Source organism: Lathyrus oleraceus, chromosome 5 (assembly GCF_024323335.1).
Source record: "Lathyrus oleraceus cultivar Zhongwan6 chromosome 5, CAAS_Psat_ZW6_1.0, whole genome shotgun sequence".
In the NCBI taxonomy this organism is placed as follows: domain Eukaryota; kingdom Viridiplantae; phylum Streptophyta; class Magnoliopsida; order Fabales; family Fabaceae; genus Lathyrus; species Lathyrus oleraceus.
The window spans coordinates 624,644,412-624,716,500 of NC_066583.1; the positions used below are offsets into that span (position 1 = coordinate 624,644,412).

General features: G+C 38.1%; 2 protein-coding genes and 2 long non-coding RNA genes across 7 annotated transcripts; 1 reads left to right on the plus strand and 3 right to left on the minus strand.

Moving 5' to 3' along the window:
• Positions 1-23,097: 23,097 nt before the first annotated feature.
• LOC127083574 (uncharacterized) lies at positions 23,098-24,034 on the minus strand. The gene is made up of 3 exons (XR_007788471.1): positions 23,693-24,034; positions 23,368-23,420; positions 23,098-23,238 (listed from the first exon to the last, which is right to left on the minus strand). It is a non-coding gene; the product is annotated as an uncharacterized LOC127083574 (long non-coding RNA).
• A 1,698-nt stretch (positions 24,035-25,732) lies between these two features.
• LOC127082519 (uncharacterized) lies at positions 25,733-26,512 on the minus strand. The gene is made up of 2 exons (XM_051022759.1): positions 26,191-26,512; positions 25,733-26,106 (listed from the first exon to the last, which is right to left on the minus strand). The coding sequence occupies exons 1-2, from the start codon at positions 26,510-26,512 to the stop codon at positions 25,733-25,735; spliced, it is 696 nt and encodes a 231-aa protein (XP_050878716.1).
• A 7,955-nt stretch (positions 26,513-34,467) lies between these two features.
• On the plus strand, positions 34,468-35,085 carry LOC127082520 (uncharacterized). The gene has a single exon (XM_051022760.1). The coding sequence runs from the start codon at positions 34,468-34,470 to the stop codon at positions 35,083-35,085; it is 618 nt and encodes a 205-aa protein (XP_050878717.1).
• Positions 35,086-38,633: 3,548 nt separating this feature from the next.
• LOC127087237 (uncharacterized) lies at positions 38,634-40,905 on the minus strand. Of its 4 annotated transcripts, none has more exons than XR_007789811.1 (3): positions 40,881-40,905; positions 40,210-40,754; positions 38,634-40,094 (listed from the first exon to the last, which is right to left on the minus strand). It is a non-coding gene; the product is annotated as an uncharacterized LOC127087237 (long non-coding RNA). The 4 variants fall into 4 exon arrangements; XR_007789810.1 differs by having other exon boundaries at positions 40,210-40,306; positions 40,586-40,899; XR_007789812.1 differs by having other exon boundaries at positions 38,634-39,623; positions 39,729-40,094; positions 40,210-40,899.
• Between the last annotated feature and the right edge of the window lie 31,184 nt (positions 40,906-72,089).

Genomic DNA, 72,089 nt, shown 5'->3' on the forward strand with positions numbered 1-72,089 from the left:
CCCCTACGGAGGGACAACGGTTCTAGCCTAACCAGATAACAGAGGGAGACACAACTCTAGGGAGACTACGACTCGAGCCTAGATGTTGTCATGCAAAATCAACCCTAAGTTATGGTTTCTAGCTAAATGGCACAAGGGCCAACCTATCCTGGACAGACACAGGAAAAGCAAAGTCTCAATTGCAACTAGGGCAAGAGAAAGGGGATATCTCAATCACAACAGGGGTGAGAGAAAAGAATTAGTGTTAGTGGTTAGTCAAACTCGACAAGACATCGCGTCTAGTGCCTACGTATCTCATCTGATCATGAGAATCAGAGTTGCCGTAGTTCGGCCAAACAACTCTAAACGTGGCTCACACAGGCAGCAAGCCACACAGACTTGACTTTGCACAAGGGCAAGTCAAGCACAACCTATCTTGCACAAGGGCAAATCTAAGCTACATCTAAAGAGGCAAAGCAAGCAGGCAATCACAATCACAAGAAGCACACTCTATATGCATACAAGAGGCTCAAGCAAAAGGTTAGGCACTAGGGCCAACTGGAATAGGGTAAAAGGTGCTCTTAACCTTGCCATTGAGGGGCTAAGGTGAAGCAGATGAAAGGATGAAGTGAGGATGAGACCTCACAGCTCTTATCCCTGGCCAGGGAGAGCTCAAGACAAGAATGTGTGGGTTCAGAAAGTGGGAACCCTTCTACACATTTAAGACTGACTCAACTGTGCGATTGCACAAGATCTTGGGTTCTTATCTGAAATGCATCAACACAGTGGTGTGAGCAAAGCAGATGACACACTGAATAGTGGGGGATAGATTGCATATCCCTACCTTCCACCAATTGCCTCTTCACTTAGGAGGTCTTTGACTCTATGCAAGGACAAAATTATACATCCACAAACATTGCCTCTTAAGGAGGACTTCAGACAGTTGCCTGGCCAAGTAACAGGCCAGGTCTTCCAGACTACATGAAGACAAAGAGACATACCTCAATGCAAATTGCTTATACAAGCAAAGCAAAGCAAAAAGTTCACAAGTAACTAAGCAACTAAAGCACCTGAAACAGTCAAGCAGATGTTAGTATGCAACTTCAAACAAAACAAACAGAAACAGACACCAACAGTCAATTAGGGGGCACAAGGATGTGCAAGGTACAAGGCTTAAGGCATGTGAGCCAAGCCACCTACAAAACAAAGAGGTTAGGCAATGATACTTGAGTAAGCTCAATCAAAAGAATTGGTCTTAATGGCCATTTGATGGTCAACCTGAAAACACAAGCTCAAAGGTGAGTAACAGGACCACTAGGACAAGCCTAGGGTCAAAGATGAATGAGAAAGTCAAAACAGCAAGGGTTAAGCATCCAAAATCATGTTCAAACAATTAGGAAACAAAACCAATTGGGCTCACATCCATATCAATCACTATCATCATTTCATGAACAGATTAGGTCAAAGTATGGCAAACAGAAGCTCATAGAAGTCAACAGCAAGACTTACATCAAAAGCAATCTAAACATTTTCCAAAAATCACCAAATAAATCATGATCAATCCTAACACATAGCATGGTAAGCATGTCAAATTTCATCCCATTTGGACAAGTGGAAGGCAGTCAATGAAAATCAGAAAGTCAAAGCACATTTGAACATGCTCAAAGAAGTCAAACAAACATGTATCAACTTAGAAAAATCATAAGTCAAGAATGGTGTGTGATAAATGAATGGGATCAAAACCATGGCAAAGATGAGGATGTCTAGTTATCTCATGTAAAATTTCATGTCCATCCAATAAAGTATGAGAATTTCACAAATGAAATGAGAACAAGTGTCACACAAGGTCAACATTTGACTAGGCAGGGAAGAAAAATCTCAAACAAATGGAAAATAGTTCAAATAAATCCAAGAAAATTCACAAGTAAACTAAACATTCAAGAGTAGGTTCATGCAAAAAATTGGATCAATTGGAGGTCAAGAAGCATGGCTATGAAAATCATGAAGTTGGACGTCAATGGTGTGACACAAATTGTCACACCCTAATTCAAAAAATCATAACTCACAAACCAGCAATGATAAATTCACAAACTCTACACCAAAATCACCATGAGTGTGTCTAGTTTAAGCACAAAAAATTTGGGAGCCATTGGATAAAGTATCACCATTTCACAAATGTTTTGGAAAAGTGTACAAAATTCGGTCACATGTCACAAACCCTAGCACCATTTAAAAACCGTCCATCAGAAAATTCTGGAAAAATAATGATAAAAAAGTAGAGATCATGATGAACGCAACACAAAAAATCCCATTAAATTTGGATTAAAAATGAACAAGTTATGATTTTTGTAAGTTAGGCATGGCAAATGAAACAAACATTACAAAACAAAATGATTAATGGAATAAATAAAGAAGGCGTTAAATAAATGAATTGGCATTGCGCCCCAGTGGTAAAACACTTGGTATTTGAAGTAAAGGTCTGGGGTTCGAATCCCCCTCGCCCCAGGCCTTTTACTGTGTGCGCGAACGGTCGACCATAGGGTCAGCGCACGCTGACCCGTGGAGTGCGAACGGTCGACCATAGGGTCAGCGCACGCTGACCCGTGGGGCATGCGCCGACTGCATGCGTCGACCATAGGGTCAGCGCACGCTAACCCGCGGGGCATGCGCCGACTGCATGCGTCGACGCCCAGTATCATGTGGCAGCAGAAAAAAAAGACACTTACGGTAGCAGCATATTCATCAAACCCAGGTTGAAATTTTTTTTGTCCAAATTCAAAAACAAAAACACCAAAATGTTCATCTAAACATGCACATTCATAATCCAACATCAATAACCATTAAACCATGCTAAACAAAAATATTAAGCAAGAACAAGTTTGGACATCAAAGTTCATTTCACCATAACTCATTCATTACTTGACCATTTTTAAAACCAAGACCATCCATGAAATCAGCATCAAAAGACCTACACTAAGCATGCACTAATTTCACAAAATAGGGAGATTGAATTTTTACCGAATTTGATGGACAGTGGAGATGCAATGGTCTTTTGATGTTGCTGGCCTAAAACAGGTGCTCCATAAGCCTCCCAATGATGGATGATGATTGATGTTTTGGCTCAGGAATGTGGGAAAATGCTTCAATCATGGACTGTCATGGATGATGCCTCTTATAGCAGCAGGCTTTTGCTTGGTTACAGCTTGGGTTTTGTGCTTGGAATGAGCTAAGTATGTTGTTTGGATGATGTTTAGGCAAGGCAAGGCTTAGTCCCTTTGGAAGCTTTGGACAGACTTTGGAAAAATGGCCAAGAGGTGATTTTTTAGAATGAGTTTTCTGTGGTTTTTGGCTGCCACTGCTGATTTCATTTGACAGAAAATGAGGTTTTGATTTGCTGTTTGATGTTGCTTGGATGAAGAAAACCAACCAAGCTTGCTTAGGTTACTTGAGGTTTTTTTTTTGGAAGATTTTGAGAAAATGCATAAAATGTGTTTTTTGAGCCAAAGTGAGAGAATGAGTTCTGTTGGTTTCTTGCTGTCCCTTGTGGCTGCTAGTAGTGTGTAACATGACAGAAAAATGATGAAAAACCTGCTATGTTGTGGTACAAGGCATGGCTCATGGATATGTGGGATATGGTGGTTGCAAATTGTACTTTTCTTCCCATTTTCAAGCAATTAGGCATGGCTATGTGATGGGTGTAGGTACTTGCACGAATTTGCCTTTGTACATGCTGCAAATAATATTCCAAGCAAGTTCCAATTGGCCCCAAGTGTTAAAAATGCATAATTCAAAAAGTCAACCATTGGTCAAACTTGAATTTCACATATGCTAGGTTCAAAAATGCCATTTTGATTGGCAATGTTTTGGCTCATGAAATTTATATTTTTGGAAAGAGGGGATCAAATGTGACTTGTAGGAAAAAACCCCACCAAAATTGGCCAAATGGTTTGGGAGATATGGCCTCTTGAAGTTCAAGATTTTCTGAAATCGATTCGATCATAACTTGCCAACCACACATGGGAATTGAGAGTTCTTGGACTTTTTGGAAATGGGAGAACAAGATCTTCAACTTTCATGTTGGGCAAAAATTCATTTGAGGCTTGTATCATGATGTAAGTTTGAGGATCAAAACTTTCCATTTTTGGTAAGTTTCAGTCACAGGCCCAGTTTCCGTTTTGGGAAATTTCTGATCTGGCTTCAAATTCTTCCATGATGGTGTTTGGCATGATGTATGATGACTATTTGGACATGAATGAACTCTCACAAACCAATTCCAATCATCAAATCCCTGATTAAATGGACAGTTGACCAACAGTTGACTTTTAGGGTTTCTGGTTGACTGAACCTCTTCTGATGAATTCCAAACCCTAATTCCTTGAGAACTTGCCTTCAAATAATGTCTCAAGTTGTATGAACTCTTGATTATTGATCATGGTGCCCAAATTCCACAAGAATGGCCACCATCCACTGCTTTGACTGACTGTTGGCTGTCTTGGGTTTTTGACTGTCTGTGTATGAACTGATGACCTCTGAGCCTTCAACCCTTGACTTGAACACTTCAAATGGACCTCCAAGTCATGTGAACTTGTTGGACCAACCCTAAGGCCTTGGCTCCTTGAGAAATGCACTTGCTTGCTTGGTTGACTGATCTCCTGATCAGTTTGACCTAATTCCTTGATTGGCTTGCACTTGAGGCAAAAAGAGGCAATGCAATGCTATGCAATGGACCATGATATGCTATGACCTAATATGAAAATGTATTCATGATGATAGGTGCAAATTTGAGGTGCTACAGCTGCCCCTATTCAATCAGCTGGGAACCCGAACGGATGATAGCAACGGCTGTCAGACTTTCAGGGTAAACAGGGATTGAATACCAAGAACCGAAGAATTTGCACAATACAAGGATCCACCAATGGGAACGTCCACTGGGGTTTGATATTTATTACTGGGTATATTTTTTTTTGGTTTTGTTCTCAAAAGGTACGGCCACATCCAGACATCACAACGATGGTGAATGGGAACAACAATCACAACTAGATGCCAACGGACAACTAGGAAAAACTCCACGTTTACCAAGACCAACGGAGAGGTAACCAGACATTAATGAATGACTGGAAGAGATGCAACCATACGTCAACGGACGAAATGGGAAAAACTCAACGTTTACCAAGACCAACGGAGAGGTAAATCCACATGGGGATAGGTACAACTAGACGTCATAGGACGAATAGGAAAAACTCGACGTTTATCGACACCAACGGAGAGGAGGAAACTCTACTGGGGAGAGTGAACACAACCAAATCATCAGCGGATGACCCGGAAAAACTCGACGTTTATCGACACCAACGGAGAGGAGAATACTTCACTTGGGAAGGAGGACACAACCAAATCATCAACGGATGATCGGGAAAAACTCGACGTTTATCGACACCAACGGAGAGGAGAATACTCCACTTGGGAAGGAGGACACAACCAAATCATCAACGGATGATCGGGAAAAACTCGACGTTTATCGACACCAACGGAGAGGAGAATACTTCTTCGGTCTGAATACCGGAAAATTGGCCTTGTGCCATGAGTACATCGACCTGATCGTCGGAAACTCCTTCGGTCTGAATACCGGAAAATTGGCCTTGTGCCATGAGTACATCGACCTGATCGTCGGAAACTCCTTCGGTCTGAATACCGGAAAATTGGCCTTGTGCCATGAGTACATCGACCTGATCGTCGGAAACTCCTTCGGTCTGAATACCGGAAAATTTAAGTACATATTATCTATAGCCATCGAAACGTAGATAATACACTCGCATGGAAGATTATCCATAACCGGGTTGTAGGTTGTTAAATGAATAATCGACCGAAAAGAAAGGCATCTGGGTACCAGACTAGGTATGCAAAAGATGACCAATCAACAGGGGATAAAGCTGCTAACTCGGAGCAAGTATCCAAAAGGAAGGGGAAGACCCAATGGGGACAATACTGCTTGATCAAGGCAAGTATCCAGAGGGGAAAGAATATCAATATCACAAACCGGATACTGATAACTGTAAAGAGGGGATTACATCTACCGGTTAGTAGGTAGAAAACCACGGAGAAGTAACCAGTCATCGATAGGATGAGCACAAAGGGTTAACTCCACCAAGGGGATGAAAGTGGGATTTTACAACTACCGGTTAGTAGGTAGAAAACCACAAAGATAGGACTTACAACTACCGGTTCGTAGGTAGAAGCCACAAAATTCCGCTGAGGATGAAATGAATGAATGCCGGTTGGTGGGCCACTATTCATTCATGCCCCAGGGCAGCACAAGAGACGGTCAACAAGAAGCCAATTTAGGATCGATCCAAAAAGGCAGACTGAATCAAGACTCATCCTGATGAGGAAAGAACTCAATAGGGAAAACCCATCCCATTAGGGAGGGAACGGAAGCAACCGTCATCCACGAGGATGTATCTCAGTGGGGAAATGGCAGGAAAAGATTGACACTTTCTGCTTAAGGGGTAGACTCTACATGGAGAGATCAGACACACCCATATCAGCTTAAGGAAAAAGACCCAAGCTGGCGAGACGCTAACAATTGGGGAGTAACACTGCTGGGGATACCCACTCGACTAAAGAGTCACTTGTTGGGAAAACACCAACCTCTCAACCATGCTGATGAACCCAATCCTGAAGCCGATCCAAGCGATGCTAAACTCTTTCCAACTGACCCAATTCGGGTGGTCACCACGGCCTCGGGCTAATGGATATGTTTGCAATGTTGATGCATGAGTTTTTTTGTTTTACACAATGCCCCATGATCATGGGAATGCTATGCACTAATGATGCGATATGCTATGCTTATCTAAATGATGAATGCATAAACACACGTCTCCTCCAGAGACACCACCGGGGAACTCCAGGAGCTGTGTTGGGGATCCTATAACCATGTCCACTTCCATTCTGCTGGGGAAAGACAAACCTTGCTGGGGAAAAACCATCAACACAACCTCTGCTGTGAAGACAACCTCAGACTTGGAAAACAGTCACAACTCCGCTGGGGATACAGATATCAGTCTATTACAGAAACCCGTCCAATCCACTGGTAGGATGAACTCTGCTGGAGAAATAAATGCTACTTCACTAGGGACGACCCAACCAATCCATATGTAGGAGAATCACTGCTGGAGATGTATTTCATGAGACCCGCTCCACTCGGGGAACTTGCTGAGGAAAAACCACACCATTCTGCTGAGGAGAACAATCCTTGTGGAGAGAACAACCACCGTAGCAGTGAGAGTAACAACTCTGTTGAGGATGATAACACGTCATATCATACTGGAGATGAATTCCCACAAACCTGCTTGGGATAAGCACTCACGGCCATACTGGAGATGATAGCATCACAAAACCCATTGTTGGGGGACACACCAACGGTCTACTGATAAACTCCCCCAGGGGACTCCCGGGGAAAATAACTGCCAGGCGCTCAGCGGGGACTCTCAACTGGGGAAATCTGCAAGCATAGGCCTGCTGGGGAGAAGCAATCCTTAGATCTGCTGGAGAAAGAAGGTACTGTCCACAGGTATCTCTGCAGGGGAAAATAACTCTGATAGCTTCAATACTGACTTGGGCTGGGGACGTGATAACCTTCAGGCTTGCTGAGGAGACAACGATCTCGAATCTGCCAGGGAGATCACACTCTCAATCCTCTGGGGAGATACAGCTTGTTTGACAGGGATGTCGGTCGCCTCGTCGAACACTAGTATCCATCATCCACCCATAGTGTTGACTTTCCACTTTTAAGAACTCCCAGACTCTTCTGGACTTTTCTGCTCCATCATCTTGTATTCCCAATCTCGTCCGTACTCCACGGGGATCGAACTCCTGGTATTCATACAAACTTTCCAATCATCAGACTTTGAAGAGTCTTCTTGATTAACTTTCCAGGACCGTCGTCGTAATCCTTCACTGTCTTTTCACCGTTCAACTATCCCTTGCCCCTGGTTGGACTCTGAGGGGATCTCTTGTCAAAAAGGTTCATATTACAACTGGCAAGTGAATGAAGATGTCCAACAGCACCTGCACAAGAGATCGTCAGATAAAAACGTGCCCCAGGTATGCCCTAGGTGTTCTGATATTTCAACACTTAGGTCACTCAGACTTCCAAGTAAGATTTCCAGATTTCAATCTCACAAGCATGCATCAGAAGGGACCTCTATGTTTCAAAAGGCAAATATTCTTATCAAAATGAACAGATGTTTTCGTAATCAAAACAGTAATGACACAAAAACAAAACTTATTTGACCGAACACACGCTTTATCTGATTGGAATAAAAGATGGCTCACAATTGAGCAACACACGGGAAGCAAACCCTAGAAAGAGGTGATTGCACATAAAAGAAAAAATCTATCCTAATGGCAACGTGAAACTGTGATCTCATCGGGTTCCAACTCAGTTACACCTCATATGTCCTCAAGACTTTCCGCACCTTCTGTCTTCTGAACAAAACGCTTTCCAATCGGTCTCTGTCGGAGATTATCCAAGTCATCATGTGCACAAATGATCATGCTAGACGCAGTTGTTCGTTTCATTCCCTCTTTTGCCTGGACCGCCCTTTCGGGTTTCAGTCCACCGGGATACCCTTTTTTGCCCAAGTCGCCCTTGCGGGTTTTCAACTTGCCGGGTGTACAGTTCTTTTCTTTTATTTTATCCCTAATTTTTGCCCGAACCTTTCTCTTTTTCTTGGTTCGCCGGGATGCCCATTTTTTGCCTGGACTCTTTATTCTCTTCTTTTTTTTTGTCCAGCGGGTTTCTTTCACGAAGTATTTTCTAACTGCGTCCGCATTCACAGGGAATGGAAAATCGTCGTCGTCCGTGGTCATAAGCAACAAGGTTCTGTCAGAGGAAAACCGTCTTGACCACGAATGAGACACTCATAACTGTTTGTCCATTTGCCCCACAATCGTCTTGAGGAGGAAGGATCCTTTTCAACCAATTCTTCCGCGTGACACGCACGAGGTCATATTTCTCGGTCAACAACGCGCTTCATTTCCTAGGTACAACTGCCCCATGGTAAGTAACTGTCAGCCCTCTTCCTCAGTGGGACTCCACGTGTCATTCTGAGTCCTTATCCATTCAGGCTTCTCTGACTTCTCATACATCTGTGAGGAAGACACTGCCTCAGGTAGATGCACATCCCTAGGTTCAATATCCAGGATACAGACTTTATGTTCAGCCACCATTGTTGGTGCAACCGACTGTGATCCGGGAAGCACTAACTTATTCACCTCATCTCATTCCCCCTCAGACATCAGAATCCGTTCGGATTCGGGGTCAGACCCCTCCTCCGGGATCGGTCACTCTCAATCTTTCGATTTGAGTACCCCGAGATGTCCTCATCAGGGACCTCAAACTTCCTTGGTTGATAACCTTTCCATGGGTTGCTACTAGCTTCTTAAACACATATCTGATCAGATCCGTTTTGGACATCCACAAAGTGGCATGAATCAGCATACACTGTCTCAGTCGGCGAGCAGCCTATGCCAAAGTACATCAAGTTTTTTCGAACAGTGAGTGTATTGTTTCACAGTCGATAAACTTTTTGCTTAGGTAAATTGCATACTCTTTTCGACAAGACTAGTCATGCTGACTCAATACGCACCTCGTAGACCCCTCGAGGGTTATCAAGTACCGGATTAACAGTTATCTCTTTCACTGAGGTATCAAAATCAGAGGTTCCTGCAATTTATCTCCCTTTTTTTTTTTTTTTTTTTTTTTTTTTTTTAGCAGGATTGACCTCGATTCCTCTGATTCGCTCACAACAAGCCTCGGTAGCTTGATGGACAACACTCCATAAGTGCACTGCTTCAGACTCAACAGTATGAGTTATCTAAAACGGTCAAACAACTTGCCCCAAGTCTACCGGATGCCCCTGTTCTGCTTGGGACTTTGCCATCATGTCATCAACATGGCTTTTGCTTTCACGATGAATCATCTCATGAAACAAAGTCACCGTAGACCTCTGATACGTGGCACCGGCCTCACGTGACGGAACGACATCAACTTAGAACAAGAAGGTGCCCCTTGTGTGATGGACCTGATTTACTTCATATTATCTGGAAACAATTCAATCTGGTCTTGGCCAGGAAGCCATCCATGAAGATAAGCACTGAGACCTGAGCCATATAATCAACCAATACCTCATTGTGATGTACCGGGAATGCATCTTTCTGATTAGCTCTGCTCGCATCTTGATAGTCTATTCACATCTTCTCTCTTTCTCATCACCTTCTCCTCTTGTTTCAATGACCTGGCTAATTCCAGCAAACCACAATCTTCTTCGCCTTTTTCTCTGGCATGATAGGTTGAATTGTCGAAGTCATACAGAGGTGTAACCAAATCGTTATCGGTGAGATCAGGAGAGTAATCACTTTGGAACGAGACAAAATCAAAAGGAAAGAGAATAAAAAACGTTGCCATTTTTATTTGTGTTTTTTTTTTTAAATTGCAAAATTAAATGAAAAACAGGGAACACCGCTTTTAACTACAAAAACATCCATTCATTACTGATGCAAAATGTTGCATAATGAAACACATGAGATGGCCCTTACAATGGACCATTACGTTTCGGGCAAAACGTATGGCTTTCATGCAAACAAAAATTGAAAAACAGAAATACTACTCTTCAGAATGAGTGGCAGTGATGCTTTTGGAGGCCTTCCAGTTGCCTGGTACGCACGACTTTATCCACGCCTCAAGCTCGCGGTTACTGTCAACATCTTCACCCACTGAACGGGCATGACCAGGATCCAACATCCCTGCACTGACGAAGGTGTATGGTGGGCGACATCCTCTATTTGGTCTAGACGACTCTTGACCCGGCTGATAACCGACCCCAAACATGTCTGCTTTTATCACGATGTCAATAATCCTTCCCCAGCCTTGCGCCCCTTTGTTTTTCACCACTTCCAGAGCTTGTTTATAAGAAGAAATGGACAACTTCTTCTCTTTCTCAGCAACAAGGGCCTTCTCTACCTGGGCGGTTCCAACTGCCAGACGGGGTACTTTGCATTTTTCATTGTCCATTTCTGCTTTCTTCATCTTCTGGGTCGTGTCTTTCATCAACACACGCTCTTCTGTAGTGACAGTCGCACAAGCATTATCAACAGCAGGGAAGGCTCCATCCCGTAGCAGAAGTTTTGGGACCACGGGCATTGGAACCTTTAGCCGATCCTCCTCAGTCATCTCCAATCCTTTCTTGGCCTTCTTCACCATCTTGACTTTTACAGGACCCCTTCTGGGCGCAGGGTTGACATCCCCCTTCATAATCTGGGCCAAGTTAATGGTCTCGGAGTCCACCATGTCCTGGACGACATGCTTAAAAGCTCTACAGCCCTCAATGTTGTGTCCGGGTGCCCCAGAGTGAAACTCGCACTTGGCATTCTCATCATAGTTTGGTGGCCTCTTCTGCTGTTCTATGGGAATCAATATCCTTGGCCGTACTAAAGCAAGATCCATCAACCTTTGGAACAGAAGGGCGTAAGTCACGGGTGGTTCCTCAAACCGACGATCCTCTTTCTTCTTCTTCACCTGGCTCTTAACTCCCGGTGGCTTCTGTTGAGGTGGCAGTTGTTGCTGTTGAGCAGGTGGATTGCTGACAGGAGTGGTTACAGTGGCAGCATAAGGATGATAACGATCTTTGCTACGTTCTTTCTTTGCGGGCACACCAACTGGCTCAACCTTCTTCTTGAATGGACCACTGTCGGAGGGTTTCTCTGCTACAGTACCAGAAGGTTTGTTCACTTCGGAGGACGGAGCCTTCCCCTGGACTTTCTCCACTATCAGCCATTTCTCGATCCTTTCCAATCTTTCAGACATGGCTTTCTGCCCCAAGGCAAGTCCTTGCACAACACTGAACAACTCCCTCATCATCTCTTTCAGTTCGAGGATATCGGCGTTGAGAAGATCCATCAGCCTGGATTTGTTGACCCCTAGCAGGTTATCCGAACAGACAAGCTATGCGCACCGGTTGAATACTGAAACCTACAAAACAGCAAACGGGTTAGTATGACTCACACATGCAATGTTTGTCCGTACTAGGAATATTCAGTCCTCTTTTTTTTTTGGTTTCATTGAGACAGATAAGATTTAATCAACAACATTTTGACATCTGGATGTCTCTCAACCGGGGTTTTTATTTAAAAATCATGGACCCTGAGTACGGACAGACATGAGTTGAATGTAGATGAATGCGAGATGATATGATGCAAATGCATGAATGCAGGCCCTTGTGCCACCAAGTCAACTGTAGACCCTCTGCTTTTCTGAATCAGTCAATCTGTGGGATCAAGTCACCATAAATCCAACTTGGGGGGGTTCCGAAATAAACGGAACCGGAGATTATATCACTTATCTTTACAGGAACAACCACTAAACGGGTGACAAACGGATCCTCTGAACAAGTACTCTCAACTCAGCCCGGGGATCCGAAATAAACGGAACCCGCTGATAAACCATGGACAGAACTCTGGCGTCCCAGAAATAAATGCCCCATAATTCACAGTCACCATCAGTACCAAGAGTCACCAACACATCACCAACCAATCAGCAACTGTACCTGTAATGATCAAACCCTCCCCACTCACGGGTGTTATCTAGGCCAGGGTAAAGTCGAAGAGAAACACAGCATAAATAACCTTTCGCAGAATACCATCATATACACACCTGAAGTATGTAACGACGATATCCTACCAGGGTCTGAACTGCTCGTGATATCAATGTTCCGCTAAGTGGCGCCATACCACCCGCTTCCCATGAATCACTCTATTCCTAGGTTCCCTAGATTTCACTCATAGCCTGGGTATTGGGCCTTTTACCTCAAGTAACTCCCACCCCTCAAACAGAGAAACACAGACAGCACAGCAGATGAATATGAATGAAATGCAAACATTAATGCAAATAATAAATGCAAACAATAAATGCACATATATACAATGAATGCAATAAAAAACAGCACAAAGCAACCAAAACCCTAACCTAGAGAGCGCTAGGAGAGACTCGCTTAGGGAAGATGGACCAGCAAGAGGTCAACTTCTCTAACGTCCCCAGCAGAGTCGCCAGCTGTCGCATCGCGCGAAAAACCGGCGGGAAAAGAAAGAAACAACAGAGCCGCCACCGTGCGTTATTTATCCCAAAAGAGGGAAAGGAAACGCTCAGAGTAAACCTGGGAAAGAACATGATCTCGCGACCAAAGAGTATGGGTTCGGGAGTCGGTTATGCGAAGGGAAGGTATTAGCACCCCTACGCATCCGTAGTACTCTACGGGATCCACGCACAAAAGGAAGGAAAATTGGTTGCTAAACACTGCTCAAATACTCACACATACTGGCTGAAAAGAGACAAAGGAAACTGACTGAGACTGACTCGGCAGGATGTCACATCCTGGGCCTACTTAGTCTGTCAGGCATAGACATCAGAGTCGAAGTAGTTCGGACTGGGGTAACGACACATGCTCGCTAGGATATCGCATCCTATGCATACGTATCTTCTCGGACGAGAGAAGAATCAGAGCATTCGTAGCTCGGCTGACACGCACACAAAACAAACACAGGCAAAGGCAAACATGGAGCCTGAATGCCAATCACTGGACTTACATCAGCATCCGAACCAAAACACACACAAGAAGGCAAACGTGGAGCCTGAATGCCAATCACTGGACTTACATCAGCATCCGAACCAAACACACGCACACTGGAACCTAGCTGCCACTCGATGGACTTATATCAGCTTCCAAGCACACAACAACACAACAAGTTAATAGGGAGTCGGGGACTCAGCCTATAACTGTCAAACACACGCAAACAGACAGACAGCAAATGCTAAGGAGTCACAGACTCGAGCCTAGCAAAGGTCAGACAACACACTCAAAAAAGAAAAGGGCGCCCGTAGAGATCAGCTCAATCTCCTGCCTACATACTTCATCTGGTGTGAAGATCAGGGCGATGTAGTTCCCCTACGGAGGGACAACGGTTCTAGCCTAACCAGATAACAGAGGGAGACACAACTCTAGGGAGACTACGACTCGAGCCTAGATGTTGTCATGCAAAATCAACCCTAAGTTATGGTTTCTAGCTAAATGGCACAAGGGCCAACCTATCCTGGACAGACACAGGAAAAGCAAAGTCTCGATTGCAACTAGGGCAAGAGAAAGGGGATATCTCAATCACAACAGGGGTGAGAGAAAAGAATTAGTGTTAGTGGTTAGTCAAACTCGACAAGACATCGCGTCTAGTGCCTACGTATCTCATCTGATCATGAGAATCAGAGTTGCCGTAGTTCGGCCAAACAACTCTAAACGTGGCTCACACAGGCAGCAAGCCACACAGACTTGACTTTGCACAAGGGCAAGTCAAGCACAACCTATCTTGCACAAGGGCAAATCTAAGCTACATCTAAAGAGGCAAAGCAAGCAGGCAATCACAATCACAAGAAGCACACTCTATATGCATACAAGAGGCTCAAGCAAAAGGTTAGGCACTAGGGCCAACTGGAATAGGGTAAAAGGTGCTCTTAACCTTGCCATTGAGGGGCTAAGGTGAAGCAGATGAAAGGATGAAGTGAGGATGAGACCTCACAGCTCTTATCCCTGGCCAGGGAGAGCTCAAGACAAGAATGTGTGGGTTCAGAAAGTGGGAACCCTTCTACACATTTAAGACTGACTCAACTGTGCGATTGCACAAGATCTTGGGTTCTTATCTGAAATGCATCAACACAGTGGTGTGAGCAAAGCAGATGACACACTGAATAGTGGGGGATAGATTGCATATCCCTACCTTCCACCAATTGCCTCTTCACTTAGGAGGTCTTTGACTCTATGCAAGGACAAAATTATACATCCACAAACATTGCCTCTTAAGGAGGACTTCAGACAGTTGCCTGGCCAAGTAACAGGCCAGGTCTTCCAGACTACATGAAGACAAAGAGACATACCTCAATGCAAATTGCTTATACAAGCAAAGCAAAGCAAAAAGTTCACAAGTAACTAAGCAACTAAAGCACCTGAAACAGTCAAGCAGATGTTAGTATGCAACTTCAAACAAAACAAACAGAAACAGACACCAACAGTCAATTAGGGGGCACAAGGATGTGCAAGGTACAAGGCTTAAGGCATGTGAGCCAAGCCACCTACAAAACAAAGAGGTTAGGCAATGATACTTGAGTAAGCTCAATCAAAAGAATTGGTCTTAATGGCCATTTGATGGTCAACCTGAAAACACAAGCTCAAAGGTGAGTAACAGGACCACTAGGACAAGCCTAGGGTCAAAGATGAATGAGAAAGTCAAAACAGCAAGGGTTAAGCATCCAAAATCATGTTCAAACAATTAGGAAACAAAACCAATTGGGCTCACATCCATATCAATCACTATCATCATTTCATGAACAGATTAGGTCAAAGTATGGCAAACAGAAGCTCATAGAAGTCAACAGCAAGACTTACATCAAAAGCAATCTAAACATTTTCCAAAAATCACCAAATAAATCATGATCAATCCTAACACATAGCATGGTAAGCATGTCAAATTTCATCCCATTTGGACAAGTGGAAGGCAGTCAATGAAAATCAGAAAGTCAAAGCACATTTGAACATGCTCAAAGAAGTCAAACAAACATGTATCAACTTAGAAAAATCATAAGTCAAGAATGGTGTGTGATAAATGAATGGGATCAAAACCATGGCAAAGATGAGGATGTCTAGTTATCTCATGTAAAATTTCATGTCCATCCAATAAAGTATGAGAATTTCACAAATGAAATGAGAACAAGTGTCACACAAGGTCAACATTTGACTAGGCAGGGAAGAAAAATCTCAAACAAATGGAAAATAGTTCAAATAAATCCAAGAAAATTCACAAGTAAACTAAACATTCAAGAGTAGGTTCATGCAAAAAATTGGATCAATTGGAGGTCAAGAAGAATGGCTATGAAAATCATGAAGTTGGACGTCAATGGTGTGACACAAATTGTCACACCCTAATTCAAAAAATCATAACTCACAAACCAGCAATGATAAATTCACAAACTCTACACCAAAATCACCATGAGTGTGTCTAGTTTAAGCACAAAAAATTTGGGAGCCATTGGATAAAGTATCACCATTTCACAAATGTTTTGGAAAAGTGTACAAAATTCGGTCACATGTCACAAACCCTAGCACCATTTAAAAACCGTCCATCAGAAAATTCTGGAAAAATAATGATAAAAAAGTAGAGATCATGATGAACGCAACACAAAAAATCCCATTAAATTTGGATTAAAAATGAACAAGTTATGATTTTTGTAAGTTAGGCATGGCAAATGAAACAAACATTACAAAACAAAATGATTAATGGAATAAATAAAGAAGGCGTTAAATAAATGAATTGGCATTGCGCCCCAGTGGTAAAACACTTGGTATTTGAAGTAAAGGTCTGGGGTTCGAATCCCCCTCGCCCCAGGCCTTTTACTGTGTGCGCGAACGGTCGACCATAGGGTCAGCGCACGCTGACCCGTGGAGTGCGAACGGTCGACCATAGGGTCAGCGCACGCTGACCCGTGGAGTGCGAACGGTCGACCATAGGGTCAGCGCACGCTGACCCGTGGGGCATGCGCCGACTGCATGCGTCGACCATAGGGTCAGCGCACGCTAACCCGCGGGGCATGCGCCGACTGCATGCGTCGACGCCCAGTATCATGTGGCAGCAGAAAAAAAAGACACTTACGGTAGCAGCATATTCATCAAACCCAGGTTGAAATTTTTTTTGTCCAAATTCAAAAACAAAAACACCAAAATGTTCATCTAAACATGCACATTCATAATCCAACATCAATAACCATTAAACCATGCTAAACAAAAATATTAAGCAAGAACAAGTTTGGACATCAAAGTTCATTTCACCATAACTCATTCATTACTTGACCATTTTTAAAACCAAGACCATCCATGAAATCAGCATCAAAAGACCTACACTAAGCATGCACTAATTTCACAAAATAGGGAGATTGAATTTTTACCGAATTTGATGGACAGTGGAGATGCAATGGTCTTTTGATGTTGCTGGCCTAAAACAGGTGCTCCATAAGCCTCCCAATGATGGATGATGATTGATGTTTTGGCTCAGGAATGTGGGAAAATGCTTCAATCATGGACTGTCATGGATGATGCCTCTTATAGCAGCAGGTTTTTGCTTGGTTACAGCTTGGGTTTTGTGCTTGGAATGAGCTAAGTATGTTGTTTGGATGATGTTTAGGCAAGGCAAGGCTTAGTCCCTTTGGAAGCTTTGGACAGACTTTGGAAAAATGGCCAAGAGGTGATTTTTTAGAATGAGTTTTCTGTGGTTTTTGGCTGCCACTGCTGATTTCATTTGACAGAAAATGAGGTTTTGATTTGCTGTTTGATGTTGCTTGGATGAAGAAAACCAACCAAGCTTGCTTAGGTTACTTGAGGTTTTTTTTTTGGAAGATTTTGAGAAAATGCATAAAATGTGTTTTTGAGCCAAAGTGAGAGAATGAGTTCTGTTGGTTTCTTGCTGTCCCTTGTGGCTGCTAGTAGTGTGTAACATGACAGAAAAATGATGAAAAACCTGCTATGTTGTGGTACAAGGCATGGCTCATGGATATGTGGGATATGGTGGTTGCAAATTGTACTTTTCTTCCCATTTTCAAGCAATTAGGCATGGCTATGTGATGGGTGTAGGTACTTGCACGAATTTGCCTTTGTACATGCTGCAAATAATATTCCAAGCAAGTTCCAATTGGCCCCAAGTGTTAAAAATGCATAATTCAAAAAGTCAACCATTGGTCAAACTTGAATTTCACATATGCTAGGTTCAAAAATGCCATTTTGATTGGCAATGTTTTGGCTCATGAAATTTATATTTTTGGAAAGAGGGGATCAAATGTGACTTGTAGGAAAAAACCCCACCAAAATTGGCCAAATGGTTTGGGAGATATGGCCTCTTGAAGTTCAAGATTTTCTGAAATCGATTCGATCATAACTTGCCAACCACACATGGGAATTGAGAGTTCTTGGACTTTTTGGAAATGGGAGAACAAGATCTTCAACTTTCATGTTGGGCAAAAATTCATTTGAGGCTTGTATCATGATGTAAGTTTGAGGATCAAAACTTTCCATTTTTGGTAAGTTTCAGTCACAGGCCCAGTTTCCGTTTTGGGAAATTTCTGATCTGGCTTCAAATTCTTCCATGATGGTGTTTGGCATGATGTATGATGACTATTTGGACATGAATGAACTCTCACAAACCAATTCCAATCATCAAATCCCTGATTAAATGGACAGTTGACCAACAGTTGACTTTTAGGGTTTCTGGTTGACTGAACCTCTTCTGATGAATTCCAAACCCTAATTCCTTGAGAACTTGCCTTCAAATAATGTCTCAAGTTGTATGAACTCTTGATTATTGATCATGGTGCCCAAATTCCACAAGAATGGCCACCATCCACTGCTTTGACTGACTGTTGGCTGTCTTGGGTTTTTGACTGTCTGTGTATGAACTGATGACCTCTGAGCCTTCAACCCTTGACTTGAACACTTCAAATGGACCTCCAAGTCATGTGAACTTGTTGGACCAACCCTAAGGCCTTGGCTCCTTGAGAAATGCACTTGCTTGCTTGGTTGACTGATCTCCTGATCAGTTTGACCTAATTCCTTGATTGGCTTGCACTTGAGGCAAAAAGAGGCAATGCAATGCTATGCAATGGACCATGATATGCTATGACCTAATATGAAAATGTATTCATGATGATAGGTGCAAATTTGAGGTGCTACACATCCGCCACCTCCGGCCGGCTATCGGACCGCCACAACTTTTTCTGCCCTTCCAGACTGCTCATTCGCGGTTCCATCGTCCTCCATCAAGTTCTCAATTGCTTTTTGTACATTCTAATGTCTTCTATTTTTGAAAATATCAAAACATGTTTCCTTCTCTTTACCTCTTGAAGTTTTAAGACATATTTTAACAAAATCACAAAGAGAATTTGTTGTTTCACGGTTTTGAAAATCAGCCACTGAAGAAATTACTAGGTCAAGTTGCGGACTAGGTCGCTCTCTTTAAAATATTTCATGATACTGTCCAAAATTATGCAAAACATTCAAACTACCGCCCCGCCTCCAGGATAAAACAACTCAGTTCTATACTGTATGATTACTATTTGCACGGTAGATAATCGGTCTAGAAATACACCTTATGATGGTACAAAGACCATTCAAATATGGTATAAATAACATTCATAGTATCTGGTATAACAACCAATCATAATGATTTCTCAAACCAAAAGAAATTCCAAAATGGCCATTTGGCCATTCAAAATGATTTCTCAAAGAAAAAGATATTCGAATAATTTCCAAAAGAGGATTCAAAAATTATACTTGATAATTTCTCAACTCAAACGAGTAAAAATTAACATAATTCTCTAAAGAGAATTCAGGAAAGTACTCGGAAAATTCAACAAGTAGAAAGAAAGGGGGAAAAGTTGGCGTTTTGAAAATTCGGAGAACGCGGGGTTATGAGAGTGAGGAAGGAAAAACTCAACAAAAGTATATTTTTTTGTGCGTTTTGGGATGTGTCGCGGCACAAAAAATACATCCGGGTGCGTCACACGCTCGAAATAAACAACAGATTCTCCACTGATCTTTATTTGTTCCAAAGGAACAAGAAGATATAGAATAAAAACCGCCAAAGCTAAGAGAAATGGTCATCGACACCATATCTTTTTTGAGAGTCGGTTATGTAAGGGGAATGTATTAGCACTACTCATATCCGTTGTACTCAACGGAATCCATTTAGTTAGTTCGTGTCAGAGTGTTATCGTTAATTGTTTATGATCTTCTACTTATTGAGTGAGAAAAAAGTAAAGAACTGGACTAAACCTATGATTTTTATTATTGTGCTTGAAAAGATTTCAAAATCATGCTCCTACGTATCTCTTGGTGCGATGGAGAACTCAAGGTTACTTAGTTCTTTCTAGAAAAGCACGTGTTGGTTGATTGCTTTTAGATAGTGATGCTTAGATCGCATTTGAGCGGTTAAACTTTTACTTGCTACTTGTTCTTGGAGGTTGAAGTCTTTGTTTGTTCACGTCGAAATGAATAAATCATACTCGTTTCTGAAAAAGGTTTTCAAATCGCACACATGCGAAAAGAAGTTTGATTGGTTAATTCGATTTTATGTGGACTAGGGTAACCGTTGGAACAAGGTGTGCACCAAAAGTCGTTTATCCCAGGCTTGCAGAGAGATGTGCATCTCTCGGTCCTTTGTCATCCATTTTTATGAAAATTTAGTCTTTGCAGAATCTTAGTAAACATTTGAGCATAAGTGTGTACCAAACGCTTATTTACCCAAGATGTTCAAAAGGCGTGCGTCAATTGTCACTTGTTATCCTAGTTTGATTAAAGTATTTAAAGTAGAAAGACTAAGGTATTCAAAAGGTATGCACCAATTGTCACTTTGTCTTTCGATTATATTGAGAAAAGAACTTTACGCGTTAACAACTTGACGTTGGACCAAGCGTTTCAAGTTGATTATGAAAATGTTTTCTTGAAAGCGCAAAACAACTTGACGTTGGATCAAGTGTCTAATTTGACTTTGGTTTAGAAAGTGGTTTGAAAGTTTGATTCGCATTCAAGGATGAAATATTTAATTTTCTTACAAGTGATATGACGACAAGGTAGGAACTAGATAGGGACTTACGAACAAGAAGTTCATAAGATTAATCAGAGTCGGGGAATTATGTAAACATGATACTAATTAATCTACTTACCTAGGTCTAATTAATTAATTAATTAAATATAATATAATTAACTAACTAATTGAATTACATAAATTAATCTATCCAAATGCATTAAACCTATAACCTAATTAAACCTAACAAAACACATCTAAAAAAAATATAAAATCAAAAATACAAATAAAAGAAATATGTAAAAAGAGATTGAAAGAATTATGGGGTATAATTAAATGGGGGATATAAGTTAGTAAAAATACCACCCAAAATGACCATTCAAATATGGTATAAATATCACTCGCAGTATGTGATATAACAATCAATTGTAATGATTTCCCAAATCAAGAGAAATTTTAATAATTCTCCTAAGAGAATTTAATAATGGTCATTTGACCACTCAAAATGATTTCTCAAACAAAAAGAAATTCAAATAATTTTTTAAAGAGAATCCAATTTATACTTAATAATTTCTCAACTCAAACGAAGAGAAATTAACATAATTTTCTAAAGAGAATTTAAGAAAGTACTCTTGAAAATTCAACAAATATAAAGAAAAGGGAGAAATTGACGTTTGAACAATTTGAAAAATTCAGAATCATGAGAATGAGGAAGGAAAAACTCAACAAAATAAATTTTTGGTGTGTTATGAAATCAAACAAATTCTTTTCTTATATAATAAAGTGAGATAGTTAAGATATCTCACATAAGCAATAAACAATACGAGATTAAATAATTTTTTTTCTTCCATTTAATAAACAACTTAAGATTTGACTTAAGAATTTTTCTTAAAAATCATCTCATTATATTTAAATATTGATATAATATTTCAACAATTCCCTTATCATCCTTCATGATTTTTTCTCCCATTTCTCTTAAAATGAACATTTATATCATATAAAGTTTCACACGTTCTTTTTCAAAGCACCTCTATACTATACTTTTATTTAAATACTAGTTTGATAGTCGAAGTTTTTTACATATATGTTTTTTATGGCAACCTCAACCACAATCCTATGTACTATACTTCATTAACTCTGGCCGTCAATCTTGAATCACATTTATAATTTCATCATTGAAACTTTTTCTAAGATGTTCTCATATCCGCAAAATCTTATTTATAATTTCATAACTCAAATTTTTCTAAGATATTCTCATATATATATATATATATATATATATATATATATATATATATATATATATATATATATATATATATATATATATATATATATATATATATATATATATATATATATATATATATATATATTTGTCTAAAGACTAAATTTATGGTGAACATTTCTTAGATATGTCACCTCAACGAATTGTCTCTTACGTAGAATCTGATGCTCATTTAGAAACAAAAAAGATTAAAGGTAGGAACAAGTTCCTCTATACACCAAACAGTAACCTAAACAAGTATTCCTTGTGTCTGTTATATAGTCTTTCATAAGATAAGCAAATAATTGATTACAGTTCCTAGAATATAATGTACTAATTTAAAAGATTGAATTTTTTTATTTTTACTTTTTAAGTATTTTTAAACAACGTATTTTTTATTTTCGTATTTATATATTTTTTTAGAATTAATTTTTTATTGTTAATTTATTTTTTACTTTTAGCCTTTAAAAATAAAAATTTGCAGAAAAATTCTCAAAAAGTCTACGGATTTTTCCATAGATTTTAATTTTAGAAATTAAAATTAATTAAAATTAAATATTTAAGAACCTTATTGAAAAAAAAATACAGAAACAAAAATAAAAATCACATTAACTTATAAAGACCAAATAATTATTTAAATCTGATTTAAATGGACAAATCATAGCTCATATTTTCAATTCATTTAGCTAATTAAGTTCAACATTTTCATATTTTCAACTTTCTAGTAATACTCGTGACTCGTGATAGATACTTGTAATGGACCATACTCTATTTATTGTCTTGTATTATGTTTCCCTCAACAAACAACAAAAATCAACAATGTTTGATAGTTACTTTCAACTATTTGTTTCCATCTCTCAGCTAGATTTGAAATCTTTTCTTGTATTGTCTCTTTTCTAGCTCTGGCCCATAATTTGGCTCCATAAGTCTTTATTATTTTTGTACTAGTATAATGTACTCGTGTAATAATTATAAGATTATCTAATTGAAGGGTAAGTTGCCGAAAGCTATTGGTATAATTATAACTTGGAAGAATTTAGTCTTGGCTTTTTGAAAAAGGATTATTGCTTTTTAGTGTTGGATTGGAAAGTGGTCAGAAAGCCTATTTATGTGCTGAAAGGAAAAGTGGAAGAGTTCAATTTGTAGAAATTTTGTGTTTAGCAGAAAAATCAATATTTTTTTTATAGAGATGAAAGAGATACTAATACAATGTTGTCATAAATATGGATAATGTAATACAACGTTACAAAAGTTACAAAAGATACACTGTTGAAGACGATTTTGAGCTTGTTTTCACATATTTTCATAGTATGCTTCTACTTGACTTCTACCTGATGGTGAATAAAAAGAATAGTTAAAAATATGAAAGGTTTATAATGAAAATAATCTAAGATATAGGTCAACAGAACAATGCATGACAAAATGAAAATTAAATAAGTATGGAAAAGGATTCAACATACCATTTTCAAGCTTTTGTCCGGAGATGAAAATTGCAGGTGATAAACAGTGAGTCCTGAAAATAAAAAATATTAACAATGAAGCAGAGGTTGATGAAAGGAGTAGAAGAGAAATCAAAAACTTGTTGGAAAAGAGTGAAAGAAATAAGTGAAATGGAGAGAATGTCTCAAAATTAACACTTTTCTTAAACCCTAAACCGAATTCAGATATGCTGAAACTAGAAGAAAAAATACAGATTTATAGTAAAAATAGAAAAGTAAAAAGGATAACGAAAACGTAAATGTAAACGAATGCAAACAGTCCGAAAGAGAAATGGGATGACTTTACCATTATCAGGGAACAAAACCAAATACAACAAGTCGAAATTGAATGCATAACCACACCAAACTCGGATGAAAAAACTGTTTAACATTTTCATAGTTGGAAGAATGAACTGAACTTAAAGTTTTTCCTTCGTTGTCGAAGCTGGATGAATGAAACGCGGTTATAGAGATCTGATGAAGCTGTATTGAAACACGGAAATGGCAGGATAGTAAAATTAATAGTAAGTAGTGTAATCAATTTTTTTTACCTTATAAAGATTCGAATCAATTCTTCGTACATCCCTTTATCAATGAGCTGTTGAGATTTAAAAAATTACAAATACATGACAAAATGTCATATCATCAAAGAAATACATTCAGAAGGTTTGTCTCGTTTGAATATAAAATGGTTTATTGTAACACAAATAATACTTGGAGAATGAAGATACTTTGTTTTAGTCTAGATTTGGTAGAACAACAACAATGATTTGTTTCTGAATTACCTGAATTTCTGGTAAATAAGGAAAACAATGGACTTAGTAAATATATATGATTTTATTTACATAAACCACAAATAGCAGTTAAATTCATGCATTTAAAAATAGTCTAGAGTAAAAATATTCTTAAATGAATTAAATAAAAACCTTCCGATCCTTTGAGATATTATTTCTCTTTTCACCATTTTCCAAAATTGTGTTTGATCTGTTATCACTGTGGAGCTCCAACCGACAGAGTAAATTTTCAGACGTTTGACATGTTTCAATAAAGATGATAAAAATGTTAGTGAAAGAGTGATGAAAATGCAAGAAACAATTTTTTATTCGTATTGCGGAAAAGGTAAATACACCTTCTTGTCGAGTTTATCGATGGATGGAATACTTTGTTCATCCTTCCATGTGTTACATTTATCTTCAAAGTCTTCTATCTTAAATTTATTGTATATGAATAGTGAGAATAAGTATGACCCAATTGATATCTTACATAAAAGCATAAAATAAATGATTAAGTATAACTTACTTTTATCTCGAAGCAAGTTTCAACATTCTTTCGTCTCAACTCCTTACATAATTGAAAGATTTCACTGTGTTCTAGTTTGGTTGTATATTAAAGCAAAAGAAAATTATATTTAGTTATGATATAAAGAATACAATATAAGTTTGGTATGTCGTGTAACCAAAATGAGAATCAATGTGTGAGTAATTTTTTTAATGTACTTAGTAAATACCTACGGGTGCGATAAAAGAATTTGTTTGAAGACTATATTTTTTGTGTAGTCACCATCTTCTCCTTTCAATTTTCCTTCCCTAGTTAAAACTCTTGTTGTAGCCTGTGAAACACCCCTGGATAAAGTCACATATAATTGTCCATGACTAAAAGCATGTCGTGGAAGATATATTCCAACATTTGGAATTGTTTGTCCTTGTGATTTATTTATTGTAATTGCAAAACTTAGTCACACAGGAAACTACTTTCTACTAAGGACAAACGACAATCCATCACTTGCATATGTTTTTATTTTAATTCTGGGCAAAAAAACACGTTTTCCTGCGTTGCTTCCTATCAAGATTTCCACATCCAACATATTCATAAATAAACCACGACATAATAACCATGTCCTATTACACAATCCATATCTAGGATCTAGATTTCGTAACAACATCAATGGTGCATCCTTTTTCATCTTTAGAATATGTGGTGGCAAACTACCTTGTGCAATTGAGTTTAAGAACTCTTGTTGGTATAAATTATGATTATCTCCTTCAACCTCATCAAACGACAACAAATTATGTTCTTCTCCTGGAAACTAGTTGATAATCATATCATTCAATTTCTGGACATCATCATTTATTGGTGTCAAAATAGCTCTTTATACCATATATGGGACATCCCAACCATGCAATTTTAAATTAGAAAAAATATGTTGGATAAGTACTTGTATGGAATGTTCACCTTCCCAAGGGATTGCAATATGTGAAGGTAACTTCACCATGTCATCTGGTTTGGTAGGTTCAACACCATCACCAATGTGAATAAGAAACTCTATAAACTCTTGATCATGCAATGATCACATATTTTGACGCAAACTCAAAATCTTGGTATGATTCCATAAATGAGACTGAATAATACATGCTGAAATCATTTGTGCCTTAGTACCTTTTCTTACAACAAGAAGAACTTGACGAAAATCTCCCCCCATGAATAGAACTTTTCCACCAAATGGAGCATTGTTGCTACAAATATCTTGTAATGATCTATCTAAGGCTTCCAAACAATTTTTGTTTGTCATTGGTGCTTCATCCCAAATTATTGAGGCAACAACTCTAATGATATTTGCAAGATATTTTTTCTTTTGAATACCATAAATGGAACTCGGTTGTATATCAATAGGTATCTTAAATCGAGAGTGTACAGTCTTATCACCGGGTAACAATGTTGCAACTATACCAGATGATGCAGTTGCTAAGGCAATTTCTCATCTACTTCTTAAACTTGCCATTAATGTTTGATAAAGGAATGTTTTACCTGTTCCTCCTGGACCATCAACAAAAAATACTCCACTGTGTTTTTGAACAATTACATTCATAATGGTTTTGAATGCAATCATTTGATCATTATTTAACTTAGTAACATATTGAATATCTTCATTGGGGATATTGACCATTAACTCCTCCTGTATGATACTTGGAATTGCATCTATGTCTATTTTATTCGGGGGCAAAGATGGGAGATCACAATCTTCAATTTTGTTACCGTGCAAGTTTAAGAGTTCATTCAAGTCCTTCAACAACATATTAGTCAAGTTTGATTCCATAACATTGTTAGTTGTTTGATAATCCTCTGCCATATGTGTAAAAAACTCATTCCAAAGGCCTCTAACATCAGTAGGTTCAAAAAATATTAAAATCATCATGAATAACCTTTGTAAAGCATATGGCATTCGGAGACTCGTAGCCTCAACCAAACAGTCACGAATACTATGACCAGTCTCTAGAAATCCCCTATCCTAGGCTGATTTTTTGAATATATTAAAAGTCGTGCCATTATTTGTAAGAAGATATTCCTAACTGGTTGGACCTGTGACATGAGATAACAACAATCGCAAGTAAAACTTATCTCCCTCCGAAGGTGATACCGTATAGATTCTCCCGATAACTTTTCTGGTTGACCGCCTGCGATGCCATTCCATGTCCCGCTTGTTCCAACAATAATGCTCTGGAATCTCTCTATACAGATAATTTCTTGCTTGTGGATCTTGTAGATTCAATGCAAAGAATTATGTAAGCATTATTTTGGAGTTGCATTCATTATTTAACACATCTGCAATTTGCTGATGATCATAAAAGCGCACTTGATGGCGGTTCGACAAGTGGATCTGCAATCTTTCAACCGAAGGATATAACCAGTAAAGAGTGAATCAAAATATTTTCCATAATGCCTCAGGAGCATTCATCCATGTATGATCCTTTATGAACCTCCATAGCCACACGATCAGGGCTCTTGTACACATATTTGGATATATACTTGATACTTTTAATGCTACTTCAAATCTCTACATTAATGTAACAGTCATATTTTAACAGTAACCAAGGGTTATAAGGAACCACCCATATATTATCGACATACTTATCTCTACCTAACGATATAGATTCATTAAACCTTCTCCTATACTCGGGATATGAGTCAATGCTTTGACGTGTTTCATCCAAGAATTGTTTGAGATACCTTTTCTTACAATGTCCATCTTTCATACATGGAGACTTTCGGTTGATTATGCCGCAAGGTCCGTGGATCATATGTTTTACAACAGCTTCATGCAACTGTGGTTCACATTCTAATTTAGGCATTTCTTCTCTTACCATACTATCATAATCTTTTGGGTCACACAACTTATCGTTACTTTCTAAGACCAACAACATATGAACATGCGGCAATCATCTCTTTTGAAATTCAGTGACATACATGTAGCTTTTAACTTTTCCCAAGACTCCTTTATTAATAATATCATCCTTCAATTGCTCAAATTTCGAACGAAATATTCTTGTTAGCAAATTTGGACGATCTTGTGGTGTTTGAAAAGATAAAAGTTCTGATGTTATCTCACTCCAAGAAGGATTGCATGTCACTGTTAGAAAATATCTGGTTTACCGCCATTAAGAACAATAGCCATGCCATCTTAATAACACGGTGTCATGTCTCGACGACCGCCAATAAATGATGATGGCAAAATTATTCTTTTTCTAATGTTTTCTACGACGATTCATGAAACACATTAGTATTAGAATACATGAATGATTAATATTATAAGTACACCTAATAATTAATCAAAAACTTTATATTTATGCTATATGAATTTGTACCTACATTAGTTTCACCAACATGCAAAGCATCTTGTAAACCTTGGTACAATTCAGTACGTATATCACTTTGGTGCTCTTTAATCCACCATAACCTCCCTGATTCAATTTTGACATAATTGTCTACAACATATTGCAATAATCGACCCGCATTTAGTAACATTGATTGATCATTTGGACGAATCTACAGTTGATTAAAAAAATGTCAGTACTAAATGTAAAATTTTTTAAACAATGCTTAGCCAAGTATACTATCTACTAAAATTAATCTAAATTTAACTAAAGCGTGTAACTGTAATACGCTCGACATGACACTCTTCGTCCATTATAATTTGTTGTGTTGACGTCCCAACCATGCATCCCAAATGGAAATAATAAAGGATATTGCAAAGGATCATAATATCCCTTTGTCTCTTGAACTTTTTTGAGATTTCCATCATGACGAATGACATTAATATCCCTTCCATATTCCATAGAATCTGCATTACATCCAACAATAATTGTCGCAACGTGTTATGCGGTTGGAAGATTATATTGATAATGATTACTTGGATGCTCCTTAAGTATGAGGCTGCATTCACTGATATTTGGAAGTAGTGACAGTTGCTTGAACCTAATTACAAAAGGATTAAACTTATGGAGCATTTTCTGTAATTTGTGAACTACATTTTGATGCAGCTGTGGATTTTCCTGCATTCTATTATATAGCTCATTATTGGTGTCGTAGATGTATAGTTGTAAGAAACACGGATTGACACCCTCATTTGGATAGAAATCTCATATGTTATGGTAAAAAGCACCTTGAGCACAAAATATGTATATACCATGACCAGATGCAAGAATATTCTCGTCAACGTGAACACCAATTGAAGTGAATGAGAGCACATGGTTATAACTTCGAATATGTTGCCTAAAATGTTTTCCTTCAGCTGAATCATCCAAAAATAATTGTTGCAATTCTATAGGAGCATTAACTCGTGAAAATGATACCTTTCCACCAGTACATCATGTGTCACGTGATTCATGATGAAACAATCTTGCATTGTAGTGTCTACAGGTAATTGGATGAGGCAACCAGGATTTTACCATCGTCATGTTATTTTTGAAATTTCGAACAATATTGCGCTTTGCTCGAAAAACATGTTCTGATTCTACAGGCAGGAGTTTGATATTGATTATTAAATATTATTTAAAATCTAAAATACAATCTATTACTTACTATCTATAAAGAGGATAAGGAATTTTGGGTTGCCTTTTTTTATTCCAATATTATCCTTCCTTTCATAACTGCCCATTATTATTTGTTTTTTATTTATCCATTAATTTTAATATTTATTTATTTTAAAATATGTAAGTTACTAAAAAGAATTGAATTGTGTATAGAAAAGTTAAGCAATTGTTGATTTAAGAAGTTTATTTAAAACTACAAATATAACCATTTTAGTGAATTGTCTTTTTTGTTTTCTTTTAAATTCTCAAAACAATTAACTAATATATAAAATGGCACAACTTGACTTTGTAAAACGTATGAGGCAATTGTCAGTACCGTAGTATTTGTTCTTAATTCTTTGTTTTGTATTCAAATATTAGGTCATTGGTGGTTTTTCATTTGGAATTTTTGACGTTTATGAAACATTTTTTTGACCTTTGTTACAACTTATGAAACACTAATTCAAACCAAGCAGATGTGACGAGGGAAAAGTGAATTTTATTTTGTTTCTCTGACCAAGAAGTTAAATAGAAGTTATTGATGTTGCAGTGAATAAGATTAGTTTATACCTCTATTTTTTCTCTCTATAATTTTTATTATTCTTTAATCTCTACTTTATTGTTTCTATAATTCTCTTTATTCTTTAATCTCTATTTTATTGTTTTCTTTAATCTTTATTTCATCTGGTGGAAGGTATGTTATTCATTATTGTGCTTTTATTTTTCAATATCTTTTATTTTTTTAACACATAATCATAAAAGGTTGATAGACGTTCACTTGGATGCATTATTATTCCGGTTTTCAATCAACATAAGAAAAAGAAAATCAATAATTTTATGCTAATTTTCCTAATATTTTTTAAGGAGATAGATATGGAGAAGGAAAAGGGAGAAAAAGAGAAAACACCGGCCAAGACGAATGTTTTAGCCACAACTTTAATAATTATACAACTCTTGATTTGGTATGTTATGATTGAATTTTAAAATTTATTGATTAATTTTGTTGGTTACTTACTGTGCTTTTTTGACACAATTGTTGTACTTTATAACTATAGAATTCTAACATTGAATTCAATTTTTTTTTCTTTTGTCATTCAAACTTACCTTTTATATTTCTAAAATTTATAATTTATATTTGATATATTTGATATATTTAAATGATTATGTTTCTTCCAGATATTTTTAAATTTATAAAAGAAAATATTTGTTTGTATATTTTTTTCACTCCTTGCTCACATGTCTTAAATTTGGTTATATATCTCAAATGAAAATAATGACTTATTTATGTTTGTTTTTATTAACTATACTTTTTTTAATAATTTTTTTATCACTTATTTCTTAAAAAGAAAAAGAAGAGGAATGGAGAGCATCGGAGAGCAATGATGCTATCCATATGTGAAAATAGATAGTGCATGATAGATCAATAAAAGACAAATAAATTTATGATAGTAAATAAATGAATAAAGATAAATTATTGAGTATATTTAAAAATTGTAAAAGAAACATATTTTATAATTTTATTTCAGCACTTCATTGAATATTTCTACAATGTATACAAATTTTATTTATTGAAAAATGATGATACTAATTACTATTTTTTATTATGTATAATATTTATTAGATCTATTAATAATTAATGATGATTAATGATTACTATTTCTGATTTCTTATTACATGATTTTAAATTTTATGTCACTTGAGTAAAATCTACATTTATTTGACACAAAATATTTAAATAAACATACCTTGAGGACAACATGATAATGCAACATTTTCTCTAACATCCATGTTAACATATGATATTACTGCATCCTCAAAAGCTTCATCAACATCTATATCATCGGATACAAAAATAATAATAATAATATATATATATATATATATATATATATATATATATATATATATATATATATATATATATATATACACACACACACTCATGTGTATATATTACTACTCGTATAGTTAGAACAATATCCCATATACTTATATCGGATTGACTCATGTTGTCTCGTTGATTAGGTGATGTGCAATTACGACCTGCAAATTTAAATACATAAAATGAGATATGACGAAAGCGAACAAATTTATAGAATGTAATATATAATGTATATATTGATCATCACCAACCAAGTGCAACATCATTGACATGTGTAATTCTACTTGGGTCGACTTCATTGTCATGAGTTTCTTGAAAGTGTGATCTTGGAAAAGTCATATTATTAAAATTTTGAAATTGAATTCTCGACTGACTGTTTATAGGGCGAGATGTTTGAGCTTGTTTATCTTTCTCCTTCTGCCGCCTATAATTTTTACTCGTCTCGACAAATGATTTTCTCTCTGCTCGTTGCTCATATTTTGTCTCCTTTTCCTTTCATTTTCGGCCCTTCTTGATCTTTGTTGTTGACTTGATATTTGACGGATATTATTTTCCATTTTATTAATGTAACTGCCAAACACGTATGTAGTTTATATAAGCAACATAAATTCACTAATTATGTTGAAAATAGTAGTAAATATATATTTGCTTTAAAATAAAATATTATTTTTAAAAAAGTCACTCCAAAAATGATATTTGTAAAACATATGTTAAAAATAAGTTTTGGATTGTTTCTTCTCTCTGACTTGTCCTGAGCAGGTTATGCATAAAAAAGAAAATATATGTGGCAACTGCGAAGAAGAACAGAGAAATACAAAGAAAAAAGAATGTAAATACTAAAGTGTGTAAATAATATGAATGACATGATGGTATAATAGAATAAGATTTTTGATTAAAACAATACCATGAGGTATGGACCAAAGAGTAGCATAGCAATAAAAGATACCAAATCAAGTAGATTTATTATTAAGATAGTTAGGCAACTTAGTTTTGTGCAATGTAAGTGCATCATAAGCAAAATGCTAATGATCAGATAACCTTAAAACAACTCTCTGAATATCTATATCACTTTATTTTGAGATTATTATAAAAATAAGAAGCTTGTCCAAAGTCTGACATGGTGAGCAACCATTAACCTATATACAGGCAAATAGTAATGGTCGGAGAAAATAGGGATTCATTTAGTTATATTCATGAATTTGTGCAAGAAAAAAGGGATTCATAAACAATAGTAATGGCTAGAGAAAATAGTAATGATTTTCTTAACATTTTGTGGCATAAGAAAAGACACACTCATAATTAATTGTTCTTACAAAATTCTTCTTAAAAGATGTTGGGTGGGAATGATTTGAAGATGTGATGTATTGTGAGAGAAAATTTGCATCTAGTAAATTGTCAAGAATCATGTTTCAAGGTAATTTGAAAGACAGTGATGTTGAAGTTGTTGTAGGAAAAGTCATAAAATCATTCAACATTAATTGAATCTCAGGAAACATTGGAATCTAGTCTATTAGTTTGAGCAAGAAAAACCTGAACAATATGTTTGCCATGAAGAAATATATAACTTGTTCTACTAAAACTCATAATAGGCGTGGTCACAGTAAACTTGGTTATATAATCAACACGTGCACATCATATATATATATATATATATATATATATATATATATATATATATATATATATATATATATATATATATATATATATATATATATATATATATATATATATATATATATATATATATATATATATATATATATATATAATTCCTCTGTACATAAGCAAGCAAACCAGACATGCATAAAGATGAAAATAAATGATAGTAGCCCGCTTTTTTACAATTTCTTTGTGCATATACAATTATTTAAAAGAAGAATCCACATTTATTATAAGATAGTAGTCATCTTGAATATTAAAATTAAAATTCCACAATATTATCGAACCTGAGTTCTTCAAAGACAATGCAAATGTAACAAATTACTTGCATTGTTTATGTATAAAAATGAAAACAAATAAAAACAAATAAACAAACATTTAAATGAATATTTACACACACTCAATACAAACTATTTACATTAAAGTTTTTAAAAAATGTATTATAAATTTCACCAATCAAATACAGAGGGATACATTGATTAGGATAGAACTGAAAACAAATGAAAACAAATAAACAATTATATGAAAAACAAAAGAGAAAAACATATCTATTGATAGCATATTGATTAGGATATAATTGAAAGCAAATAATGGAAAACAAAAGAGAAAAAAAATATGAATGATAGCATGTCATATATAAAAAACTGAATCTGAAAAAAGAACTGGAAAAAAAAAACACCTTAAATTTTTGGTAAAGATACGATATATGAAATGTTCAGTTTTTCATTGCATTCCAATACTCTGTTTTAGGATGGAGTATCTCAAGAAGCCCATTCTCTTTTACTTGAGATTTTGTTAGTTTTCTCCAATTTTGTCAACGTGCTAGTGATTATTAAAATAAAAAAATTATTTTTAATGAGGTAGAAATGAAGATTATAATAATATATTAATTAATATTTATTTTATAGAATAAATTAATAATTAATAAATTTAATTATGTTTTTCTAGAAATTTATTTAAATATTAAAAAATCCAAAATTTAAAACATATCTTAATTGGCTTTGGACGGCGTCTTCGCGAAATCCCTTAACTCACAAATGTACACTGACGTTAGTTTGTGCAAACTATAAATATTAAAACTATGTGTGACACAAAAGATGTGGTACTTACTTAGTAGATTGAATTGCAACAAATCTCTGCGGCTCTTCTGATGCAGTTTTTATTGCATGTCCTCCATTGCCAAATGACCCAAAGGTAGATTGTTTTTATAATTTTTCATGAAATAGGAAATCTTCTTTCCAATGCAACATAATCTACTGATGAAATTCTCAAATGCTTCCATATTAGAAATTGTGCAGATATCATCACCTGGAGGACAACATGTTTTTACATGGAAGATGTTGTTGGAGTTTGAATTTGTCTAAGTTGAATAAGTCATCTACTGTTACTTAGTGGAGTTTGTTCCTAGTTTCTAGCTATAGTGAAGTATGTTTCCTAGTTTCTAGTGTAGTGGAGTCAGTTTCCTAATTTCTAGCTTGTTTCCGTTATTTTATTTATTTCTACTGTAAGGCTATATAATGCCATAGTCTTTGGTTTAATATATCAGCACTTTCAGCTTTATATTTCACATTTGGTATCAAAGCAAAAACCTGTGTGAGAAAGTGATCGAGAGAGATGTCTGAGAGATCTGAAAAATTTGTGCAGCCAGCCATCCCAAAATTTGATGGCCATTACGATTTTTGGTCCATGACGATGGAGAATTTTCTGAGAAGCAGAGAATTGTGGAGTCTGGTGGAAGATTGCATTTCGGCGATGTCGATCGAAACAACACGGGCGAGTGAGGTGCAAAATAAATTGGTAGAAGAGGCGAAGTTGAAGGATTTAAAGGTCAAGAGTTTCTTGTTCCAGTCCATTGACAGAGAGATTCTGGAAACTATTCTTGACAAAGATACCTCTAAGGCTATCTGGGAATCCATGAAAAAGAAGTATCAAGGCTCTACAAAGGTGAAAAGGGCGCAATTGCAAGCTATGAGAAGGGAGTTCGAATTGCTAGCCACGAAAGAAGGAGAGAAGATCGACATTTTCCTAGGAAGAACCTTGACGGTGGTTAACAAGATGAAGGTGAATGGTGAATCAATGGAGCAGAGCACAATCGTGAGCAAAATTCTCAGATCGCTAACCTCGAGATTCAACTATGTGGTGTGTTCAATTGAGGAATCGAATGATCTGAGCACGATGAGTATCGATGAATTACATGGCATCCTACTTGTCCATGAGCAGCGATTGAATGGATGTGTGCAAGAAGAGCTGGCACTAAAAGTGTATCAAGATGAAAAACCTAGTAGAGGAAGAGGTCGCGGAATGTTCTGAGGTGGACGCGGTAGAGGAAGAGGAAGAAACGCAGTCGATCGTGCCATTATCGAGTGCTACAAATGTCACCAGTTAGGGCACTATCATAACGAGTGTCCCGAATGGGAGAAGAAGGCGAATTATGCTGAACTAGAAGAAGAAGAAGAGTTGCTCTTGATGTCTTATCTTGAGAAACATCAGGCAAATAGAGAAGAAGTTTGGTTCCTTGATTCCGGGTGCAGCAATCATATGACCGGTTGCAAAGATTGGTTTTTCGAGTTGGAAGAAGGTTTGAATCGATCTGTGAAACTTGGAAACGACACAAGAATGTCGGTGGTGGGAAAAGGAAGCGTCAAAGTACAAGTTAACGGAGCCACCCAAGTCATACCTGAAGTTTATTATGTCCCAGAGCTCAAGAATAATTTACTAAGCCTTGGACAATTGCAGGAGAGAGGCTTGGCAATTTTGATTCGTGATGGAAACAGGATGTTCTTTCTTCTAACATCCAAATTGCAGAAAAACACGATGTGCTTGAAGACAGAAGAGGTGATCGAGAAGGAGACGAATTTGTGGCATCACCGTTTTGGGCATTTAAACCAAGAAGCTCTAAAACAACTTGCACAAAAGAATATGCTTATTGGGCTGCCGATGCTGAAGTCCACGAAGGAGATATGTGCGGTGTGTCTGACTGGAAAACAACACAGAGAGTCAATGTCAAAAAGGAGCCTTTGGCGTGCATCGAGACAGCTGCAGCTGGTGCACTCGGATATATGTGGTCCGATTACACCAATTTCACACAGCGGAAAATGGTACATTTTAACTTTCATTGATGATTTCACTAGAAAAACTTGGGCTTATTTTCTCCATGAAAAATCGGAGGCACGCATCACCTTCAAAGCTTTCAAAGCAAGTGTTGAAAAGGAGATTGGAACCTTCATCGCTTGCTTGAGGACAGACCGCGGAGGGGAATTCACGTCCAATGAATTCAGAGAGTTTTGTAAAACTCATGGTATCACCCGGCAATTGACGACTGCATTTACGCCACAACAGAACGGAGTGGAAGAGAGGAAGAATAGAACAATAATGAATGTGGTACGATCTATGCTGAGTGAGAGGCAAGTCCCAAAGGAGTTTTGGTCTGAAGCTACAAGATGGAGTGTGCACATCCAGAATCGATCTCCAACAACAGAAGTAGAAGACATGACACCTGAAGAAGCTTGGAGCGGTTCAAAATCTGAGGTGGAGTATTTTCGTGTCTTTGGGTGCATAGCTTATGCGCACATACCTGATCAGAAGAGGAGAAAACTAGATGATAAAAGCAAGAAATGTGTTTTCCTCGGAGTCAGTGAGGAATCGAAAGCATGGAGGTTGTATGATCCGGTTACAAAAACGATCGTGATAAGCAAAGATGTAGTGTTTGATGAAGACAAAAGCTGGGATTGGAATCAAACTAGTGTAAAAGAGAAAATACTCGACTGTGGAGAAGAAGAACATAATACAGAAGAGAGAGAAGATGACATGGCTTGTCCTCCGCCAACCGCGAATTCATCGCCTTCTGGTTCATCTTCGTCTTACGCATCTGGTGGTAATTCGACACCGCCAAGCCGAGACTCTTCTCTTCCCAGTCCAATTCCTCCATCTCCATCAAGATCGATTGAAAGAGAAGTGGTTGCAGGCTCGCGGGTAAGGAAAACACCGGGTTATTTGGCTGATTATGTCACGGGTGAAGGAGAAGATGAGGAAGAAAGTTTATCGGTCACGCTATTGATGATGATGACAGAAAATGATCCAGTCAAATTCGAAGAAGCAGTGAAAGACGAGGTGCGGAGAGAAGCAATGAAAAACGAGATCGAATCGATCGAGAAAAACAACACATGGGAGCTAACTATCTTACCTGCAGGTTTTACACCAATTGGAGTGAAATGGGTGTATAAAACAAAGCTGAATGAAGATGGTAAAGTCGACAAATATAAGGCGAGGTTGGTGGCAAAGGGATATGCTCAGTGTTATGGTATAGACTATACCGAAGTCTTTGCTCCGGTGGCGAGGCTCGATACGATTCGAACTATACTTGCGGTTGCAGCACAATCAAATTGGGAAATCTTCCAATTAGATGTCAAGAGTGCGTTTCTACATGGGGAACTAAAAGAGAATGTGTATGTGCGACAACCGGAGGGATTCATAAAGAAAGGAGAAGAGGAGAAAGTATACAAGCTGAGGAAGGCATTGTATGGGCTCAAACAAGCCCCGAGAGCTTGGTACAGCCGTATTGAAGGATATTTCTTGGATGAGGAGTTTGAGAGGTGTCCGAGCAAGCATACTCTATTTACCAAGACGAAAGGAGGTAAAATTCTCATTGTCAGCTTGTATGTTGATGACTTAATATTCACTGGAAATGATATAGCTATGTGTGATGAGTTTAAGAAGTCGATGATGGTGGAATTTGAGATGTCAGATTTGGGAAAAATGAAACATTTTCTTGGGGTAGAGGTTGTCATACCCCAAAATTCACCCTACACCTTCACAATGTTCATCTAGGTCACTAACTTAGACATTTGCATATCATCATGAGCATGCATTTCATCTACATAAGCAAGGCTCAACACAAGAAGGCATTGAATTGAATTCAGAGCTTTATGCTTACACCTAGTGGAAACTAGGATCTCTCAGCAAGCTTGGGGTGGCCCCAATCAAACCCTAGCATGGAGATGCTTGGGTATTATGCTTATATCTGGTGTCAATGGTGGTTTCTTGAGGGATCAAGACCCTGATTTAAGGGTCCTTACTTGGCCATGGCTTCATAAACCCTAATCATGACCAATACCCATGGTGTGGCCTCCTAACCCTAATTTCAGCTGACACATCATCATTCATGATGCTTGATCTCCTTGCTTGGTTAAATTGCATTCAACAACTTCTTGTTCCTGGTTCATTCATGTGGAGTTCTTGGTTGTGTTTCTATTCACCGTGCTCATGATCATTGATTCTAGTGTTTGGTCTATGTAGGTTGTAGTTCATGGCACATCTTGAGCCTTTCTAAGTCCTTTGTTTCATGATTATCATTGGAGTGTCACTCATGATTAGTTCAGTCAATGTCATTATACTATCCATTTCACTCTATTTCAATACATGTTCAAGATCCATTTATTCATATAAAAAACTTCTAATTCATTTCAAGAGCCATTCAGTTCAAATACCAATCCAAGTTCATTTTAGATGGGGAAGTGTCATTCATTACATGATCATAAAGGGTCCATTACATGAACAATGCAAAGAGAGGTGTGTTAACCAACAATTGACTTTTTGACTAACAGTTGACTTTTTGGTCAATAGTTGACTTTTTGGTCAACCTTGACCAAAGTCAACTCAAACCCTTAAGTCATGACCTATGCACACTCAAGCCTTGTCATTCACTCAAGTTTTGATTCCATGAGGTTATGTGATTCATCTGTGAAGAGTTCGTTGGCCCTGTCATGTAGGGCATTCCATGTCATGTTTTAATTAATCCAATACAAAGTCAAGTCTTGATTCATGATCATTACAAGTATCCATTCATATTCGAGAATTAATTTCAAGTGTCAAGATCAAGTCAAAATCTCACATTCATTCACAATCATTTACAATTCATCACAAATGTCCAAGCATTGAGGAAAATACAAAAAAATAATAAGCTTTAACCAATTGTTGACTTTGGTCAATGGTTGACTTTTTGGTCAACTTTGACCAAAGTCAACTCATCCATTTTTAACCATCTAAGGCCTAATCTAGCTCTTTTCCCTTGATTCATCATCCAAGAGTCATGTTTGATGGGTTTGACTTTGTATCTTCATGTCCAAGTAACTTGTCTCATTTTCAACTTCATGTGTACCTTGCCATGACTTGGTCTTTTGATTTTGCCAACCATGATGCTGCACTGCTAACAGGGTCTTACGTTCACCACAACCAAGCCTCACAGTCATATGATTTGATACTACACTTACATCAGCCATTTGAACGAAAGAATACTCATGAGTTTGGTCTGAGACTCACTGACACCCATCCTGCCATCATCCTGCAAGGAAAACCAGTTGGCACACTGTCAAGTAGAAATAGTACATGCAATTAAAGAATCCAATTCAGGTCATGTTAAGAGGCAACATCCAACAGGTCCAAATTAGCCTCTTTCTGCAGCAAACTCTTCAGCTCTTCTCAGGAATCATGGAGATGCACCTGCACTTCATTCAGGACAAGGATCTCACTTACAGGTGAATCCAACAGTTGTCACTTTATTGAACGGGCTATCGTCATACCTAGCAAAACAGTGAACCACAAATCAATCACAAGGGAAAATCAGAATTGAACCATGGCCATGATACAAGGAACCGACATGACCTGATGTTGAACTCATTCATGGAGTGTTCCACGAGTAGACCTGCAACCGAACAACAGTGGTATCTCACCTACGGAATCACATCCATCCTGTCATGAAATGTTGTAAGATTTTGTAACACTTTGCTGCAATTCATTCTAACCCATCAGGCCATGAAGGAGTTTGCATATTTATCATGGACAATACCAACCTGCAAAAGAGGACCAAGGACCAGGTAAATTCAATAGTTGCACCAAGCTAAATATCCTAAATCCATTCCACCAGCCAACGTATCCTATATGTACTGGCCATGAACCTAAAGTCGTAGTCGTGATGCAGAATGACAGTGATTACTTGCTGGCTGCAGACCTGCTATGCCATCTGCCTCAATCACCACTTGACCCTTCAAACACCATCATGATCCTTGAATCAATTGCATGAGTGCCAAGTTGCCTGCAAGCCAGCAGTACAGGGTATCAATAGTTGGCAAGGTGCAACAATGCAATGGAAATGCAAACAGTCCTGTTGAGTAAGCTTCAATGCCACAAATCCTGCAATATGGTCAACCAGCAGATGCAGATGTCACAATGGTAGCATAAGGTGTGACCATGCTACACCATGAAGCAGCATGAGCCAAGCCACCATACTGCAGCTTCAGAGCTATCTGCAGCATCATGGGACCCTGTGGAATCACATAAAGCCAAGGCCTTTTACATATTGATTCATGACAAGGTGTTCAGATAACAAAACCTACAGGAATCACGTGAAGGCAGACTTTGGAACACCATATGACATACCTAGCCTACTCTGGAACAATGTCAATGGCTTGAAACAATGCATTTTTTGATCTTGAGCCACCTTCACAGTCGAGGGTAGAAGCATACCAGCTCAGACCTACAATCAAGCCAAGTTCCAAAAACAGTTCAAGCCAAATCAATGCATCTATCTATCTAGCAAATAACATCATTTATGTGCACCAATAAGCAACAACACTACATCACATAGTAGTTCACAAACCACAAAACAAAACCTTTTTTTGTCATCAATCCGTTTTTGCTAACCCACACAAAAACAGGTCCACAAGTAATACAAATTGAATCAGCAGGTAATGGCATACATGAAGAACCATTCACATCAGTACAACTGGCCCCTGTAAAAGGAATAAAGTAGAACCTGCAGTGAAGCCCACAAGCCTAACCTATGCACTCTTGGATAAACCCCTAGTCAAAAGCTCTGCACTATAATAAGGCACCTTAAGTGAATGGTGGGGGCAGGATCAGTGCAGCAACCAAAAGCTAGTGCAACAAATGTCATGCTTCAATGTTGAACCACAATGCAAACCCTGAGAAAATGATCATACATATATAAGTCAGTCTATCATGAACTCACTATAGCATTGCACCATATTAGCTCACTTGAAGCTTACAGCCAAAACCATTGATCATTACAAGTTAGAGGAAGCTGTTACCTGAGTAAATAGTGCAAAGTAATCCTGTTATACGGTGAACTGGACTTTTGTGTTTTGCTTTGAAAAGCAATGTCGCGGATAGCAAGAGTCGCCACCGACTTTTCTTTTATCCAATAAGGAAAGGCGGAAAAGAACAGGAAAGACCTTGATTAGATTTTGAGTTCGGGAGGTACATTATACAAAGGGAAGGTGTTAGCACCCTTTGTATCCATGGTTATCCATGGGCTCTTAATTGCTTAACTCACTTATGTTTCAAAGTGTCGCATTAACCGTAGCCATCATTTTAACCATTCCAGTATACGCCGGACAGTCGCGATGATCTCTTGCTACTTACCTAAGGTACACTAGATCCGGGTGTAGGATCTTTCACTCAAGCATAAAATACCCAAGCAATCCCTTAAAAGTAAATCAGACAATTCAAATAAGTGATCTTGTTTTTTTTAAGGCAACCTCTCTTTTTAGTAGTTCCCAGTAGAGTCGTCAGTTCTGTTATACGGTGAACAGGACTTTTGTGTTTTGCTTTGAAAAGCAATGTCACGGATAGCAAGAGTCGCCACCGACTTTTCTTTTATCCAATAAGGAAAGGCGGAAAAGAACAGGAAAGACCTTGATTAGATTTTGAGTTCGGGAGGTACATTATATAAAGGGAAGGTGTTAGCACCCTTTGTATCCATGGTTATCCATGGGCTCTTAATTGCTTAACTCACTTATGTTTTCCTTGTTTGAGAAAGTGTTTGAGAAATGTGGCGTGTTTAGAAAATATTTGGAAAGGAGAGTTTAACTTTGTAATGATTCTTGTACGAATGTATACAAAGTGTTTATCTCGTTTGATTTTGGAAGATGTTTAGAAAAATATAACTCGGCAATGATTCTGGTGCGAATGTATACCAAGTGGTGATTTTCTAAAAGATGTTTTGAAAAGTGTGATGTGTGAAATGTATTTTAAGCTGTGAGTAAACATTTAAGAGTTATACCTAACCAAGGTTTTCATAGGTATTTCCTATCCTTAGGAGGGTAAAACTATCCTTACTATTGAGAAGTAAGTAGTCTTATCCTTTGGATGTAAAGGGACATCGTGGGGTCGTCGATTGGTCATTGAAGGCAACATTTGTAAGGATACCTTAGCATCCGAAGGGACGATCATCATTTTAACCGTAGGCTACCACAAAGGGTCATCGAGGGACAAAGTCATGTATTCGAAGGCAACATTCGAGGGACTATGATGATTTAACCGAAGGGTCTTTGCTAAGGGTATCCTTACATTCACGGGACATGGCCATAATATCGTAAGGCAACAAGGAGAGGATCCAGATCGTATGTTCGAAGTCGATGTAATCAGTCAAGTAATTAAAATGAATCTTCACAAGGGTATCCCACAAATAAAGTGGAATACCTAGCAAACTGTCTCTTCAGGAGTATGTGAACCCTCACAAAAATTCAACAAACGGGTTAGAATACCAAGCTAGGGTGAAACCAAGAGTGACACCAAACAAAAGAATCACGACAATAATAGTGTCAGGCAAACAGCGTATAGATGCAAATAGAAAGCACGTCAATCAAGTATATAACAGATTAGAATGCAGATGCAGAAACAAATACTGTCATGTTCGCTACTGCCTCGCCCAGCGAAGGCTTAGCGAACCCTCGCTACATGTTCGCTCAGCGAAATGCTAGCGAACGACTGCGGGTTCTGAGTTCTTCTTTGATAACAGTGCGATTTCAGGAACTCTCGGACCCTATGGCATCTATTACAGAAATTACATGGTTAAGCATTCAAGATATCATGTTACACAATCATGCATTACTCAAACCCATATGCAAAACCTGACGATATATTTAGAAATTCAATCATAATACCTTTAGGAGTATAAAATAGTGGGGTGTGGCAAACCTGTTTGTAAATTGCACTTTGCACCGTTGGACTTGCAGATCACTCTTCTGGTTTGCACCAGATTGAATTGGGCGGAGGTAACCTTTGTGCAGATAAGTTTCCTTCGGGGTATCCGGGGGTTACTCTGAATTCTCCTCGTTAGCCTCCAGGGTTTTTCCGGTTGCCTTTGTTAGGGTTTTCCTGTTAGGGTTTGCTTCCTCTCTTGTTCTCCGTCCCCTTCTCTGTGTGAAGTTCTGGTATTTATAATAATTGTGTCTTGGTGGGCTCAGAATTAAGCCCAAAATTTCCTGGTATTTCGTGAGCTCGCTAGGCGAGTGGTGCAGCGAAGGGTTCGCTAGGCGAATGATTTTGCTCGCCTAGCGAGCAAGCCATTTTAAGTCATTTTCTGGGTTTGGCCACCTGTGTGCTGGGTCTTTGTTCCTTTAAGATCAATGCCTTGAAAAATGAGTTAGAGTGCCTTGAGAAATGTCTTGCAAGATTAACGGACAAATTTTGGGGTATGACAGTTGCCCTTGTTCAATATTCTTGAACCGAGAGAGTTAGAATGGTATGTACGCCATTCGTGGTCTGGAGGTGGAAGATTATTGAACACTTAGAATGCCCCAAAAATTTGCACTTGTTAATTAGTCTTGATGGAGATGGGCTTAAAGATGCCATCCAGGAAGTTTGATGATGAGAGCTTCAGAGTGCGTCGTACCTCAGACCAATTTGAAGACATGGGTGCCACACCGGGTCATACGCTAGACCGTATAGTGAGTCATCCATTAGGCTGTCGACTTCACTGGGGATAAAGGATCAGGATGGATCATACGCCAGATCATATCTGAGTTGTAGAATGAGCCGTACGTTAGGCTGTATCAGAATGGATCATACGCTAGATCGTATCCGGGTTGCAGAATGAGCCGTACGTTAGGCTGTATCTGACGAAGTAAGAGTCAGAATGGATCGTACGCTAGATCGTATCTGAGTGGCAGACTGAGCCGTACGTTAGGCTGTATCTGACGAAGTAAGAATCAGGATGGATCGTACGCTAGATCGTATCTGAGTGGCAGAATGAGCCGTACATTAGGCTGTATCTGACGAAGTAAGAATCAGGATGGATCGTACGCTAGATCGTATCTGAGTGGCAGAATGAGCCGTACGTTAGGCTGTATCTGACAAAGTAAGAATCAGGATGGATCGTACGCTAGATCGCATTTGAGGAAAGAAGATCAGAATGGATCGTACGCTAGATCGTATCTGAGTTGCAGAATGAGCCGTACGTTAGGCTGTATCTGACGAAAAGTAGTCGTACGCTAGACTACACCTCGAGATGTATCGTACGCTAGGTAGTATCTGAGGGGATGAATATCCAAATGGGTCGTACGTTAGACCGTATTGGAACAGTTGAAGGAATCATATGTTGTATTTGCAATAAATGTCCGGGATGGGCTTAAAGATGCCACCATTAGGAGGATATCAGAGTGCTTATCAGAATGAATATTCATATGGATTATATCTGAAAGATGCATCTGAATCTCAAATGTAACCAATGAGGGTGTCCGTCTGGATGAACCTTTGTTTTGATTAGATCAGGAGGATAATTAACCTGGAAAAAAGTTAGCCTTATGCCATGTCATGATGCATGAGATGTTTTATGCTTGTGAAAATGAATGCGAATATTGCATGCATGTATATGTTGTGAAATGATGCATGAATGAATTATGCGTCTGACATATTTCTCCAAGGGAAAATAAATCCTGATATTCTGGTTGGAGATATTTGTATTGATGACCCTTTCTTAGCTGGGGATATTCGATTTCTGTCTGATGGTAGAAATATTCAACAGAGCCTGGCTGGGGATGGAAGAGATGACCAGTCTGTCTAGTGATGCCAATTTCTTCCGGGGAATAACTGGTTTTTGCTGGGGAATAGAATTAGCAACCAGATTCATTGGAAAGCATGGTTAGACCTTCTCCTCGATCCTGAAGTCTTTTAGTAATTGTTATTTCTATTTTAGGCATGTATTTTCGGTAAACATCAATCATGTTCAAATGCATATATTAATTCGAATTAAATCAATGGACGTTTATGCAAACAAAACAGAGAGAGTGAAATAAAAGCATCTTTTTGGAAATGAAATTGTATTGATTTTGAAAGAAGGCCTATAAACAGGCAATTTGTGTACAAGGAGACAGAAATCCTAGTAAGAGGAGATTGTCAAGAAAACAAAGAAAAAGCTATGAAGAAAAAGTCCTATTGATTTTAATTCCACGACTGTCATTATGTCTTCAAGCCTCTCATCTCCTGCTGTCGGATAGAAGTGATTGGCTTGTTCAGTCCCTTTGACTTGGGTGAAGCTGACCGAGAACGGGACATAGTCATACGCTTTAATCCCTAATTTTTGCCTGGACCGCCTTTTCAGGTTTTCAGTCCACCAGGATACCCTTTTTTGCCCAAGCCGCCTTTTCAGGTTTTCGACTTGCTGGGTGTACATTTTTTTTATATGTTTATCCCTGATTTTTGCCCGAACCCTTTTGGTTCGTCGGGATGCCCTTACTTTTGCCTAGACATGTCGACCTAGCAGGTCTCTTTTATGCGTAGTATTTTTTAACTATGTCTGCGTTCACGGGATGTGGGAAGTCTTCGCCATCCATTGTAGCGAGCATCATGGCTCCACCAGAGAATACCTTCTTAACTACAAATGGCCCTTCGTATGTGGGAGTCCACTTGCCTCTAGGATCACCTTGTGGTAGAATGATACGCTTCATCACCAAGTCGCCAATTTGATACACCTGTCTCTTGACTTTTTTATTAAATGCCTGGGTCATGCGCTTCTGATATATCTGTCCATGACAAACAACTGCAAGTCTCTTTTCATCAATCAAATTTATCTGATCGAGTCGAGTCTGAATCCATTCATCTTCATCTAAGCCTGCATCTTTCATAATTCTTAGAGAGGGAATCTGGACTTCCACTAGTAAAACGGCTTCCATTCCGTAGACTAAAGAGAAAGGAGTTGCCCCTGTCGAAGTGCGTACTGAAGTGCGATAACCATGAAGAGTGAATGGTAACATCTCATGCCAGTCTTTGTATGTTACTGTCATCTTTTGTATGATCTTCTTGATATTCTTATTAGCAGCTTCTACAGCGCCATTCATCTTTGGCCGGTACGGAGAAGAATTATGGTGTTTTATTTTGAACTGCGTGCAGAGTTCAGTAATCATCTTGTTGTTCAAATTAGTACCATTATCAGTGATAACTCTTTCAGGGACGCCATACTGACAAATAAGACTATTCTTGATGAACCGTGCCACCACATTCTTGGTGACAGAAGCAAATGAGGCTGCCTCTACCCATTTCGTAAAGTAATCAATAGCAACAAGAATGAAACGATGTCCATTAGAAGCAGTAGGTTTAATCTCTCCAATCATATCAATGCCCCACATTGCAAAGGGCCAAGGTGCTGTCAATACGTTCAATGGAGCAGGAGGTACATGTACTTTGTCCGCATAGATCTGACATTTGTGACAAGTTCTGGAGTGATGGTGGCAATCAACTTCCATGGTAGACCAATAATACCCTGATCTCAGAATCTTCTTGGCCATCGTATGTCCACTAGAATGAGTCCCAAAAACACCGTCATGTATGTCTTCCATAATCTTTTCTGCTTCCTTTTTATCCACACAGCGAAGCAAAGTCGAATCATGATTTCGTTTGTATAATACCCCATTACTCAAAAAGAATTTAGCGGAGAACCTCCTCAGAAATTTTCTGTCATTGATGGATGCCCCTTCAGGGTATTCCTGAGTTTCTAAATATCTTTTTACTTCGTGGAACTAAGGTTTCTCTTCTACTCCATCAACTTTAAGTTCATAACAATATGCTGGTTCGTCTAATCGTTCAATGGTGATCATGGGAGCTTCATTGTCCCACCTGACTCTGAACATAGATGACATGGTAGCCAATGCATCTGCCAACTGATTCTCTTCTCGTGGAATATGTTCGAATGTAATCTCTTCAAAGTATGGGATTAATGTCAACACCCGCTCTCGATAAGGGATGAGATTCGGATGTTTAGTGTCCCATTCTCCTTTGATCTGACTGATTACTAAGGCTGAGTCTCCGTACACACTCAAAAACTTGATTCTTAAGTCTATAGCAGCCTTGAGTCCCAAAATACATGCTTCATACTCAGCCATATTGTTGGTACAATCAAAACATAGTCTAGCAGTGAAAGGCGTATGGCGACCCTTGGGGGAAATAATTACAACACCAACACCATTGCCCAATGCATTAGAAGATCCATCGAAAACCATAGTCCATCGGGATCCCAGTTCGGGTCCTTCATCTGGTCCAGGTTCTTCATAATCAGTAACAAGCATGACATCCTCATCTGGGAACTCAAAATTCATAGATTGGTAATCATCAACTGCTTGATGAGCCAAATGATCAGCTAACACGCTTCCTTTGATTGCTTTCTGGGTAGTATATTGGATATCATACTCTGTTAAAATCATCTGCCATCTTGCTATTCTTCCGGAGAGAGCAGGTTTCTCAAATATATATTTGATAGGATCCATTTTAGAAATCAATAAAGTGGTATGATTCAACATATATTGTCTTAGTCGGCGAGCAGCCCAAGCCAAAGCACAACAAGTTTTCTCGAGCAATGAGTATCTTGTTTCACAGTCGGTAAACTTTTTGCTAAGGTAGTATATGGCATGCTCTTTTCGACCAGACTCGTCATGTTGTCCCAACACACACCCCATTGAATTTTCTAACACGGTCAAATACATGATTAGAGGTCTACCTTCAACTGGTGGCATCAGAATTGGAGGTTCTTGGAGATACTTCTTGATTTTGTCAAAAGCTTCTTGACATTCATCATTCCATATCATCTCTTGATTTTTCCTCAGTAATTTGAAGATGGGTTTGCAGGTAGCAGTCAAATGGGAGATAAATCGGGCAATGTAATTCAAGCGTCCCAAGAAACCTCTGACTTCTTTATCTGTACGGGGAACTGGCATTTCTTGAATAGCTCTCGCCTTAGCCGGGTCAACCTCAATTCCTTTACCACTGACAATAAAGCCCAAGAGTTTACCGGATCTTACTCCAAAGGTGCATTTGTTCGGGTTCAATCTCAACTTGTATTTCTTCAACCTCTCAAACAGTTTGTATAAATGATCGAGATGTTCTTCTTCAGTATGAGATCTGGCTATCATGTCATCCACATATACCTCTATTTCATGATGGATCATATCATGGAACAAAACCACCATAGCACGCTGGTATGTTGCCCCTGCATTCTTTAAACCGAATGGCATTACTTTGTAATAGAAAGTGCCCCTATTGCGTCACAAACGTAGTCTTCTCCATGTCTTCAGGTGCCATCTTAATCTGGTTATAACCTGAGAATCCATCCATGAATGAGAACACCTTGTGTTGAGCGGTGTTATCTACCAGAACATCAATGTGCGGAAGTGGAAAGTCGTCTTTGGGACTCGCTTTATTCAAATCTCTGTAATCTACACACATTCGCACCTTACCATCCTTCTTTGGCACTGGTACCACGTTAGCAACCCATTGAGGATAAGAAGTAACAACCAGAAAACCTGCATCAAATTGTTTCATAACCTCGGCTTTGATTTTCTCAGACATCTCAGGACGCATGCGACGAACCTTTTGCTTAACAGGATGACAATCCTCCTTCATTGGCAACCGATGCACTACTATATCAGTATCCAGTCCTGGCATGTCTTCATAAGACCAAGCAAAAATCTCTATATAATCATGTAACATCTGAATCAATCTTTCTTTGACACTGTTTTCCAAGCCTGCTCCTATTTTGACTTCTTTCTTGTCTACTTCAATACCCAGATTTACAGTTTCAATTGATTCCTCATGCGGCTGTATAGTCTTTTCTTCTTGCAGTAACAGTCTGGCAAGCTCTCCAGGCACTTCACAATCTTCCTCACTTCCATCCTCGGCTTGGTAGATCGGATTTTTAAAGCCATAATTAACAGTAGCAGAATTATTATCAACAGGATCCAGAGTGGATATGGATCTGCAATTTGTTACGTGGGTGTGTGTAAGAAAACATAGCTTATTTGAAAGATGACAGGAAAGATAAAGAGCGCAATATTTGAATGCAAAAAGTCCATTGATTTATTGAATGTGAATATGCTTATGAAAATGACAAAACCCTTAACAAATTAGTCATTGTGCCCCGGGCATGGACATAATGCTTTAAGAAGTTCAATTGTTCATAATAAAAATTACAAAATCAGAAACACTAAAATAGGCAATAACAATTACTCATGACTAAAGGAAATCGGGATAGTGTCTTCAGCCTTCCAATTATTGAGTCCGTCACCAATTGTTGGGAAAATCTAGCTATCCAAGTCGCAATCGCTATCAGCATCTTCTACCGCGTTAATCTGATCTTTGACTACCTTTTCAGAGCTAAATCCCATGCCAAATCTATCAGACTTGTACAGTACATCGATCCGTTGACCCCATCCAGTACGACCACCATCCTCAACCACGGCTTGAGCATCTTTCAGAGAAATCATAGCAGGAGGAGCACGAATAACCTTGGGCACACAGGAAGTTGGCTTAAGGACAGGACTGGTCGGAGGAACTACTTCAAATGACTAAGAAGGAGTCTCAAAGAATTCACCATCCATCTCGACGTATCTGAAGGTATGCACACTACTGACAATATACTCTTCTTCTCCATACACAATGACAATCTTGCCCTCTATTGGATACCTCAGCTTTTGATGGAGAGACGAAGCTACGACACTTGCCCCATGAATCCAAGGGCGTCCCAGCAAGCAGGAATAGGCAGGACGAATGTTCATTACGTGAAAGGTAGTGTCGAAGACTTGAGGTCCTATCTTGATAGGGAGAATCACTTCACCATGGACAACACTCTTCGCACCATCGTAAGCACGTACCACAACGTCACTAGGTTTCAGTTCAATACTTTTACAGTCAAGTTTATCGAGCACAGCTTTCGGTAGCACATTCAAAGAAGAGCCATTATCGATCAGCACATGAGACAAGGTGATCCCCTTACACTCAATGGAGATATGCAGAGCTTTATTGTGATTCTTTCCTGCTGGTGTCAGGTCAGCATCGGAAAAGCCTAGGCCATTGTCAACAACCAAGTTAGCAACATAATTTTCGAACTGATCGACAGATGTCTCCTGAGGTACATGAGCGGTCCTCAAGAATTTTATCAACGCATTGGCATGCGATTCGGAAGATAACAACAAGGATAACATCGAAATTTTAGACGGAGTATGGCCCAATTGTTCTACCACGTCAAAATCACTCTTGCAGATGATTTTCAACCTTTCTTCCATTTCATGTTTGGTAACATCTTCGGTAGCAACTTCGACCGGTGTCCTTGACTGAGAAGGATTGGTTACTGGTTCCTTTCCTCGAGTTTCAGGGGCGGGAGGTGAGACTTCTGGAGAGAAGATCCTTCCGCTTCGAGTAATTTTACTAGTCCCAACAATGTCAACGTCATTAGGATTAACAGAATTATCATCTTGCTTTATGCCGTGGATGTAAACGTCACCTCCATAATTCCACGGAATGGCTTTGCTTGAGGAATACGGTATTGGGCCAGGTGCAGTAATAATTAGGGGAGCTACCTTGGGCTCAGCAGTAATCTTCACAGGTGCTCTAGTAGCGGTAATCTTCACTGGAACTCTGGACCTAGCGATCACAGATATTTCTTCCATAGGGTTTTCCACCTTAGGAATCTTTTTAAAGAGAATTGTACGATCATCCATCAGCTGTTGAATACCATTCTTCAACTTCAAACAATCATTGGGTCGGAGTATACAAAGATCGCAATTTTCAGCACAACCTGGAAATAAACCAGCTTGCAATAAGTTCCTCTTGATGATCAGGAGAGGAGATGCCAAGTCAGCTACATTAGAAATGTGAGAATCGTCATCCACAACATTAACAGTCTTGTCATGATTGGGCATAAGAGCAGTGATGACATTAGGAGTCTCCGGAGGATCAAATTCAATTTCTCCAGCGTCGATCATATCCTGAATCTTATTCTTCAACAACCAACAATCGTCTGTATCATGCCCGGGGCTACCGGAGTGATATGCACATCTGGCATTGGGATTATAACGAGGAGAAGTAGTGTTTGGATTTGCAGGAGGATCTCTGAGGGTAATTAAATTTGCTTTCAGCATACCCTGCAGTGCTTGTGCTAAAGTCATATTGATCTTCGTAAACTGTCTTCTTGGTATGTCTTGTCGGTGTTGGAAGTTTTGAGATGGCGGTGCGGCAATCGTAACTGCTCCCACAATATGGTCACGATTTTTCTTGTTATGACCCCTTTGACTGTACACAACATTTGATTCATTCTTCCCCTGATAGGACTTTTTGGTGCTTGCAGAGGTAGCCACCTGTATCTTTCCACTTCGAATACCACTTTCAACACGTTCACCTGTCAATATAAGTTCAGTGAAATCCGATGAGGAGCTTCCCAATAGATGGCTGTAGAATGGGCCAAGCAGTGTACCCATGAACATGTCTACTAATTCTCGATCAGTCATAGGGGGTTTGACTCAGCCAGCCAAATCTCTCCATTTTTGGGCATATTCTTTGAAGCTTTCTTTAGATCCCATAGTCATATTCTGCAACTGTAGCCGAGTAGGTGCCAATTCAGAATTATACTGGTAGTGCTTGTAGAAAGCTGTCGCTAAATCAGTCCAGGTGCGGATGTTAGAGCTCTCGAGCTGATAATACCACTCTAACTGTGTGCCAGACAGACTCTCTTGGAAGAAATGGATCCATAGCTTCCTATCAGTGGTATACGGCTGGATCTTTCTCACATAAGCTCTCAGATGCATCTGAGGACAAGACGCACCATCATACTTAGTGAGAGCGGGGACCTTGAATTTGCGGGGAATGACCACATCAGAGACCAGACCTAAGCTTTCGAAATCCAGACCGGGCGCCTTCTGACCCTTCATAGCTAGCATGTGTTCTTCCAGCAACTTATACTTATCATCTTTCGGAGAGTACTGTTCCTTTTCGTACTCTTCATCGTCGTCTTCAGGGTTGAAGGGATCAACATCTTCCTCTTCCGAATCATTTTCTGTCTCCTCTTCTTGATCCTTCGGCATTCTAATTTTGACTCCTGCGGCCTGTCCTTTAAGCATTCTTCCCGGGTTAATGTAACTCACAACTTTCTTGTCTTTCTTCTTCTCGAGTAAGAGAGCCTTCAGCTCCTCCTGCCCCTTGGATAAGTTCAAGATCATCTCCTGGAATTGAGCATTCTGAGCCTGGAGATCTTTGACAGTTTGTTCGAGAGCCATCTTTCTGTTTAGAAGGAAGACCGTAAGAACATTGATCCTTTAGAATACCTGTTATGCAATGTTATGTTATGCTATGCAATGTATGAAATGTTTTCAAGGACTTTTGGAATTTAACTTTGCGTAAACCACCAAAAAAGAAGGGGAACTTTTATTAATAATTTCTTTAATCAATGTTCATTACAAGAAAAATAAAAAACTACAATGAAAGCTCAAGTCTCCCAGGGACGGCTTCTTTTCGGGCGGAGATATGCATTGAGTCTTCGTTCCTCATTAAGCTGGCTGGTGAGCTCTAATACTTTCTTCCTTTCTGCACCGAACTGAGTTTCAAAAGTATCCCTTTCCTCTCTCAACTGGATCTAGGATTTCTTCAATTCTTCTACGTTGGTAGGCATATCTGGATAAGGAATGATCTGAGGGACATCTCCTTCCACTTTTGATTCAACAGTCAGAGGTCCGATTGCAAGATATGGCATGATAAGCTCACGAGCTCTGGCGCGTACCCATCTGAGATAAGGTTCCATAAGAATAGTGTTTTTCTGTCCTAAAGTACTTCTTTTCACCATGCCCCAAGCTCGTACAAACCTTTGACGGAGACCTTGAGAGTCGTTGTCATAATCAAACACAATGCCTTGAATAATTATTTCATGTGGACCATCTCTTCAGGCATAACCGAACTGACGTAGGGCTAAAGCAGGATTATAAGTAATACCTCCTCTTACCCCCAGGAGTGGTACGTTAGGGAACTCTCCACAACGGTCAATGATGATAACATTTTCTCTGAATTGAAGACACCAATGGATGTCTGAATGGGAGAGCGACATTATCCTTTGAGATCATTTCAAATTTGGCTCATTCTTCAAGACTGATTGAGGAAGGTGCGAAATAAACCACCTAGATAATAAAGGTACGCAGCACATGAGAGTCCCTTGCCTTCTCATAGTACGAGTGTGAAGGGAATGCAAAATGTCTCCAAGCAAGGTGGGCACAGGGTTATGAGTGAGAAATATCCTAACAGCATTCGTGTTTATGAATTGATCTGGGTTAGGAAATAGCACCAAACCATAGATTAGTAGTGCTAGAACATCTTCGAAAGCATGGACATTCATAACCTTTAGGAATTCTCGGGCCTTATTTATCAGAAACTTGGCAAGTAAACCCTTAACTCCACTTCTTGTTACCCAATTAGTTTCAACGTCGGACTTTGTCATGTGTAAAGCCGCAGCAACCTCTTCCGACTTCGGAATCTTTTCTAAACCACTGAAAGGTATTTGATCAAGGATAGGTATCCCAAGCAACCTGAAGAATTCTTCTAATGTGGGTACCAACTGATAATCTGGGAAGGTGAAGCAATGATGTTTAGGATCGAAGAACTGGAATAGAACTCTCATCATATCTTCTTTGAAACCGGTGGTAACTAAATTGAGGAGAGAACCATGTTTCTTGATGAACTGAGCATGATCGGGAAGCTCTGACACCAAATTCTTGAGTTGAGGAGAGATCTCTACAAGATTGATCCGGATGGTCTTCCTGGAAGCCATAGCCTGTTAAACAGAGCAAAGTTAAATCCCTAAGTCCTTGAAATGGTTAGTACAATGCCATGATATTATGATGTTATGATGTTATGATGTTATGATGTTATGATGTTATGATGTCATGTAAGTAACAAACACAAACAAGTCACACCACAACCATTCCTAGGTTTTAAGGCTTGCATGAGTTCCATAGGTAAGTACCCTCCCCACTGAAGTTTGGTTGGTTCAACCTGTCCTAGAATAATAACCGGGTTCTAGAAGGATCTCAAATCATCGACCTTTCCTTAAGTCCACTTCAGTGCAACACCAAGCGGTTGACCAAAATTTCCCTAAAGTCCAATCTCAAAGAGTGTAGTATCGAGTATCAACCAACCCGAGTCGGAACCGAAGTCAGTTATCTCACTACTTTCTAATGGCTAGGATGAGTCAATTAGGGTTCTAAAGGTCTGGTTAATGCTTTGATGACACCACGCCAATTTTTCCTCAAGTAAACGTGAGGAACATCAGGACATCCAAAGTGTCGCATTAACCGTAGCCATCATTTTAACCATTCCAGTATACGCCGGACAGTCGCGATGATCTCTTGCTACTTACCTAAGGTACACTAGATCCGGGTGTAGGATCTTTCACTCAAGCATAAAATACCCAAGCAATCCCTTAAAAGTAAATCAGACAATTCAAATAAGTGATCTTGTTTTTTTTAAGGCAACCTCTCTTTTTAGTAGTTCCCAGCAGAGTCGCCAGTTCTGTTATACGGTGAACAGGACTTTTGTGTTTTGCTTTGAAAAGCAATGTCACGGATAGCAAGAGTCGCCACCGACTTTTCTTTTATCCAATAAGGAAAGGCGGAAAAGAACAGGAAAGACCTTGATTAGATTTTGAGTTCGGGAGGTACATTATACAAAGGGAAGGTGTTAGCACCCTTTGTATCCATGGTTATCCATGGGCTCTTAATTGCTTAACTCACTTATGTTTTCCTTGTTTGAGAAAGTGTTTGAGAAATGTGGCGTGTTTAGAAAATATTTGGAAAGGAGAGTTTAACTTTGTAATGATTCTTGTACGAATGTATACAAAGTGTTTATCTCGTTTGATTTTGGAAGATGTTTAGAAAAATATAACTCGGCAATGATTCTGGTGCGAATGTATACCAAGTGGTGATTTTCTAAAAGATGTTTTGAAAAGTGTGATGTGTGAAATGTATTTTAAGCTGTGAGTAAACATTTAAGAGTTATACCTAACCAAGGTTTTCATAGGTATTTCCTATCCTTAGGAGGGTAAAACTATCCTTACTATTGAGAAGTAAGTAGTCTTATCCTTTGGATGTAAAGGGACATCGTGGGGTCGTCGATTGGTCATTGAAGGCAACATTTGTAAGGATACCTTAGCATCCGAAGGGACGATCATCATTTTAACCGTAGGCTACCACGAAAGGTCATCGAGGGACAAAGTCATGTATTCGAAGGCAACATTCGAGGGACTATGATGATTTAATCGAAGGGTCTTTGCTAAGGGTATCCTTACATTCGCGGGACATGGCCATAATATCGTAAGGCAACAAGGAGAGGATCCAGATCGTATGTTCGAAGTCGATGTAATAAGTCAAGTAATTAAAATGAATCTTCACAAGGGTATCCCACAAATAAAGTGGAATACCTAGCAAACTGTCTCTTCAGGAGTATGTGAACCCTCACAAAAATTCAACAAACGGGTTAGAATACCAAGCTAGGGTGCAACCAAGAGTGACACCAAACAAAAGAATCACGACAATAATAGTGTCAGGCAAACAGCGTATAGATGCAAATAGAAAGCACGTCAATCAAGTACAGAACAAATTAGAATGCAGATGCAGAAACAAATACTGTCATGTTCGCTACTGCCTCGCCTAGTGAAGGCTTAGCGAACCCTCGCTACATGTTCGCTCAACGAAATGCTAGCGAACGACTGCGGGTTCTGAGTTCTTCTTTGATAACAGTGCGATTTCAGGAACTCTCGGACCCTATGGCATCTATTACAGAAATCACATGGTTAAGCATTCAAGATATCATGTTACACAATCATGCATTACTCAAACCCATATGCAAAAACTGACGATATATTTAGAAATTCAATCATAATACCTTTAGGAGTATAAAATAGTGGGGTGTGGCAAACTTGTTTGTAAATTGCACTTTGCACCGTTGGACTTGCAGATCACTCTTCTGGTTTGCACCAGATTGAATTGGGCGGAGGTAACCTTTGTGCAGATAAGTTTCCTTCGGGGTATCCGGGGGTTACTCTGAATTCTCCTCGTTAGCCTCCAGGGTTTTTCCGGTTGCCTCTGTTAGGGTTTTCCTGTTAGGGTTTGCTTCCTCTCTTGTTCTCCATCCCCTTCTCTGTGTGAAGTTCTGGTATTTATAATAATTGTATCTTGGTGGGCTCAGAATTAAGCCCAAAATTTTCTGGTATTTCGTGAGCTCGCTAGGCGAGTGGTGCAACGAAGGGTTCGCTAGGCGAATGATTTTGCTCGCCTAGCGAGCAAGCCATTTTAAGTCATTTTCTGGGTTTGGCCACCTGTGTGCTGGGTCTTTGTTCCTTTAAGATCAATGCCTTGAAAAATGAGTTGGAGTGCCTTGAGAAATGTCTTGCAAGATTAACGGGCAAATTTTGGGGTATGACAAATCCCAATGGCCAATGACAGCTCTTCACCATGACAAGTTAATCCAACCAATGGAAGCTATGAAAATCACAAGCTTTGCAATGCATTGAGGTAGTTCACGGTGGATGGAGTGAGCAACACCAATTCAGCAACCATGTTCTGCAAAATTCAAACCAGTGATTATCCAAGCAATAATTCAGTTATTGAATTCAAACCAGTCCAAAACAGGTATCCATGGTGGATCAAGGAATTGGGAGCAAATGGATTAGAGAATTGGAATTGTGTCAAAACCCACGTGACTTAATTCAAGACTCACCTTCTCATTCACTTAAATGCCAGTTGGATGATTCAGATTTAATCATTCAGACTTAATTCTCTAAATTGCCCTTGGGGTTCAAAATTTTTCCTCATCCAAAAAGCATCTTGCAATCACTCCTCACCTTCAGTACACGCTCGATTTCATTGTTGTGGGAGCTTCATCACTCGAAGCTCTACACGGCAGAGCTAAACTACCACCGGAAGCTTCAAAGCTCGACGGTCACCATCACTCACACGCTTTGGATACGGGAAGAATATTTCAGCATTAAGAGAAGAAGAGGAGAAGTACTCAGAAGTGGATAGGAGGCGTACTTGTGATCTTCGTCATCAGCGTCGCCGTCTCCGAACAGGTAGTTCACTTACTCCGTATGCTCATGCTCTGATTCGCCTGCCACAATGATGTATCGGATTAGAGAGATCGAATCCATATGCTCATGCTCTGGTGTGCTAGCGGTGGAGAAGCGATGACCGTCGCTGGGAAGTGTTTTTTGACTTATGTGAATAAGCGCTTTTTCCTATTTCCATTAGATGCGTTTAGGAATTGGAGTTGATAGGACCTAAGGCCCAAGGCATTTAACTACCGCACCCCCCTCAGCTTGGGCTTTATTTTGAAATCCAAGGCCTGCTTGTTTTAATCCATTTCCACTTTGTTAATTGTTTAGATAATTTTGATAATAACTAGAATATTAATCATGATGTTTGTAGAATATTAATTGGATAATGATTTTTGCTAATTGCTTGATAATTAGAATATTCATCTTGTTTTTGTAGATAGTTAGAATGTTAATTGAATCCTAATGTTGTTAATTGTGTGTTAATTCGGATATTGATTTTATTAATGGTAGAATGTTGATTGGAGTATTGATTTCGTTAATTGCTTGAAATTTTAGAATTCCATTTTAACACTAGAAGTTCAATTTGGTTTTGATAATTGTTTTTGGTATTCTGGTTTTAATTTGACAATTAATAATTGCTTTTCTTTTAGAATTTCATTTGTTTCTTAATTTTTTTATATAATTGTTTGATTTGTGTCGATATTAGAATTTCATTAGATTTTATATTGATATTAATTCTTTTATATTTTCTCTTTAGTTTCGATTAATCCTAACATCTAACTTTTAAATTTCCGCCTTCTAACATCTAATTCTTTACAATTCCGCTTCTAACTCCTTTAATTTCCGCATTTTAATTTCCGCTCCTAACCTTTAATTTTTGCCATTTACCTTATGCACTTTTATTTTTATTTCACTTTTATTCTGCTTTTTATCATACTGTGCATCATATTCACTTCATTCTAAAATGAATCTAAAAATGGTTAAGACTTAAAAAATGAAAAAACAAGATAAGTTCCCAAGCATGGAGAGAACTTTGGACAATGGACTTAGAGACGCATTAGGACCCTTTGCAAAAGAGACCTTGGACAAATGTGGCCTAACATGGAAAAAGCATGCAAGAATCAAGGAGAATTTGTAATATCAATTGTAATATTTTACTTGTTTTTCCATTTAGAACACAATTGCACACACATGGCTTTCTCTTGGGCGACCTGACAATGAGACCTTTTATTTCCTGCAATCCCTTGTACTTTACATGTACCCCCTCCCCTTTCTCATGTTCGCATTTACTCGCTTTCTTTTATTGCTTGATTAGATACTCCTTAGGCATTAGGAACGTGCATCACTCAAAATCGATAATCAAACTCTTGATCCAACGTCAAGCGGTCTCTTTTTCAAATCAAACTCAATAAACAAACCCTTGATCCAACGTCAAGCGGTCTTTTCCAAATCAAAATACAAAAGCACAATAAATGGCGATTAGGATCGTACGTCACGAGCCTTAAGCGATAAAGAAGGGATGAGACTGGAGCTTTCCTACACTCATTCTGAATGCTTCGAACACAAGACGGTTGGCTTGACCGTTTGAGGTATTCACCTTTATCCATAGTCTTTAGTGCAATCCGAAATGAATAACACTTTCTTCAAAACATAAAAACAACTCAACGCATTCAAACCTTTTGTTTGAGCCTTAGGGCGACACTATTCGAAAACCCTTCTTCAAGGTAATAAAATCAACTAAACAAATACAAACAAATTTCAAAACCACGAACTACGAAAGCTCTGATTTCTCACTTCAACAAGTGGGCATACGTAGGCACGAGGATCCATTCCTTGGCAAGCACACTAATTTAAAATCTACCTCCATCTCCGCAAAACCTTTGGCAAGCAAGCATTCGATAAACGACACACACGTAAGCGCAAACATCCTAGATGGTTCCCATGGAGTACCATGGATGTGAGAGGTGCTAATACCTTCCCCTTGCATAACCGACTTCCGAACCTGTTCGTGGTTGCGACGACCATATTTTGGGGTTTTTCTCTATATTTTCCCTTTCCTTTGGAATAAATAAAAACCGATGGCGACTCTGTATTTTTCGCGTAGCGACAGAGGTGAAGCAGAGTGTTAATGGGATTTTTATTTGTCAAAAACGGTACGCTCGTGAAGTTTTAGCAAGGTTTGGAATGGAAGAAAGCAATGCTGTTAAAAATCCAATTGTGCCGGGAACGAAGCTCACAAAAGATGAGAATGGCGAGAAGGTGGATGCAACTATGTTCAAGCAATTGGTTGGGAGTCTTATGTATCTAACAGTGACCAGGCCGAATTTAATGTATGGAGTATGTCTCATAAGTCGATTCATGGCAAATCCAAGGGTGTCACATTGGCTTGCTGCGAAGAGAATCTTAAGATACTTAAAAGGTACAATCGAACTTGGAATCTTCTACCGGAGAAGTGAAAGCAGCAGTACAAGACTTATGGCATTCACGGATAGCGACTACGCCGGCGATTTGGATGATCGGAGGAGCACAACAGGCTGTGTGTTTTTGATAGGGTCCGGTGTGATTTCTTGGGCATCTAAAAAACAGCCTGTTGTCGCCCTTTCCACCACTGAGGCCGAATATATTGCCGCTTCCTTTTGTGCTTGTCAATGTGTGTGGATTAGAAGGATCTTAGAGAAGATTAGAGCTGAAGAAGAGTCTCCAACCGTCATTCATTGTGACAACAGTTCGACGATTGCTTTGTCCAAACATCCAGTCCTTCACGGGAAAAGTAAGCATATCGAAGTACGATTTTATTATCTCAGAGAGCTGGTGAATGGCAAAACTGTTAAGCTGGAGTATTGTGCAACAAAAAAGCAAGTTGCGGATATTTTTACGAAGCCGTTGAAGCTAGAGCAGTTCGAGAAACTGAAAGCACTACTTGGAATTGTTAACTTGTCTGAAGTAAGCTTAATTCAAGATAGTTAAGCTTAAGGGAGGGTATGTTGGAGTTTGAATTTGTCTAAGTTGAATAAGTCATCTACTGTTACTTAGTGGAGTTTGTTCCTAGATTCTAGCTATAGTGAAGTATGTTTCCTAGTTTCTAGTGTAGTGGAGTCAGTTTCCTAATTTCTAGCTTGTTTCCGTTATTTTATTTATTTCTCCTGTAAGGCTATATAATGCCATAGTCTTTGGTTTAATATATCATCACTTTCAGCTTTATATTTCACAGATGCAACTTCAGTATGAATCCTATACACATTTATACATGGAAGATGCAAGAATATCAATGATGTAACACCCTTTTTTCTACCCCAAAATACTTAACATATAATCAGAGTAAATAAGCACGCATATAAACCAAAGGGCGTCACATCGACGTTTTCAAAAACTAAAAGCTTTCAAAAACCAACATCATTCATCATCAATATACAATACACCTGGTAATTTAAAATAACACATTTCACTTATCATGAATATTCAAGAATATGCGTTCGCAGCGGAAAATAATGAATACTCATGCATTTCATAAAATGATCCATGTCCCATACCATGATCATCTCTCAATAATCTCTTCAAGATAAGATAAAACCATATCCAGAATATTTGGCACTATGGCCTCTCAAACAGTAGTTGCAAATAAGCATGTTCATAAGTAATAATATAATACTTATCCAAATAGGATACGAGTTCAATACTACCAATGTACCCCGTGTTACATGACCAGAGCATTGACTCATTACCTAGTCTTCAAACTAAAATACGGAAACTCTCCGGCTAATCTCGAGTGAGCTACCGTCCACTTACTTCAGCAATACTACTCCGGAGTATCTGCACGATGCCGTGTAAAGCATCATTCCAACAGAAGGGTGAGAATTCAAATCATTATGAAGAAGTATAATAAAGCACAATGATTAAATCAACAATTAAAGAAATTCATCACACTTCATATAACCATGTAAATAATATTAACTAACATTTATTTCACATGTTTCAAGCACACATAAAAACTCAAGGAGTATAATATTCAAATCCAATATTATATTCCCAAAAATACACATAACTACAATTATCACATAATCACATACTTTGCCAAGTTATGTATCCAAACATCATCAAATTCAATTACCATATCGCATACACACATCACAATCACAATAATGCATACACTCAATTATCACATAACTCTAATGTGACTCAATGCAAGACATGTGACTCTATGCATGTGGTACCGCAATGTGAACCCAACGTTTCACCACTTTCCGATTCAATATCTAGAATCCAAGCCACTACGTCTATTTCCAATTAAGGATCAACGTCTGCTACAACTATTTCCAATTAAGGATCAACGTCTATGTGAACCCACAGTTTCACCGCTTTTAAATTCAATATCTAGAATCCAAGCCACTACGTCTATTTCCAATTAAGGATCAACGTCTGCTACGCGTATTTCCAATTAAGGATCAACGTCTATGTGAACCCACAATTTCACCGCTTTCCGATTCAATATCTAGAATCCAAGCCACTATGTCCATTTCCAATTAAGGATCAACGTCTGCTACGCCTATTTCCAATTAAGGATCAACGTCTAATACTATGTGAACCCACAGTTTCACCGCTTCCACCATGAAGCCGACCATGCCATGAATGAATGTACAAATACAAATACATATGCAATTAAGATCATCTCTACCATTTTAATGCCACATATCACCACAATTCAACTCTATGAATTATCCACCAATGGTACATATACACATTCATAACAATATATGATTCACAAATATAGGCTAATTATCAAATACGCACACTTAGATTTCATGTCAAAATAAATACAGCATTTAAAATCTCAAATTTTCACTTTTCAAACAGTGTTAACCGGTTAACGCATTTAGGTAACCGGTTAACGCGACACAAAATGCACTTCCTGGTAGATTTCAACAGTGTTAACCGGTTAACGCCTTTGGTTAACCGGTTAACGTAAAGCAGAATGCAATTCCTAACAGATTTTCAACAGTGTTAACCGGTTAACGCTTTTGGTTAACCGGTTAACGCAAAACAGAATGTTATTCCTGCGTTAACACAAAACAGAATTAACAGATTTTTAAGCAAGTAACCGGTTAACGCTCGGTGAGTAACCGGTTACTGTAAAACAGAATGCAGAATTTTCTGCGTTTTTCATCGTTGGAGGACCTTCGGACCTCCGATTTCGATTCCGTAAAAAGCTACACGTTCAGAAAATTATAACTCATATAATACTCCAAGTATATAACGTTAATTTGCAGTTTTAACACAATCAAATCACCACAAATCAATAGTACTCATCAAAACCTAACAATTCCAAACAACCATACAAAATTAGGGATTTTTAACCTAACCATGCTTCTACCCATTGACCCCATCATACTAACCCATAATAATAAGGATTCTCCCCCTTACCTCTTCAATTTTCTGGAAACCCTAGCTTCCCTCTTGTTCTTCCCCTCTTCTCCTTACTTTTCCTCTTCTCTTTCTCTATTGTTGTCAAATGATCAAATGAATCCTAATTCTCACTCTCCTCACCTCTTATATACTAGTATTCTATTTGGGCTTAAAGAGTGATACCTCTAATTTAATTAATAGGTCCAATAAGACCTAATATTTAAATATCTCTATTTAATTCAAATAAATTAAACCAACTCAATATGCATACCAAGTTAATTAATTCAATTATTCATGATATCTCATATCAACTAAATAATTAATTAACACACCAAATTAATTAATATAATCGATTATTTTACTACCTAACAACCAATTAATTGATTAACACTCCAAATAAATAAAATATAATATAATAATAATAATATCAGAAATAATTACTAAAATTGGGTTGTTACAACTCTCCCCCACTTAAAAGATTTTCTGCCTCGAAAATTTACCTCAAACGAACAACTCCGGATACGATTCCTTCCTCTTATCCTCGAGTTCCCAAGTAATATTGCCATTGGAGACTCCGCCCCATATTACTTTCGCCAAAGCAATCTCCTTACCACAAAGCTTCTTCACTTCTCGATCTTCAATTCACATAGGTGATGTATCGACCGTTAAATTATCCCTCACTTGAACATCATCTAATGGAACAACATGCGATGGATCCACAATGTACCTCCTCAACTGAGACTCATGGAACACATCATGAAGATTAGAAAGTGATGGTGGTAATGCAATCCGATATGCCACTTCGCCTACCCTCTCGGAAATCTGATAAGGACCAATGAAACGCGGCGTCAACTTACGCGACTTCAAAGCTCTACCAACACCCGTTATTGGCGTAACTCGAAGAAACACATGCTCATCTTTCTCAAACTCAAGAGATTTCCTCCTCTTATCATGATAACTCTTTTGACGACTCTGAGAAGCCTTCATCTTCCCTTGAATCATCTTAATCTTATCCGTAGTCTCTTGAATCAACTCGGGTCCAACCACAACACTCTCTCCCGATTCGTACCAACACAAAGGAGTTCTACACCTTCTTCCATAAAGAGTCTCAAAAGGTGTCATTCCAATACTCGAATGGAAACTGTTGTTATACGTAAACTCGATCAAAGGCAAGAAACAATCCCAATTTCCTCCTTGTTCCAAAACACAAGACCTCAAAAGATCTTCAAGTGACTGAATAGTCCTCTCCGTTTGACCATCAGTTTGCGGATGATATGCCGAACTCAAACGCAACTTCGTACCCAAAGCACTTTGAAAACCTTCCCAAAATCTCAAAGTGAACCTCGGATCTCTATCCGAAACAATGCTCGATGGAATACCATGCAAACACACAATCCTCTCGATGTACAACTTAGCAAGTCTCTCCATCGAATAATCCATCCTCATCGGGATAAAATGAGCACACTTCGTCAACCTGTCCACAACGACCCAAATCGCCTCACAATTACTCGATGTTCTCGGCAAGCCCGAAACAAAATCCATAGAGATACTATCCCACTTCCACTCGGGAATAGATAACGGTTGCATCAAACCAGACGACTTTTGATGTTCAATCTTTGACTTTTGACAAGTCAAACATGAATACACAAATTCCGCTACATCCTTCTTCATACCTTGCCACCAAAACATCTTTCTCAAGTCTTGATACATTTTAGTAGCACCAGGATGAATACTCAGACCACTTCTATGCCCTTCCTCGAGAATCTTCTTTCTCAAATCCGCAATGTCCGAAACACAAACTCGATCATGACACCTCATGATACCATTCTCATAAATCCGAAAGTCACTACCTTTGCCTTGATTAATCAATGTCATAACATCGACTAATTTCAAATCTGATTTCTGACCTTCTCTAATCTCGTCAAGAATGCCACACGTAAGCTTCAACATACCAAGCTTAACACACGAAGGCGTCGCTTCACAAACCAAACTCAAATCTCTAAATTGCTCCAACAATTCAAACTCTCGAATCATCAACATAGACATGTGCAATGACTTCCTACTCAATGCATCGGCTACAACATTCGCCTTTCCAGGATGATAATTCAAACCAAAATCATAATCTTTCAAGAATTCCAACCATCTTCTTTGCCTCATGTTCAATTCTTTCTGATCGAATAAGTACTTCAAACTCTTGTGATCACTAAACACATCAAATCGCGATCCAAACAAATAATGTCTCCAAATCTTCAACACAAACACAACGGCGGCCAACTCTAAATCATGCGTCGGATAATTCCTCTCATGAACTTTGAGTTGCCTGGAAGCATAAGCTACCACTTGCCCTTTTTGCATCAAAACACCTCCCAAACCCAACAAAGAAGCATCACAATACACAACGAAAGTTTCTAACGGATCCGGTAAAATCAAAATAGGAGCCATAGTCAATCTTCTCTTAAGCTCTTGAAAATTCACTTCACACTGCGAAGTCCAAATGAAAGCTTGACCTTTCCTAGTCAACTGCGTCAATGGTAACGACAACTTAGAAAATCCTTCAATGAACTTCCTATAATAACCAGCCAACCCAAGGAAACTTTGAATCTTAGCAACCGACTTAGGAGCTTCCCACTGAGATACAACTTCAATCTTCGTAGGATCCACAGAAATACCACCACTCGAAATCACATGTCCAAGAAAACTTACTTCACTCAACCAAAACTTACATTTAGAGAGTTTAGCAAACAACTTCCTCTCTTTCAACACCGATAACACAACCTTCAAATGCTCGGCATGATCCTCTTCGCTCTTAGAATAAATCAATATATCGTCAATGAACACAACCACAAACTTATCCAGATAGTCATGAAAAATTCTATTCATATACTCCATAAATACACCAGGTGCATTAGTCACACCAAAAGGCATCACGGAGTACTCGTAGTGACCATACCTTGTCCGAAAAGCAGTCTTCTGAATATCCTCAGCCTTTACACGAATCTGATGATACCCAGACCTCAAATTAATTTTGCTAAACACACAAGCTCCAACCAGCTGATCCATCAGATCGTCAATCCTCGGAAGCGGATACTTGTTCTTAATCGTCACTTTGTTCAGTTGTCTATAATCAACACATAATCTCATAAAACCTTCTTTCTTCTTGACCAACAGAACAAGTGCACCCCACGGAGACACACTAGGACGAATAAACTTCTTCTTGAGCAAGTCTTCAAGTTGACTCTTCAACTCTTTCAACTCAGAAGCAGACATTCTATAGGGAGCCATCGATACCGGACTAGTTCCAAGAACTAAATCAATCGAAAACTCAACCTCACGTTCCGGCGGTAAATCACTTATATCTTCAGGAAATACCTCCGCAAACTCACAAACTATTGGCAATTCATCAATCGTCCTCTTCACACGAATGTCCAAAGTTGCCAACTACATAAACAACTCGACACCATCTTGCACTGATTCGTCAACTTGCTTAGCAGACACAAACCAATCTTCCTTAGCACCAACCTCAGGAAAAATAATCGTCTTCTCGAAACAGTTGATATCCACCCGATTAACTTCTAACCAACACCATCCTTGAATCCGACCTCTCTCCGGGTTCAGGAAAAGCACAACATTCTCAAAACAGGTTAACTGGCCAACATTGCACTCCTGCAGGCAACAACATAATGTCCAAGCTCGATACAATTGGAACATCCAAGATAAGCAGACGCTTCTCCCCCACTTATTTCATTCCCAACCTGCAAACGGAAAATAAAACAAGCATCAACAGTGCTCTCACACACATGTCGCATACTAGGGAACAAACCTAATTAAACAACCTGGCCGGACGGACCGACCTGCTCTGATACCACTAATGTAACACCCCTTTTTCTACCCCAAAATACTTAACATATAATCAGAGTAAATAAGCATGCATATAAACAAACGGGCGTCACATCGACGTTTTCAAAAACTAAAAGCTTTCAAAAGCCAACATCATTCATCATCAATATACAATACACCTGGTAATTTAAAATAACACATTCCACTTATCATGAATATTCAAGAATATGCGTTCGTAGCGGAAAATAATGAATACTCATGCATTTCATAAAATGATCCATGTCCCATACCATGATCATCTCTCAATAATCTCTTCAAGATAAGATAAAACCATATCCAAAATATTTGGCACTATGGCCTCTCAAACAGTAATTGCAAATAAGCATGTTCATAAGTAATAATATAATACTTATCCAAATAGGATACGAGTTCAATACTACCAATCTACCCCGTGTTACATGACCAGAGCATTGACTCATTACCTAGTCTTCAAACTAAAATACGGAAACTCTCCGGCTAATCTCGAGTGAGCTACCGTCCACTTACTTCAGCAATACTACTCCGGAGTATCTGCACGATGCCGTGTAAAGCATCATTCCAACAGAAGGGTGAGAATTAAAATCATTATGAAGAAGTATAATAAAGCACAATGATTAAATCAACAATTAAAGAAATTCATCACACTTCATACAACCATGTAAATAATTTTAACTAACATTTATTTCACATGTTTCAAGCACACATAAAAACTCAAGGAGTATAATATTCAAATCCAATATTATATTCCCAAAAATACACATAACTACAATTATCACATAATCACATACTTTGCCAAGTTATGTATCCAAACATCATCAAATTCAATTACCATATCGCATACACACATCACAATCACAATAATGCATACACTCAATTATCACATAACTCTAATGTGACTCAATGCAAGACATGTGACTCTATGCATGTGGTGCCGCAATGTGAACCCAACGTTTCACCGCTTTCCGATTCAATATCTAGAATCCAAGACACTACGTCTATTTCCAATTAAGGATCAACGTCTGCTACGCCTATTTCCAATTAAGGATCAACGTCTATGTGAACCCACAGTTTCACCGCTTTCCGATTCAATATCTAGAATCCAAGCCACTACGTCTATTTCCAATTAAGGATCAACGTCTGCTACGCCTATTTCCAATTAAGGATCAACGTCTATGTAAACCCACAGTTTCACCGCTTTCCGATTCAATATCTAGAATCCAAGCCACTACGTCTATTTCCAATTAAGGATCAACGTCTGCTACGCCTATTTCCAATTAAGGATCAACGTCTAATACCATGTGAACCCACAGTTTCACCGCTTTCACCTTGAAGCTGACCATGCCATGAATGAATTTACAAATACCAATACATTGCAATTAAGATCATCTCTACCATCTTAACATTCCACATATCACCATAATTCAACTCTATGAATTATCCACCAATGGTACATATACACATTCATAACAATATATCATTCACAAATATAGGCTAATTATTAAATACGCACACTTAGATTTCATGTCAAAATGAATACAGCATTTAAAATCTCAATTTTTCACTTTTCAAACAGTGTTAACCGGTTAACGCATTAAGTAACCGGTTAACGCGACACAAAATGCACTTCCTGGCAGATTTCAACAGTGTTAACCGGTTAACGCCTTTGGTTAACCGGTTAACGCAAAGCAGAATGCAATTCCTAACAGATTTTCAACAGTGTTAACCGGTTAACGCTTTTGGTTAACCGGTTAACGCAAAACAGAATGCTATTCCTGCGTTAACACAAAACAAAATTAACAGATTTTTAAGCAAGTAACCGGTTAACGCTCGGTGAGTAACCGGTTACTGTAAAACAGAATGCAGAATTTTCTGCATTTTTCATCGTTGGAGGACCTTCGGACCTCCGATTTCGATTCCCTAAAAAGCTAAACGTTTAGAAAATTATAACTCATATAATACTCCAAGTATATAACGTTAATTTGCAGTTTTAACACAATCAAATCACCACAAATCAATAGTACTCATCAAAACCTAACAATTCCAAACAACCATACAAAATTAGGGATTTTTAACCTAACCATGCTTCTACCCATTGACCCCATCATACTAACCCATAATAATAAGGATTCTCCCCCTTACCTCTTCAATTTTCTGGAAACCCTAGCTTCCCTCTTGTTCTTTCCCTCTTCTCCTTACTTTTCCTCTTCTCTTTCTCTATTGTTGTCAAATGATCAAATGAATCCTAATTCTCACTCTCCTCACCTCTTATATACTAGTATTCTATTTGGGCTTAAAGAGTGATACCTCTAATTTAATTAATAGGTCCAATAAGACCTAATATTTAAATATCTCTATTTAATTCAAATAAATTAAACCAACTCAATATGCATACCAAGTTAATTAATTCAATTATTCATGATATCTCATATCAACTAAATAATTAATTAACACACCAAATTAATTAATATAATCGATTATTTTACTACCTAACAACCAATTAATTAATTAACACTCCAAATAAATAAAATAAAATATAATAATAATAATATCAGAAATAATTACTAAAATTGGGTTGTTACAAATGACACTTGCATGAATCATAACTTTTGTAGCAGTAATCATAACTTGATCATGTTATATGAATGATTGATTAATTCTACTTTGTATGCGATAGATATTTCAATATGTTGTAGGTACTTCCTATAACATCCTAAACCCCACACATAATTTATCACGTAAATTAAATATAAAATAAAACGACGTAGAGTGTCACATATTCATAACACACCTGACCTGCTCCGTAATACGAGTTTCAACAGTAAATTTCAATATGCACATTTGTAACAAGGATGTTTACACGACATCCTACTTATCTGAATCATACCTAGGATGTTTACACGACATCCATCTCATCTGATCGGTATTATATATTCACATAATAAGACATTCATAACATGTCACTGCATGCTCACTTCCATTTTAAATTATCATCGCGGCAGAATTATCATCACAATTATGGAAGATAAAGCAAGTAATAACATCTAATCTCAACTTCAATTGTAATAACAAAATAAGAGAGTTGTAATCAATCACCTCAACATCTTAAGAATTCTCAACAACAAAATTAGTATTATAAAGCAAGTAACCCAACCCGAAGTTACATAATCAGAGCAAGGTACCACTAGTAAAAGCATCAAAATATAGAAGTAATCCAAGAGCTATATTTCACTCACTTCAGCCATACTACTCTTGAGTATCTGCACGATGCCCATATAAAGACAATATTCAAATAGAAAGGGTGATATTTCATTTCAATAATAACGACATAGAATGAAGAATAGAGTACAACATTTACACAATCATGCACAAGAATATATCATATTTTTACATCCTAGTCATAATCAACATCATACATAACAACATCTCAATTATCATCAACATCATACAAAATCACATCTCAATTATCATTAACATCATATGCAACAATATCTTATCCAATAACACATCAACAACAACCAATACAAATGCAACACTTATGCAATGTACTCAACATCGACTCGACATGCACGTGGTACCAAATATGAACACTCAGGTTCATCTCACTTCATGATCCCCACCATAGGATCGATTCCCTCTTGGAACCGGAGCATACCAAAATCGCTACCATCACCATAGGTAACGCTTCACTAATCCCCCATTATAGGAATTAGCTACTCGCACCCGATCCATCACAATGAGATTGAGACTCACAAAAACTCGTTACCATTAACATAGGTAACGATTCACTTATCCCCCATAATAATAATTAGCTACCCACATCCAATCCATCACCATAGAATCGAGGCTCACCAAAATTGGATCGAAGCTCGTACACCAAGATGCATGACTCTCAAATAACATGCATTAACACAACAAGGTTCATCTAAAGGATCCCCATACACATCTCATCATTTATACATCACATCATTCATCATGCAACAACCAATTCCTGTTACCACATCAATAATATCAACAAACAACAACAATTTGTCAACATCTTAACATCATCGACATAACAACATAATTATCATACCACGATATTACAACAATGCAACGATTCATCAACTAAACATATAAACCAATATATTTATTAACATAGTAGGCATATGAATATTATTAAAACATCTCAACAATCACTATCATATTATAGGTCTTAGCATTAACTTTCTAATGCTTCAAACGACATCAAAATCGAACTTACAGAATAAAAGTTATGACCAAAACGTTGGGATATGTCAACAATTCATTAATCGAACGTATGAACAAAAACTTCACCAACATAGTAGGCATAAGAATAATATTCAAACAATTCACTTATCACCACCATGTTATATCTCTGAGAGTCATCTTTCTAATGCTTCAAATCCCAACCCAAAATTATTCACGAGTTGAAAGTTATGATCAAAACTAAGCACGAAGGCGTTACTAAAAAGTTGTTGTTTTCTAAAATTTCCAACACAATTTTCATCTTCTTCAACCCGAAGAACGTCCATGAAATAATCAGCAAAGTTATTTTATCCCTGAAACAAAGTTATAGTCCTTTATTTCAGATATCCAACGCTTCAAATGACGCTCGATTTGGACTTACTGATCAAAAGTTATGGGCAAAACGATTTTGACCAAAAAATACAAAAAAGGCTCCTGCGCTGAGCGCGGTCGTGACAGAAAGAATGCATAAATTTTTTGCATTTTTCATCGTTGGAGGCCTTTCGGATCTCCGATTTCGATTCCGCAAAAAGCCAAACGCTCAGAAAATTACAACTCATGCAATACTCTAATTATCCAAAGTTAATTTATAGTTTTAACACAATTAAATCATTTAATCACAGTTTTAAGATTATGCTTAAAACCTTCGAAATTGCAACAATGGTGGATATATGTTCAATCATAAAAACAGAAAAATATACGCACATAAGGGACACAAAATTCATCATATAACCATCATACAACAACCATCATAACATCCAAATTCAAATTTATGAATCAAAACACTCAACCCTAAGGAAGTTAAGGGTTCCTCCATTCTACCATTCTACCATACCCTTTACTATTGGAACAAGTTCTCACCCTTACCTAAATTCCTTATAAAAATTCTGAATTAAACATTCACTCTCTTACTTTGGTCACCTTTCTTATTGCCTATTTGCTTTTTTTCTCAAGTGTTAGGTTCCGTAAAAATCTCCCTAAACCTAAGTTTCTCTTAATTTTTTATTTTTAAGATAAACTTTTCTAAATCACCAACTTGACCCAAACTTAATTATCTCATATTCATTTCTCCCATTAACTTTCTCAATTTCTTATATTTGACCCAATTATTCTATCTTCACTAATTAATATAATAAAAATAAATAAAATATTATTTTTAATTATCAAAATAATTCTAAATTATTCTACCTACTTCTATCATCTCTCTATACCCCTAACTCAAGGATACATACCCTCTCAACACCCAACCATAAAATAAATCATTAAAATGCATAATTCAAATAATTAAAATATAATAAAATATCTAATAAAATAACCGGATGTTACACTTTCTCAGTCTCATAAAAAATTGTCTCACTTGAATCTTTTTGTCTCAAAATAAATGTCTCTTTAGAATACTAATACAAAATTTATTATTATTTTTTATTATTATACCCCTATTTATTAATTTTCACTATTTTCAGTTACTTCATTAACTATAATAAATAAAAATATTTTAATAAATAATATTAAATTTATCATTAAAATCAACCTATTTAATCATTTTCTTAAAAATATAAAACACGTATTATGAAAGTGGAAGTATTTATTAATTTTACTTTGTATGTGATAGGGGTTTCAATATATTGTAGGTATTTAT

Bases quoted from the DNA above. Each gene is read 5' to 3' on its own strand.
- LOC127082520 (XM_051022760.1), top strand. From the start codon at position 34,468: ATGGAGAATTTTCTGAGAAGCAGAGAATTGTGGAGTCTGGTGGAAGAT.
- LOC127082519 (XM_051022759.1), bottom strand. From the start codon at position 26,512: ATGGCAGAGGATTATCAAACAACTAACAATGTTATGGAATCAAACTTG. The intron at 26,107-26,190 runs GTAAAACATTCC...CATCTGGTATAG, and splicing joins TGATGGTCCAGGAGGAACAG to TTGCAACATTGTTACCCGGT.